Consider the following 72,089-nt stretch of genomic DNA (forward strand, 5'->3'; position numbering starts at 1 on the left):
AGCAGTCCTGCTGCTGTCTGGTGACTGATAATGGGCGGTTTGGAGAAGATGAGGGCTAATACACATATGAAAAAAATATATTATTTTTATTTTCAAGTGGTAGGGAAACTAACAAAAAATCTAAAATGTAAAAATAATAAAAAATCTTTCTTCACATGAGTAGTGAGTGTGTGCCAGCCATCTTTGGCTAATTTAGAAAAAGAAAAAAACAGGACTAGCAGGAGTGTACTGTATATTAAAGGGAGCCACTCAGCATTTGGCTTTTGTGACATTCAACCTTCATTACCTCACTTTAATGCAAAGAACCCATGTTCAGTTATTTTACAACTGCAGGTGTGAAAAAGTTGTGATTAGATCCTGTTGGTCTCTAAACTCTGAGGCACTGTACGCTGTATACATGCAGACACAGACGTCTCTTAATCTAAGAAGATCAAATAATAATTACTGAACTTTCATATACGTTTGGATTGTTCCAATTTCACACATATATTTATCTGATGATACCTGGTCACATCAAAAATGCTGCTTTTTCATACAAAAATGTTTCTCTTCTATTAATAGAAACTGTAGCAGTTCTGTAATATAATGTTTACACGCTTAACATTAAAACTCTGCAGCTGTGTTTTCTGAAGTTTTGCTGTAAAACCGGACTGTAAAAGGGATTACTCAAACACTTTATAACACGACCCATGAATAAGGTGCAAGTAGTATTTTACTTAGAGTGTTTCATTTTTCCCAGCAAAAGCCTGACTTGCTGCCTGCACGTAAGCACTTTCCGGGACGGGGGCCGTGTTACCTAAAAAATATAAAATATAAAAAATATTTAACCTAAATAGAAATGAGTTATGGGGCAACATGGTGGTGTGGTGCTGAGCACTGTTTCTTCACAGCAGGAAGGTCCAGGGGTCAAATCCCCCATATGGCGGGGGCTTTTCTGTATGGGTTTTATATGTTCTGCATGGCTTCTTGCCAGGTACTCGGCTTCCTCCCACAGGCCAGCAACATAACACTTAATAATAATGGATTGGATTTATACAGCGCTTTTCAAGGCACTCAAAGCGCTTTACAATGACACTATTCATTCACTCACTGGTAGAGGCAAGCTACGGTTGTAGCCACAGCTGCCCTGGGGCAGACTGACAGAAGCGAGGCTGCCATATCGCGCCCCTCTGGCCTCGGTTAATTAATTGGTGATTTTAAATTGGCAGAATCAGCCCTGTAAAGACTCCGGTTTCGTCACTCATCCAGGTGACTTCTTCAGTCTCAGCTGACTGCAGGTTTCCCAAATCTTATAAACAGTACATTTGCATTATGACTGAAACCAGCACCACTGAATGAACAATGGGCTGTGAGATCAGTTTCTTGATCATTAATATGTAAATTGTCTTCTTCTTACAATTTAAGCAAGCGAGTCATGTGAATAGATTTCTTTTATTTGCGACAACAACATTTTTTTTATCATGTACAAAACTTTTTTTTATATAGCACCAAATCAAAACAGCAGTCACCCCAAAGCACTTTGTATTGTAAGGTAAAGACTGCACAATAATACAGAGAAACCTCGACAATCAAGCAACCCCCTGTGAGAAAACACGTGGCAACGGTGTGATGGAAAAACTCCCTTTTAACAGGAAGAAGCCTCCGGCAGAACCAGGTCTGAACCATCTGCCACAGACGGTTGAGGCTGAGGGGAGGACGACACTCAAAGAATAAGAGATTCTGGTCTGCGGACATACTCAAAACTCAGAAGAGCTCTACAATACATTCAGGCCACAGCAGCAGTTTTACTGTTCTTCAGAATCAGACTGCGTGTGACCTTCATGGAGTAAATGTTCACAGAGGACAGACTGCTTTCACATTCAGAGAAAGATGAAATTAAACTTTAGATGTCCCTTTTGGCTGTTTTTTTTCTCACTGTCCAGTTGATGAAGGAGGAGAGCAGGGACAGATGAGACCGCCGTCAAGATGAACACATGGGGGGGGGGAGAAGGTGGGGTGGGGTGGGGGTGGGGGTAAGAAAATAAATGAGAAGCCGTAATTACCCAGAGGGAAAGGTCAAGACGTTTGGGCGGGTTTTTGTAATTAGCTTTATTTCTACAAGCAGAACAAACAGAGCAGTCTTTTGTGAAATTGTGTTAGAAAGGTTACCCAGACCTTTATAGCTGGTGGATTAGCTATTCACTCGGAGCCCTGAGTGTTGCCTGCCCAGCAAACAGTAAAAAAACCTTCACATCTCCTCTGGACACAGAAAAACAGGCGCTCGGAGGAATTAAATAATACATTTCAGATCAGCCAAAGAAGACGGGAAATGGGAACATTTAGGAGGTGGGATTTTAATTGAAACTAAGTCAAATTACATGATAAATTCTCAGCGAACATAATTAACCTGATGACGTGACTGTAGGGTAAGGAACATTTTCTACTCTATATCGGTATTCCCTTGTTGCCATTGGGGGACATAGCTCATGCTGTAATTAGATTAAGACTAATTTTACTTATACTTTGAAATGAGATAGAAAATCAAGTGTATTAGTGCCAACTCCATCAATATGAATGATGTCAATGGAAAATTGTATTTAGTAGTCAGTATAATCTTTTAGTGATATAAGTTTGCATATGGTAGAATACTGCATGTAGTTATTTGTATTAGGAAATATTCAACCATGTATACTTAGAGGCATATAATTAATTGTGTGTGATCTCTAACAGGCTGCAGGCTTGGGGTGCATCCCAGGAATGCACCCCCACGTCTGGGAGCATGAGAGCTCATACCTTGTTTTATTGTTTTACGGCAGGATTAACGTAGCTATGTCTGTTTTAGTTTAAGTGCTTCTTTACATATAGATGAACTGCTGGACTTCCTCACCATGTTATCTAGGGTGGGGGAGACTACCCCCTTTCCTGACCAAGGATGTACCTTTTGTGCTCTCATGACCCTTTGATCAGCAGGACACACACACACACACACACACACACACACACACACACACACACACACACACACACACACCTACTGAAGTATAAATAAAGATTGGGGCAGTTTCTTAGTGCGAGTCTCAGTCTGGAGGCTGCCCTTGCTAGCAAGAAGTTCTGTGTGTTTCTCTTCTCTGAGTCTTTACTGAAGAAGTGTTTTAGAATATTTTCCCTAACAAATGTCATTATGAATTTCCAGGTTTAAGAGACATTTCATTCACATATTTGCTGAATTCTCATCAGCATGTGGTAAGAAAAACCTGAAACTTGATAATTGAGTCTATTTGCTTTTCTTATTTCACATTTTTGTCTGGAAATAAAACAGAAATTGTTGTGTTTGTGTGCAGATTCATTAATGAATAATTGTCTCGTTCTCTCTGCAGGACAGCTGATAAAAGTCTTTGTTGCTGGTGGTCTGAAAAAAGGGGCAAAAAAAGGAAGGCGTTCTCGTTCTTCGTTAAACGTGACCATACCTCATTGTGAAATAGTATGACATTTAACTAAAAATAAGGTTATTTTAGTAAAAAAGGATATGCAAAAAGATGTAATGTAGAAACTGACTTGGCCAGCTGTGAAGCAGAGGCTGATGCAGAACAGCAAAATGTGATGAAATATTCAAATATGACAGAAGTTCTGAGTTTACTGCTCTGCCTGCAGTCAGATGGTAAAGGGCATGTCAGGATTTAGTTGACAACAGTACAGTCTTAACACTCTCACATATACTCAGTTTTTCTCCTTATTAACGAGCAGAGCCGCTGGCTGCTGTCAGGCCTTCATACACACCGTCACAACCAGGCAGCACGATAATAATTTTTCAACCTGCTGGCATAAGCATTAAAACTCTTGTCTACCCCCCTTCTCTTGTCTATCTATCGTTGCTTCTGCTTTTCTCACACTTTTTTAGATCTCTGGTTCTTATCGGTCCAGAAGCTCCAGCAGTGTCAAACCACAACGGAGCTTCTTATTAAGCTGGCTGGCGGCGGCAGAGCTATCGTGCTCGCTGAGCGGCGAGCGTGTTCAAAGACAGGGAAAAAAGTGCATGCAAAATATATAAATCGTCTGTATTTTCATCTTCACTTACTTCCTTTTTTCTTGCTATGGTACCCGACGATCAGCGATGCTCTTCTGACGGGACGGCCACCCTTCTCGCTGAATCAGGACTTTGCAGTTGAAAAAAGCTTCAATCTTCAGATCTTAAACTTTGAACAAAAGCTGACAGCAGCATGTTCACAGCTGCACTTATCTCCCAGATAGTGAAGTGACAGATTTTTTTTTTTCAGTCCTCACAGAAGAGCTCACTATTTTATTGTCATTTCCTACAAATCTTCTTGGATCAGTTATTTTGACTACGCCATAACAACATAATTAAACTGTGTACCTTTGTTTGTTCTGTAAAATCGCCGTAATAAAAATGTAATTTCTCCCCATCACTATCTTCTCAGAGTTGCAACAAGCTAAGCAGGGTATTCCCGACAACACTGTCCCGTTCCACCTGGGGGATCCCGAGGTATTCCCAAGCCTGATAAGGGCTCTATTCTGGGGTGTCCTCCAAGTCTGGTGTGCCAGGAGACTTTACTAGGATGTCCAGGCTCCAGACCTCTTTTTAATGATTTTTTTATTACAAGTTTGTCCTTCCTGAAACAAATCCAGTGGAAACTGCTTTGTGTTTGTCTTCTGAGATAATCTTCCAACCTTTTGTTCTGTACTGACAAACCCAGTAACAGCACTCCTATAGTTGCTGTGCATTTAGCACACACTTACTTTGTGTTTGGCGTGTAGCTGAGGAAGGAGGCTTTGTGGGCTGTTGTGCTGCTTAGTCTGCTGCATTAAAATGAGTGTTTCAAACTGTTTAATGCCCTGCTGGCGACTGCATTAACTTGGTTTGATTAAAATTTGATTTGATTTGATCTGAGGGAAGCACTACAGCAGTGTTGTCTGAAACTTTAATTTCTGTAACTGATGGAAGATGAAAAAAGAGGAACACAAAACACAAAGCAGTAAAAGAAATCCCGAGCTCATGGGATGACAAATGAAAATAAAAAAGAAAAGTACCCTCAGTTAAAAAGTATTTTTTTGTATTCCTAACATGTTTAGTCAGATTTGACTGATTGTTTTCTTTACTGTCTCCTTTTAGTTTTTCTTCTTTTTTTTTTGCCATTTTCATTACATTTTTTTTTTCAATTTCCTGTCATTTTAAAATGCTTTACTCTACCCTCAGCCCGTCAGTCAGTCAGTCCTGTACTCTTTCAGTTCAGGCATACAAAGAAATTCAACTTTAGAGAGAAACATAACCAGATGAGACAGACACAGAGAAAAGAAATTGTATAAATATATATATCACACAATATTTGTGGTCTTATTTACCCCCATTAACTGCATTTAACCCAGTAAAATCCACTTTGTCGTACGTTTGTTGAAATCTCTCAAAGCTGCTTTTATTTTTGAGCTTCCTAATAGTAAAACCAACATAATGCACAAAGCATAATGTCAACCTAAACACCTTAAACACAGAAATGAGCAGCAGATTGTAGTTTATATGGGTTAAATGACCAGATGTTGCAGCTTAAAAAATCATTTAGTGCAAATCCATGTGTAATGAATAAACTAAACCCCGTATCAACCTTCCTCTTTTTAATAGTAGAAATATATAAAATCTACCGAGCCCCTAAACTATTAAAGGGACAGTTTCTGATCAGGAGTTCCACAGTAATTTCACCTTGAAATTATGAATCATTCCCTCAAATTACTAATTTCAAAACTCATTATACTTATCACATTCCTTCAGTTAAAAAACGCATGCCTTCAAATTAGCAAATGATTTCCGGAGAGCTTAATTTGCTCTCCTTCGGCTGTGAAGGACATCAGTTATAATCTTCAGCGGGGACATCAAGGATAAGTGTGTTTAACTGCCAAAGAAGCATCTTCACATGTTCTGAGTCCACGATCAAAGTCAAACTGAATCCAGCTGGTAAGACTTTAGATAGCAGACTGAGAGGGATGATATAATGGTAGTAATGTTTTGAGGCGTTCTCCCTCCTATCTATCCCCCTGAGAGGGGGGATAGATACACTGGAAATTCCCAACATGACTTTAAAACAGCGCCTTAGGTTTTGTATGAATTCTACTTTGTATTTTTAGAATGTAGATATTTCACTTGGGTCAGTTCACAAATGACCAAATATTTAAGTACAACTTACAGTCCCTTTGCATATACAGGAACACAGAAACTGTTCCAGGTGTGCAAGCTGAGTACAGAGAGGAGTGGGCGCCTCTATGAATGTAATTACTGTTAGTGTCCACTTCCCCAGGGAAAAGGATTTTGGTTTTACATTAGTCAGTTATGACCTTTTATTAATCTGACATTGTGATTACAACAAACCTCACTTAGAGCTGCCTCTGCAGCTCATACCGTCAGTGCTGTCATTATTTAAATTGAGTTTACCTGCTGCACATACCTGGAGGACTTAACTCCCACCACTGTGTCAACTTTAGAAAACAAAGAAGAAGTTTAAAACTTGCTGACGTTTCACTTTTAGCTGAGAAAATTTGTTTTCAGGCACTGGAGCGACAGAATAACGAGCCATTTCTGCGTTTTTGATTACTTCTCTCTCACTTAAGACACCAGACAGAAAAGGGTGCGATTACTCAACAAATGATAGCAACAATAACAAAAACAAAGGATCGATCAATGTAAAGGAAATATAGAAGAAATGTACCAATCACCCGTAGCTGTTGACTGCAGGGGGCATGGAGAGACAGCTATGTTGAATAAATATGATTCAGGTTGGTAAAATATGAGTTTTCTGATATTTTGTGCTTACAGTTCTTAATGTTGCTGTTTGTACTGTTAGGATAAACAACATAAAAAAGTCAAAAGGAGAAAACATAGTCAATATAGTGAATCTTCGGTGGGTTATGTTGTGTGGTCACCTCCGGAGCGTTAACAATAAGCAGAATAAGGATTGAGGCTCTGTCACCAAAGCATCAATGACCATTAACCGGTTATTAGGGCGACGCTGTCTTCACTGAAGGCTTTGATGGTAAATATTTGTACTCACGGTTTATCATTCATATAAAGTACTGTGTCTTCTTATAAGTACAAACACTTTGTTACTTTACTGTTTAAATTTTCAGTTATCTGTACTTTACTTGAGGAGATATTTTTCTGACATTTACTATTACTCCCTACACTTTTAAGCAAATATTTGTACTTTCTCCTTCTTAGATCTTGCATTAAACATCAAACCGTTAGCCCTAAACAGCAACACATGAAAGGCTGCCCTGTTCGTGTATTAATCACCAGAAGACGTCGCATTAAAAAAGATGAAAGAGGCAAAACCGTGTGCCACAGTCAGAGTCACAGTGCAGATGTCTGTACGTTGCAGTTGCGATGCTTCAGCCTCTAGCTAGCGCTACTGAAGAGGAGCGAACATAAGGGGGGAGTTACGTATTTTTTAAGTGTCAGGTCATTTCAACTGCAACATTTCTATCAGCTCAACAAACATCAGCAAACACACAAACTGTGTGCAGTTTGTCTCGCAGTGTCTTGCTAGCTATTGAACAAACAGCTGAGACAGATTTGCTTTTTAAAAACATGAAATTATAGATCTGGTTGTTTTTGTTCTTTTGTTTCTTGCAGTTTTACATCTAAAAGTAGATGATCTTTAACATCTGTCCCTGTTTTCATCACACAGGTAGAAAAAAGAATACACATTGGTTTAAGTACGTATGACTCATATGCAGCGACCTGTAGAAGTGAGTGCTGTTTAATGGATTCGCCTCAACAAAACACTCTTGCTCGTTCCAGTAACTCCACGGCAAATTAAACGACGAGGTTTTCAGAAAAACATTAATGCATATTAACTAATCTGTCAGAAGGTGGAGGCAGAAAGTGGCTGAGAGTCTGAAGACGGTCGACTGCTGACGCCTTGATGAATAAGAAACACCTAGCTGTTTTTAATGACAAGCAATTTCTCATTTATTTGTCATTAATTTCTAATCATCTGCTCTTTCTCCTATCGCTCTGCGCTACTATTTTTTTCTTTGGTCTTCAGTGGAGTTTTATTCTTACCCAGCAACAAAGCTAAAAATGAAATGGTACGTGTTGTATACAGCTCCAGCAAATCTTCCTGAAGAGGAAAGATTTGTTAAGTAAATAAGTGAAAATATTTACTAAATGCCATCTATAATAAATGCCAGCACGTAGAAAGCCTGAATTTGTTGCCATCGTGAATTTGAGAATAAACAAACAGGCTTGTTCTCACTTTGAGTACACACTCAACTTAGCTTGGCCATTTTGCCCACTGTTTTTGAGTTTCCACATAAATTTATGATGAGACGACTGGTACGGTGAAATAGTCCAAAAAATTAGCTTCTGTCTCACTTCACTTATTACTTTTCCTTGACCTCAGTGGAAAAGATCATGGGGTCAAGGAAAGATGTAAAAGAGAACTGTGGTGCACACAGCGATAGACTTCTGATCAACAAACACGCTGACGGTGATGTCTGCCATACTGAAATAAAAATGTCCAACATGCACATGAAGGAAATGACACTTATTTATTCCTTTCTGCTGGAAGGATCGTGAAATTCACTCTCTTTGTCTCTTTATGCCAGCTGACCTGAAGTAAGAATTAATCCACGATAATCTTAAAGCCTTCCAATATAAATAATGCAGTCTGAACTATAGCAACCCTTAAATGCATTTTTATCATTTAACATGATGTGGCTTTATAAAGTTTACATAAATTTGTTCTTTATGGAAGGCCATTATTGACCATTATTGGATGCTTTGAGTTTAACAGCCTGTTGCTTTAAATTCAAAACCCATCAGCAGGTTATGAATGAAGTAGAAAACACCACTATAACTAAAACGTATACGATCAGTTTTGTTGATCATTTTTACGAATGTTTGGATGATATGAATCATGGGGTGAAATTATCAAATTTCCTTTCATAACAGATGGTCCAGTATTCTTCTGCCAAAAGGGGGTAATGAAGGAAGCACTGAAGCTCTTTCCCGTAGTATTTGGAGAATACTAAACAGCTCTCATTGTGGCTGCCACTCAGATACTTCCAGGTCACTTCAATCAGTTAGAAACCTTCCAAACAAAATTTCCCAAGAAATAGGGAAAAAGCCTAAATGTAGAAAGAACATTTGAGGAGTTTGGGGTTTTTATATATTTATAATTCTCATGAGTTAGCAGGCTGAAATATCAGGTCTGAGCATGGGTGTGTTCATGACACACTGACATCTGAACTAAAAGCCTGTGTTACAACAGTGAAATGTTTAAATTATGAGACATGGATGAAAGCCTTGTAAACAATGTCACCTTTTCTACACATCTCAGAACGAATGCTAATTTGAATCATGACCAAAGCTTCACATAGCCAGGATGCAGATCATCAGTGCAAATGCTGTTAGGAGAGGGCTAATTTTAAATAAAATAATTATAAGAAGAAGCAGAGCATAAAGTGTTTTACGAGCCAGCTGTTCCATGCAGGTGATATGGCCAATGATCAGACAAAACAAAACTGAATGAAAAAGCTGTGCTCCCCCCCTTCAGCATTATTTTTTAATTATTATAATTATAAAATAAAGATAAATGAACTAAGAAGCGTTAGGTCAAGCACACTCACTGTGCCATCAATCCCAATCATACTCAAGTACCTGTGTCATTCCGAAGGATTGTCTTTTTGTTGGTGACCTAAATGTGCAAAAGTTACAAAAACTGACCTAAACACATTGTGATAAATATGTTTCAAGTTTTATTGTCATGTACAGTTCAACAGTTTAGCCTCATTTATCCATGAAATTCTTTGGCTTGTGCTCCTCAGCTTTACATGAGCACATAGAAAGTGTGAAGTTATATTAAGAAGAAACGGAAATAAAAGAAAATAGCAGTAATAATAATGAATGAGAGAAAAAAGACAGAAAAAAAGTATTAAATATTTTGAAATTTAGGACAAGCTTAAACAATGTTTAAGCAAAGTTCATTAGTGCGGTTTAAGAAATTACTCCATCACCAGAAAGTAGTGTGTGAGGTCATAAATGACCACATGTGGTTATTTTAGTTAGAAAATACTTAAAGTTCCACCATTTTATTGTAATTCTCTCTTTTTTGCATATGAAACTGGAGGAGTTGTACTTACATCTTATGCCATCAGCTTGCCCTTGGTCACGGTTTCCTTCCACATATAGTTTTGCAAAATCTGCATAAAAAGCGCTTGCAGCAACAAAAACATAATATTCCAGAAACACGCTTTGCCGATCCGATCAGCTGTTTGTAACACTACCTACGTCCATCAGCGCAAACTTTCGCATGTCCGCCATTACCTGCCCAAAACCGGAAGTGATGTCATTTTCGGTTTTTTACCATCAGGGCCTCATGAGCCTATACTGGTGTTTTTAAAAGTTATCTTTGACTTTATGACTTTCTGTGTCCTTTCTGGGATGCTTAGGACTCATATTGCACTGCTGGAAATAGTTTATTGTGATGCATATGCTGCTTTTTTGCAAATTTGCAGTATAATATTTATTTTCGTTTTTCCTGCAGTATATAAAAATTGGTGTATTTCAAAAATAAAATTATGAAGACACTCAAAATAAATTTCCTGTGGTAGGAAACTATTTTGTGCAACTTTTTTGTATTTACAATTTTGAGGGATAAGCCTCTTAAATTTCTCTAACTAGAAATATATGTTAAAAAAACAAAAATAATTTTCAATTTTTTTGTAGTTTATTGCACTTTTTTGCAATTTATGTAATTACTATGCACTTAATGCATACACATCATTAAAATCTGGGCTATAATGGTTGTATTGATGTATAGCAACTTGAAATGCTCCCAAAAAATGGCACTACAGCAGGTAAAAATATAATATAAGCTCTGGCGGACTTGGTTCTATGGTAGGTCTTAAAGGCTTAAACCCTTTAATACTGCCAGTGACCTGGAGTGGGTGACAGGTGAACCTATGTTTGGGTTCAATATAACGACAGTCCTAGAAACACTATGGAGATGGAAACAAATGTTTGTCTGTGTTCAGTGCGAGTTCTCCCTCGTTAATCCAATTTCCACTTTCCTGTTGCTAATCAGCTTTACAGAAAAAAACAAGTCTGTTGTTTGTGGGGGAGTAAGTTGGTATAAAGCCTAAATTGGATTACCCCATGAGGTCATTTTTATAAGGAGATTAATCGATTAATTGAAAAAATAAGTGATAAAAGGATGAAAAGAGTCATTAGTGCTGCTCGGCTCTCGTTATTTTCCTGCTAATGAAACCTTTTTCTATGTTGACTACAACTTATATACAGACAATAAAAAAAGCATAAAAATTTAACTTTATGTGATGAAGATTAGCAATAACCAGTGGAAATAAATAAGTCAACGCCTCTCAGCTGACCCCTTCACAATCACCTGATTTTTTTTGTTCAATACTTAGAAGAAGAGTCTGCATTGGGCAAAAATAACACCTTTCAAATATGACTTGTTTTGAGCAGCTGCTAATCTCACATGTTGATGTGTCCTTTACTGGAAATATGCCTGAACCTTTCTTCAGAAATGTATATGCATATGTTTTTGTCATGTAGATATCTCCTCTATTTATGAAGTTATTGTGGCTCAAAATGATGGAAGAAATAAGGTGAATTAAGTTCATCCAACAGCTTCAAACCACATCAAGTGAACATTTGGTCAGAATGAGTGGATTACGCTCTAATCTCATTTAACAATATGTCAAACCTAACAGGTAAAAACCAAACAGTCACTGTATTTGGGGAGCAGTATGAACATATTCTCCTCATCTGCTGATTGGCTGGAACTGACTGATCTCTTGTTCAGGGGTGGAACAAAAACTTAAATTCAGTCAGTAACAAATGGCCAATGAACACTGAGCTCAGAGACATGGTGTCATGTCAGGTGCTGTGTGGCAGGCAGGATGATGGACCCAAACGCAGGACTCGAACACAAAAGGTGACTTTAAAGCAGCAGCTTTATTGCTGGGAGAATCTTCCATAAAAAACAACTAACAAAAAAAACAAACTAAAACCCTGAACATCCAAACTAGGAACAAAACACTAGGAAAGCAGAAACATGGACCACGGTGAAACTTGCATGAGGAGGTACGACGCACCAATGAGCAAAGGAAAACACAGGGCGTAAATACACAAGGGAGTAACAAGGGAATGGAAACAGGAGGGAAACACAGCTGAGAATAATTAGACATATTGTGACAAGGGGGCGCAAAACTAGATACACTGACATAGGACATGGGAGCGTCAAAGTAAAACAGGAAACAAGAGACAATCACAAAGACAGACTAGACACTGAGACAGACACGACTGACTGGGGAGACAGAGGGAACAAGGAGACAAGAGTGACTAGACGAGGAACACGGGGAAGGCAAAGTGACAGAACTTAATCCCAGGAACTAAGAATAAACACAAGCAGAAAACCGTGAATGACAATAATCCAAGAATATAAATGAACAAATAAACACAAAACACAGTGACCCAGTACCGCACGGGAATGTTTCTAACTAGTAACTACTAACTAGTTTCTGATATGAAATAAAAATGTCTTTCATTACGTGAAAAATGATAAAATATGTTTGTTTTTTTTGCGACATCAACAAAACAGTCAAATTCAAGTGTCACTTGGTTACAGTCAGTTAGCATCTTCTAAAATATCCCAGCTAACATTACAAAATCTGATATAGCTTAAATGAAACAAGGTACATCTATTTTAAGTCAGAGAATTATTATTTATCAATGTATGTCTTTACATTTGTATAAAATATTCATCTGTTGGTTTCATCTTTCTTTCTATGGTCAGCTTCTCCAGCCTTTGATGGCCAGTTGTGCTTCGATCTTCTTCTCATTACTGTTTTCCTTTCCTGCTCATCTGCTTTAGCACCATATATATGGTTACTTTGCGTATCTCAATCTATATTTCAAATAAATGCTCTAACGTCAGCTTGGGTCTGTTCATCTTTTGACCGACTACTTTATAATTCTATTGATCTGCTTTATCCATCAACCAGCTGATTACTCTTTTGCTTAGTGGCTCATTGGATTTGGCTCAGTTAAAAGGACAAACTGATCATTTGCTCTCAATCAAATGATTAATTGAAGTATTGTCCCTTTGTTTGATCATTCTCTTTGTCTCTCTGTGACCAATTTACTTATCTTTTAATTGACTGATGGATCTCGTAGTCAACAGCATATCTTCCCATTAGCTGGTCGATCTGTTACCCTGCTCATTTACCAACCTCTTTATCTGTTTATTCTCCAGTTTCTTTTTTTCTACCCCCAACTGCTCCGTCTGTACACTGACCAAATATTCCAATCAACAAGTTATTGATTGCTTTCTTCTCAATAATAACCTTGTCAGGAAAAAAATACTGCTGTGAGAGTGGGCAAAGATGTTAGCTTCTTTCTTCTAGGGTCTTTTAGGGGATATCAACCCCATGCACAAAGACACGCCCATCTGCAGTAAAGCCGTTACAGCAGCATTACTGTAAGAGCCTGCTCTCGTTTAGAGCTGGATTCACGGAAGCATCCCTGTCCAACAAAAGCTCATCATCATTTCTTCTATGTCCTTTCTTTCTGCTGTTATACTCATTTATATGCAGGAGGGTCCGTGGTGGAGGAAACGCTGTGAAGGGAGAAGGGACGGATGGTGGGAAGGATGATGGATGGATTCGATGGGGAAAAGTTCAGTATCTTCTTAAAAAAATATAAAGAGAAAACAGTTTGAAAGGCTGAAGTTCACCCGCTGTAAAACGGCGGAGAGCGAGAGAAAGAGTTGTTTTCCAGGTGGTGTGAAGCCAGTCTGGCTCTGTGATTGGTCCCCTGAGCCTGTCAATCAAGCCTGTGAAGTCAGGTGTGACCACCCTTCTTGCTTTGTGATTGACAGAAGGTCCTGCCAATTAGAGTCCTAAACACGCACACACAGACAGTCTGTCTTCAGTGTGTCTGCAGCTGAGCCGAGCTGTCTCCTCTCTGGTTGTAAATGTCGCATCCTGGGAGCGCTCCTGGTCACCATGACGCCCTCAACTAACCCGAACACGCTGGTTGCCATGGACACCGTTGGTCTCCCTTTTGCTTCTTATTTCATTACTTTAACAATAAAGTAGAGGCAAAACCTTCTTGTCCTGTTGTACAAACTGATGATGAGAATAAATTAAGAAAGAAAATGATCAAAAAAGCTACAACATGAAACTGTTTATAGTCCAGACGGGGGACTATTACAAGTCACTGCTGTTGAACAGCTCCCTGCTCTTATCACTCCCACCATAAAACGATCAAACCACAAACTGTGAGACCCATGGAGCATTGACTGTAGAGGCCGGACACCTCCACACTGGTTTCTTTATTCTAGTTGCTTTTGTTGTCAAAAAAACAAATGTCTAAAGAGTGAAACTGCGAAGGCGATAAATTAGCATAATGAGTGTCATGGCTGGAGAAGCCAGAACAAGGACCCAAAAGCAGATTCAAACAGATGTGCAGAGTGACGTGAGCACACTTTATTTACAAGACTGTGATATAAATATGAAAGACAAAAACTAGTAAACATGGGCAAGGGACTATATACAAGGACGTGAGCTAAATACTAAGACTGGAACATGAGCTAGGAGCTATATACAAGGACGTGAGTACAATACCAAGGACATTAACATGAGGAGCACAGAAGCTAGAGAGCTAGAGCATGGAACCAAGAGAGGTATTGGACCTGACAAGGGTACAGAGATAAGAGAGCCGGTGGTCAGAGGCATTGTTTGCAGATGGAGACGCGTGACAGGGGAGGCCTGTGGAGGTCCGGGTGAGTATACGAATGAACCAGATGGAGAGCCATCGAGTCAGGCAGGTGAGAGCAGGAATGGAGTCCGTGCAGGAGCTGTGGCTGAGATGTAGAAAGGTAAGACCAACATCCAGATATGTGAGATACTACAAGCTGGTTAGCAGACGATCTGGCGAAGACTAGTTGTGTGCGCTGGTCTTAAATACAGCCGAGTTAATCAGCTCCAGGTGCGGATCCAGGGAGAAATGAAGATGGCTCCGCCCAGAGGTGGAGACACGTAGCACTGTAGAAAAACACTGCCACTCACCTGGACCACGACAATGAGATGACCAGCAGTTTGACGACACCTGGTGCAAGTTAGAAGGATGCCATGCACACAAACTGAGATTTAAAATGACATCTGAATCTCCAACAAAATAACAACCCAACAAACATCAAAGAGCTCACTGTCTGGGCACAGGCTAAATGGAAATGAACAGATCAACAGTGTCAAGGTCTCAGATCTTTATGTGTGATAAAAGTAGACCTGACAGAATAAGTAAAAGTAATGAAATGGTGTAAAACATAATGCATCGACAAACTGGGCTAATCAAACACTTGCATGTCTCTAAGGATGAACTATAAACACATAGTTTGGTTATCTTGTTCTTTCAAATGTTTTGTTTTGTTTTATCATGAACCTTCATGAAATACCAAAGACCCGCAGACATGAAAACACTGCTGTTGCTCTTGGATTGTTTCTGTGAATACTAACAGTAAACGTCTCAGTCAAATTTCTGTTAACTGCTTATTTGTGAAGGCAGAAGAAGCAATGAGAGCGGCTATCAGAAAGATCCCCTGCAGTAGAAACGCAACCAGTAAAGTACACTAGTTATTTCAGTTGTTCCCCCGTCAGTGCAGCGCCACTCATTACCGCTCCGTCTCTTTTCTGTGACGTGTCAAATCTCTTTAAACCTGCAGAGACGTTTTCCTTAAGAGCTCTGAACCACAATTTACCTTGTCGCAATCTTGAAATAAAAGTGCCTGGAGGCTTTTGTCTTTTCCACTAAATGATAGTGAATAATCACAGGCTTCTGGTTTTCAAAAGAGCCTTCCAATCAGGGCTGACTTCTAATGACGGCAGGTTGACAGGCTGAATGCTGAGCAGCTGTCGAAAATCCAGTTCTGATGAATTAAGCTTCTCTTGGCCCTTTCATGCCTTCTTTTCATGTCGGGTTTATGTCCACATCAGCCCACCTCGTTTAGCTGCAGCTTCTTTGCAGTTCTGATCTGCCTTTAACCATTAACTTTAAAAAGCACATACAGCTGAGATGTGACTGCATTTCAATGACGTTCCTTCACAACTTCCATCTTTTCCATATGTTTTACTATTAAAGATCAAATGCATTAAGGCCCCAACAGCTTATTCGCCTCTTCATCGAAAATGTCTGTGATGCTAAAACTGTACCGAGCGTGACTTTTACATGGCTTCAAAGAAGTTTTTCTTACACTGTAATCTTCTCTGGATTTGCTCAGACGGTGTTACGCAAATACACGGTCCCTTACATCAGCCTTAATTTCCTTTACTTTTAAAGCTAAAGCAAAGACGGGGTACTTAATGAAAAACCTCAAATCAATAATTTGATCTCAGTGTGTGTCAGTGTGTAAAACTATATTTCAAGGCACCAATTTAAATTTGATTAAATGGAAACAGTGTTTTTTAACCAGGCTTTCTGTGGGTGTCATAGAGCCATGATACGGCTAAAATAACAAAGTAAGGCACACTCATCGATCACTTTATTAGGAACAACACTAACACATCAGTAAGTCAGTGACTGATTTAACAACAAGTTGGCTCCACATTGGCATCATCATCATCATGTTTCTTGTAATGCACCAGTCTGTTTGTTTTTTTTTAGCACAACCTAAAACAGGTTGACTTTGAGGCCACTGAACTCTGCTGAACTTACCCACACTGTCATCAAATGAGTTTTGGAATGACAGCGCAGGCCCACAGCGTCATCTCAAAGTAGCCATTAGAGATGTTTAACTGGGGGGACATTTTCAAATTATGAGTGATAAAGGTGCTAAAGAAGTACCTTAAAGTTAGGGTTTAGTGTCATTGCATTTTACAGTAACACAGTGAGATTACTGTTACTGCACTAAATCCAGTAACATAGTGTAACAATTATGTTATGCTGTGTTACAGTTACATTGTTACCTCTGTTATGGATGTTCCTCAGTTACTGCACATGGGCAGATGAAAATAACACTTTTTCATGTACACTTGCAGCACAATCAGGTGATTTCAGTGAACAATGACACCTAAACTGTGTCCAGGACAGAAACAACTGCATTAAGCTGCTAACACAACTTTGGCTTTTTGCAAGCATCTGCAAAGACAGCATGTAAACTTGCTGAATCCAGAGTCTTAACTGACCTGATAAACAGGTAACAAAGGCAGTGATGAGCAGTCAGGCCTGCAACATTGTACTCTCCACGTTTTACCTGTGCAAGTGTTTTAACCTGGTTTTGAACTTTGCTTTGTGTTCATACAAAAGCACATAAGTGTGTTCTCATTCTCAGTTTGAGTCTCAGGATCCACATTGTTAGTCCATGATATGGTACAGCCTCATGTGCCGATGAAAATTGTTACTTTTCTCCAGGCTTTAACTTCTGTTTGCATGCCTCAGACTCGTGTTAGGGTCAGGGTTCTGCAATGCTGGTTCTGACAAAGGCATTGCTTTCGGGTGTTTGCGTCCACAGAAGTACCCCTCAGCTTATCAAGAGATCACAGTTTTCCCCGTTTGTATTTTCATGTGAACATTAACTGAAGCTCCAGACTGTAACTGTAGGATTTCATTGAACTGCTGCCATGATTTCATGTTTTGGGCCTGTAACAAAACCATTAAAAAGAAGCCATGCAGGTTTCCTTAATAAAGCCCCAGACAACACAAAGAATCTCTACTGGATCAAATCACAATAGTGACCATCGAGCTGGTTACCTTGCACAATTGAGTGTGAGTGTGAGCCATCTAGATGCAGATAATGCCAAGAAAATGTTCAGTTGAGACAGCTTTGAAAAGAGCCGTACACATGCCATTTGTCCAAGGACTGATACAGTCTCTTTCAGGGACAAACACAAAAAGACAGAGGTTATGGGAGAGTCTTTCACATTTCAGTGTTTTTTAAAAAGGTGGAGTCTGACATCCTCAATGTTAACGTCTCACAATGAAAAACAGAAGGAAATACATACTTACAGCGTTAAGAAAGAAGCACATTTGAACATGAATGCTGCGGGTAAATGCTGTTTCAACCTTTACAGTTCTCTTCAATAATAACTGAATTGTTCAGTTGCATGTCTCCAAATAGCTTGGTGTTTGGGCACTATGATTATTGATTATTTTTGGTATTGATTGTCTTCTGTGTGATCAACATTAATCCTTACGATCCCTATCGAGTAGCTTCTTGAGAGTCCAAAGACTGATGCTATAGCCTCCCTGTATTTAGCTTAAAAAGGTAGATTGGTGTCATTAGCATTGTACTGTATTTAAGGCCTATGAATGAAGTAATAATCCATGGCCTCACTATGAACTTTTCAATATTTCATTCACAAGTGACACCAATTGTGTTTTTCCATAACTCACTTCTCATTTAGACACTTCAAAATACACTTCAATTTTTTTTTTGGGGGGGGGGGCTGCAAAGAAGAAGGATGCTGTTTAGTTCCAGTTATTTACTATATTGATTACATATTAGAAAACTAAAAGGCAAAGCTTGGGTAGTGGGTGCTGAAAAGCATTTGCCGGCTTAACTGATTAAGCTGACTGAGCTCACTGATATTGTGAAGCACAAAGAAGCAGATTTTGTTTGGCAGCAGAAAGATTAAAATGAGATGCTTAAAAAGTATTTAGGTTTGAGTAAGCACTATAAATGATGGTATTTAAGGTCTAAATGAAAGAAAATAAAATAATCAGCGATGGAGCAAACTGCCCAGATCACCTTTCCCTCTGCTGTATAATTACTATCTTCTCCTATCTTCTGACCGTGGATGGCACAGATCAGCTTTAACCACCTACAGAGGTGAGGGAGGCATGATGGAAGACAACTACGAAATAATAAATAAATCAATACAAATAAAAACAACAAGTTTTAATGTGAGTATAGCTTTTAACTGATATAAATAGTACATATTGGCTCATACAGCATATATACTGTGCAGACATCATATGACTTCCTGTGTTTCGGGATATCATTTGATCACCTAATTCATATCAGCCCATCGGTGAGTTTTGGTGAACAACTGTGCCAAGTTTTAGAGAAAATCCCCTAAAGGCCCTGATGAGAATGGAAAGGACAGAGAGCCGGAAAACACAGTGGGTCTGGTCACTCCTGTGCTTGGAACTAAGACATAAAAAGTACCATTAAAATATTTCATAACTCTGGTTTTATTGAAAGGTAGACAATTTTCAAACAGTTCATTATAAAGAACCAGTCACTGTTATTTGCCCCTGGATAATTCAGTACAAGGAATTTAATACTGAAAAGGAGGAATGTGTTTTTACCCACCTGTCCCTGTAATATTACCATGCTGAAATGGGGATGGAGATTATGCTTAAAATGACAATGAACATGACAGACGATGAGGAAACAGGGACATGGTGTACAGTATAATACTGAAATCTTTAACGAGAATGCAGTGTGATACTCATTCTGTGAAATTTACTGTCCATGGTACAATGCTGACAATCAAGGATAGTATAATGCAGTGTGATTGATCAATAGGCGATGCTGTCTCTAAATTGTTCATATTTATTAGCTGAATCTGATAAGTAATAACGTGTGATGTTCATTTTCTGTGGTGGTTGAGTAAGTCATCCTGTATTTTCATGGAGACCCAAGTTTAAGTCACAGTTTTTCACAAATAAGTTTAAAATTCATTATTAATTACAAATATATTGCTTTGTTAGGTCTCGGCATTAAGTTAGATTCAGAAAGATATGGTCTGGGTTCAAATAAAGCAGCTGGCACGTCTCAAAAAATGAATTTATCTGGAGAGCACAGAGACCCACTAGATCCTGTTTTACTTGTTTATTTCTCGATCCTTGATCTACCAGACTGTTGATGTTCTGCCTTTTTCCTGTGTTGAACTCCGGCATGTAAATCCTACTTACTAATGATTTTTATCTCATCCTCTTGTTTACCAGTATAAATGCCATGCCTTTTCATACTTACCTTCCCTAACCCTCTCTCTGGGCTGATAAGCCCACCGTATACCAGAATACTTCATAAACACTGAGAAATGGGACTTGGAGTCATTTCTTCAATGCAGGTCCATGATGGTAGGAGGCAGAAGGAGTCCCTGAGGTTTAGATGCTGAAAGAATAAAGCCATCGTTAGATAAGACCTGCGTTTAAAGGTGGTGCTGCAGAGGAGGCCTAAAAGGCAAAATTACAGAAATGTTATGTTAAAAAAAACTGCTTCAACAGAGTAAACACTGCCTGTTCTTAATATGAGGGATGTTGCCTTACCCTTTGACCTTTGAACCTACTGGCTTTTTGTTACGCAGCTGATAACACCTGATTCTCCTGTCGATCTTTCCCTTCTTTCCCTCTCTCAATGTGAATCTGGGCAGCACTGCTCTCCGGCAGTGAATTATGGTGGTAGATAGAAGGGAGAAGAGAAAAACTGGCTTTGATTCCTCTCTTTTCATGCCCGGCTGCCTGTCACCTACTCTTCTGCTTTAAAGCCATGCACGACAGGAGTCTGGCAACTTTCAACATGAGGTGGGGGGAAATAAAGAGACAAAAAAAATGAAATAAGAGGAGGGAAGATGAGGACACGTGTGCAGCGGATCAAAGCCACCTGGGACGGGGAGATAGAATTTAAGTCAGCCACTAACAAATGATGTACACAGCTAACGTGTGCCAGGAGAAAGAGACGGAGACAAACTCGCAACGAGGGACGAAAACAAACCTGCTATCAGGGATTAGACTGAGGAGCTGAGCCTTTCAACAACTTCCTTTCAGCCCCATATGAAAACACAAAAGAGGAGAAATGGTGTTTAGGATGCTGGGAGTTTGAGCATGAAGAGTCCTGTAACAGATAAGTCGATGGCTTGAACATCTGCTACAGCAACTGTATCCATAATAACACATGCGAATCAAAGCGGTGGCAATGTACAACACACGGAAGGCCTGTGATCACACAGGGTCTCGTTCAAGAGTCTTTCTGAAACTCAAGTAGGAGTTTTGTTCATGTTTCAAAATTAGCTTTTGTTGCATCGGAAAATAAAACATGACCACCGCGTCATGTTAGCAAAAGACCTTCTGTTGTCATCCGTCAGTGTGTGGTTTAACACCATCAAAAGCTCTGAGTAATGGGAGCTTTAGGCTTTGGATTTTGGGGCCAGTTATTTTCTAATATTTACCTGAAACAATGCACTCTCTCTGTGCATGGAAAAACTGAGACATTCAGTTCATGGACACTATCTCTTCTTCTTTTCTGTTTGTCACTGAACAGGATTTTAATCTACAACATCAGCTGCACTAAAAAACAGCATATCAGAAAACCTTGTTGTTTTAACCCACTAGAGCACTTCACTGTGAGATCTTACTTGCCATTGCAGGTGTGTCCAAAAGTAGAGGCTCCCGTCCTGTGGAACCAGCTTCCAGTTTGGGTTCAGGAGACCCTGGTGACCCTGAACCATCCCGCAGATATGCTGCTATAGACTGGGGTTGCTGGGAGACTTCCCAGGATGCACTAAACATTTTTTGTTCACTCCTTTTCTTACATTCCTGTTTGTCATTCATGGACTCTGACTTCTCTTTTCAGTCCTCATTTCCCCTCAATCCTCCCAGACAGTTTTTCCTGTTGGGGTGGCTGTAGGAGGTAGAACAGGTCATCTGTTAATGGGAAGGTTGGTGGTTTGATCCTTTAAACTTCTACTTCTACTACTACTACTACTGCCTGTTACCCCTCCCAGGTTACCCCTCCCTCCCTTGGACCGCCAAAGGTAGATCTCCAGAGATTTCTGTCCTGGGCCATTCTTTCTAGTTGGGCCCAGGTGTAGCCCATCGTTTTGCTTCTGCCTCGAGGTCTCTTCGCCAGGTATTTCTTGAGTGGCCTCTCTTTCGCGTGCCTTGGGGGTTCCACCTGAGAGACTGCTTGGTGATGATGGTTGGTGGTTTGCGTAGAGCATGCCCTACCCAGCACCATCTTCCTGATTTCTTCCTCTACTGGGAGTTGACAGGTTCTTTCCTTCCTTCCGGTTCTGGTCCATGTCAAAGATCCTCGGGCAAGGTACCAACCCCAAGCTGCTCTCCGATGCATTCATCAGAATATAACTTTAAGTAAATGTTAGACAAAAAGGACTTTCATAGAAAAAAGTGCTTGTGTCAGTGTGTGTGAATAGGTCAATGAGGCAAGTTGTGTAAAGCAGTTCGAGTGCGCAGAGGAAAAAAGAGCTATATAAGAACCAGAGTTCTTCCTCCCTGCCATCAACAAGTGCTGCTCAACAGGGATCATTTGAATTTTCTCTCTAATGCTGGAAAATCTTTGAGTTTATCTTTACAATACCATGTATGCTTGAATAACATCCCTAAATGTATGTAACACTTTGTTACAGCTTTTCATACCTGATCAAACATCAGTTTATTATTTCTTTGTACAGGTTGATGGGCACATCTTTGCATGTAATTGAGAGAGTTGCACACATTGCTCCTGCAGCCTTAAACACATGTCCTGGTATTAGTCATCTGAAAAAAAGTGAGACATTAGTTTCAGCTCTTTTCAATATGCTTGTGTAATCCATGAGACATTTTATGCTGGTAAAATGTACCTAAAACCTGCTTAAGAATTTCATCTGTGTCAATCCAGTGAAATATCTACAGGATTGTGAGAGCACTGATCCTAAACCATGTCCAGTGATAAAAAGTTGGTTATCAGTCAACAGTAATACATTCAGGACCTGTGTTGAACTTTTGTGTGTTTATTTCACATTTAGTTTTAGTTATTTTAATATATTTGCATTCCATTGGTCCTGCACATGCTCGTCAACAGTCAGTGGAATATTCACAATCGGCTGATGTAACTGGTGGAAAAGCAGTCTGTGAGTCTGGGATCCAGTCCTACGATTTTTGCATACTAATTGTACCCACTATCCACGTTAGTTTGTATTATCTTAGTATGTTTCTGATTCATTAAAGTTGCACCAATAAATCATGTCTGCTAGACCAGTAGAGTTTACATATTATGGTAGGCAGTACGAAAAAAAAAACAATTACATGATTTTTTTTTTTGTTTTCTACAAACATACAGTTGAGCTAATGACCCTACGGGAATATTCTAATTAATCATCTTTTTATAAAAACAGATAAAAACAAAAAATAAGTGACCAACATAACACTGTGAAACAACTATTGCTAAAATTAAAATTCATAAGCAAAATATGTAAATTGTAAAATATGTATACATTTTACAGTAGAGTGCATTTTTTAGTGTTAGGATGCTGGGGTCAGAGCACCAGGCTGTGTTTTTGAGTTGAAATCTAACCAACTCTCAACTTTTCAGAGACTTAAAACTGAAAAACAAAATCACACAACTAAGTCAAATGTTTCTTTGTGGGTCTTTATTCTTTTTTTTAAACAATGCATTTCTTAATTAATAATGCAAGAAGAAAGACGAGATTAGAACGTTGTTTTCTAACTTTCTAATCTTTTTTGGCTGAGCGAATAGCTTACCTCACTCCTGCACCACCAGAAACAGAGTGAACAGGTATCAGCGGAATGTTTATATCACAAAACATTTTTTACATATTTTGTTTTGCTTTTTAGGTGCAATATTTTCAAATAAACAAGTGAACAGGATCCGTGTTTGGGATCATAACATGCAGGCAGACTGTTTTATTAGAGGAAAGAAGAAGAAAGATTAGTTGGCATGCAAACAGCGCTCCAACACAGTTTTCAAGCGGCTCTTTGTCAGCCTGTTAGGCAGAACAGCACATAGGCTAACGCTGTTGTGTCTGAGTGACTTGTAGATTCGAACTAACTCCTGCATCTTTAAAATGTGATTATATTAACCAGAAGTACTGGTCATTGTTGTGCTCAAGCACTTCAGACAGCTCTGGACAGATTTATGGAGAATGCAAATCAGAAGCAGCTAGAGTCTAGGCCAATGCGCGCGCATACACACACACACACACACACACACTCTGCCATGTATAATTGCTTTCTTGAGGAGGTGATGCTAGTGAGCAAACAGCATTACGGTGGCGTGACACCGCAGTAACATATTTTGATCATTAAAACTCCCACTGTAGTATTTTGCGTAACACTCGGCCGCAAAGTCGTCTCCTCTGACAGATGCTAATTGAAACTGGCCAATTATGTGCTGAGGAAGGCCGGCAATTTGTAAAGCAGACAGGCGCTGATTTAAGGCGAGTATCAGCCTGCTCTCCACTGAGGCTTTAATGAATATTCACCTCTCAAACAGTCTGAGTGCAGAAGAGCTGCAGTCACAAACTGAACAAGTTTCTGAGGCAACACCCACTCCCACACTGATGGTACAATAATTAAACTATAGATTATAAAGATTATCAGAGAAGGGGAGAGACAGCTTAGCATTAATAATTTTGAAGAACTTTCAAGACAAAATTAAAAAAAAAAAATCAAGGTATGACATAATGTGGAACATATCTAAGACAAACACAGGTCTGTGACTCAAGTTCAATTCAATTCAGTTTTATTTATACTGCGCCAAATCACAGCAACAGTCGCTTCAAGGTGCTTTATATTGTAAGGTAGAACCTACAATAATACATACAGAGAAAAACCCAACGATCATACTCCTGTAATGCTTAATGAGTGAGACATGCCTCTACACTCTGTGCTGTCCTTTTTACTTTTTTCGAAAGTGAAAAGGACATGACCCTCAATGAGCAAACACTTTGGCAACAGCGTGAAGGAAAAACTTCCTTTTAACAGGAAGAAACCTCCGGCAGAACCAGGCTCAGGTAGGGGCGGGGCCATCTGAAAGACCGAATGGGGAGAGAGAAGGACGACAGAATAAAAGACATGCTGTGGAGGAACACATAGTGAGTGAATAAGAAATACTCAATGCATCATGGGAATCCCCCAGCAGCCTACACCTATTACACCATAACTAAGAGAGGATTCAGGGTCCAGCCCTAACTATATGCTTTATCAAAAAGGAAAGTTTAAAGCCTAATCTTAAAAGTAGAGATAGTGTCTGTCTCCTGAATCCAAACTGGAAGCTGGTTCCACAGAAGAGGGGCCTGAAAACTGATGGCTCTGCCTCCCATTCTACTTTTAAATACTCTAGGAACAACAAGTAAGCCTGGAGTGTGAGAGCGAAGTGCTCTAATGGGGTGATATGGTACTACAAGGAGAAAGAGTTTGGCGCAGTGAGATAAATAGCCGCCTTGAGTCCAGAAGGGCCAGGTACTACAAGGTCATTAAGATAAGATGGAGCATGATTATTTAAGACCTTGTAAGTGAGGAGCAGGATTTCGAATGTGAGTGAGAGTACTACATGGCCTTCTTTGCTGAAAGAGTTTGTGAACATTTGTTAACCTTATTATATTCATTTTTGTTCAAGATTTGTGTGGAAAAGAGAATTGCTTTGAAATTATGGTCAAAAGCAATTTTACTGTTACTGATTTTCACCAACTGCGACCAATAATACTTGCAACTAGTGCTGTGCATGTCCATGAGTGTCATCACAATGTTAATAATACAGCGACGACATGACTTCACAATACCCAAACAGCTACATGAGCCCGGACATGTCTGACAATGAGTCTGTGAAACGCTAGTAGTGTTCCTTCAACATCTCCAACAGAGTACAATGTTCTGAAAAATATGCAAGAAAACAGTTCCTGCTAAAAGCGGAAACATCATAGCCTCAGTAAAAGCACACTGTGATGACACACGGGGAGCTGATACTTGCAGCTCGAGATGTTCAGTTCAATTTAGTATTTCGTATTTTGTACCAAATCACAACAAGGCATAAGATAGGTGACCCAGACTTCAATAAATGATCACAATGTACTCCTCTGGCACTTGCTAGTTGTGCTACGTGTGACAGTGAAAGTAAATAGTGGACGGAAAAGACTGATGTAGTCATGCGGTGGTGAATGACAGCTTTAAGCCTGGGGATAACATTTTTAAAGTTTCAGATCTGGGACACTGTGAGTACAGATTATTTTGTGTTGTTGTAATGTTGTAATTTAAGGTTTAGCTTAGGGTGTGTAGGGCTAAAGCTCTACTGGAAGGTCAATTGTAAATGCACATAAATGCACATAAACATCAGGTGCAGCTTCCGATCAGTGGCTGGATATAAAAACCTGCCAGTGTAGTTTGCAACTAGAAGTGAGAAAGTAAAAACAGAAGATGGAAGCTTAGTGCACCAAGCACACTGTGGTCGGGTAAACTGCAAATGTGCAAAACATGAACATACCCTGTAAATTTAAAGATCTTCATACTTCCTTCTCTTCTCTGTCTTTTTGTTTTTTCTCTCCTTTCTGTACATTTTTCTCCCCTCCATTGTTGACTCAGTTGAAAATTTCCTACCTTTGCTTTCATGCCCTCCTTACACACCTATCTACTCCATTTTCTCTTCCTACTGTGTCCTCGCTGACTCAGCTCTCACAGAAAACAACCTTTTTCCTTTTGCAATTCCCACCATCGCTCTCTAAAACAATTTCCCCCTCTGTATTGTTCCATGAAGCTGGGGCGTCTCTGTTCTTCACTGAAGCTCGGGAACAGATGAGTCATTAGTCTTCCTGTAGGTTTTTGCTGCAGACTGAATTGCGTCTTTGTTCCTATAAATCTAATAAAGAGCCTGATTGCTTTTGCTAATCATCCTGCGTCTTCCTGCTGCTGCTTATTGCTGCCATTAATTTCTGAGATAACTGGCCCTCTGCTGGAGCACAAAGCCACCGATAACAGCAACGCGTGTGGGCGTGTTGGAGGTGGAGGTCTATAAACTAAACAGTGGAGTTCCTAAGTGTTTGGGGGACGGAGAAGATTTTTATAGAAACACACAGAAGGTTAACGTTTTCTCCCTTGTGCAGTCGGGACGGTTCATTGTGTCTCTTTTGGTCATGCTCAGATCAGTTTACAGTCCTCTTATTGTGTTTAGCCTGCCCCCTAGAGATTTATTCTAATGGTATATACTTTGTGGTGTAATTTTAAGTAAAGTGTGGTTGTGCCGCATTAATTTGTCTTGAACCTGATTCTCCAAAGAGCATGTATAAAGAACCTGCACGTTTAAGAAAAAGAAGAAAGACAACGATTGCATTGGTAAATGTTAAACAGCTTCTTTGGGAGTAACAGGAAAACCTTTCAGCATTAAATCTGAGTTCTTGAATTTAGTGCGAGTTCCTCAAACTATCTGAACAGGTTGCTAAATTATGTCTCGATACTGCCCACTGCTAAAATCTGGTAAAACAGTGGTAGAAAACAAGAAAAATAGCAGCAAAAGCAGCAAGTTTCAAAACAGAAAAAGTAAAAAGAAGTATACTCGATACAGTGAAGCAGTGGGAATGGATTCAGTTGCCTCTATTTTCCTGCTATTTGATATTCAGACACATTCAGAAATGCTCCCTCATTACTGGAGTCTTGTGAATTGAGCGCGGCCTTCAGCGACCGGTCGCTCTGCTTCTCCACCTCGTCCAGCAGCAGGACATTCGGCTTGTCTCTCCATACAACAGCACTTCCTTCCTTCCACTCCACTAATTAGCCGGAGTCACATCGCGAGGAGCTGTCTGTGGCCTTTTATTTTCTTAGGTTTTTCATTCCATCTCTTCTGCGTGACACTCTGTTTTTATTTTCTCCATGTTTTTAATGAGAGGTGTATTTTCCAACCACAAGCAGATTTCTTCAATTCATTCTCTCTCTCTCTCTTTTTTTTTTAATTTGCTGAAGTGGCAGCTGGAAAGTGTGCACACCCTTTGATAACCTGAATCAAAATGTACTGATGCATTCAAGGCCACATGCAGGCCTGTCGCCGGAGAATTGGAACCAGTGAAAAAGACCTCTGCCAAACGTAATTACACTCATGAATGTGTGGCCTAATACACAAGAAATTAGACTGTCCTTTTAGAACTAAGGGTGCATTCAAACATGTTGGAATATAATTGTGCTCCATTAAAAAGCCCATTAATCTTCGGTGTATTGATTTTTCCTTGTGCTAATGGACAGTATTGTCTCCCGGCTCTCTAAGTGACACATCAACAAATAAAGGAGGTGGCTCTCAAACAATATTGTTTGAAGCCTAATTGGTCACAGAGAGGGTTCAGCTATTTAGCACAACACATCAAAGACTGTCCTTTAAATCAGATCCTGGTGAAAGTGAGATGAGACCCAGTGGGCTCTCTGTTTGCTGTGCTGAATGATGTGTCATGTAACTCAGCTCACTCAGTTATTCACTCGTTAAAAATGGTCTTACTGGAACTAAGATGCAGAATATTTTAAGTGTCTTATTGATCTGCTTTGCGACTTGCCCCTCCCTGAGTCCTCGGAGAGGAAATTTACATTTTCGATGTATTGTTTTTGTGACAGCTCCCTCCATCTTCGCTTAGCAGTTGGCAGTCAGTTGAGAAATCATACTAGCGATGCTGACAGACGTCAAGACAACAGTACACAACGTGCAAACTCTACCTGAAATCTGGACTTTAAGAATGTGCTGTTGTTTTCAACCAAACTGTTGCTAATTTGTCCAGGCCATGCGCTCATGTAAAGTTCACCTTTTATTAAAAGTAAGGAAGGAGAGAAAAGACACAGGGTATAAAAGAGCAGCAAAGTCAGCACATCTCTCAAAACTTAAAGGAAAGGAAAACACAGAGTACTTTGCAAAAGTCTTGAGCCATCTCTCGTTCCTTTATTGAGTTATTGAAGTTTTTGAAAATGTGCAAAAATAAATGAAAACAGAGCTTAGCATTTGATTTTATTCAGATGTTAAAATTTTATTAAGATGTTAAAACAGTTAAAATTATTACGACCAGATTTAACTGACAAACAGATTTACAAATAAAAATTTTCAGTGACGTATTAAACATTTTTTACCGGACATTAAATGATTAATTATGCTCTCCCTGTTTGTTTTAGTGCTTTAGAAAAATCATCCTTACATAAGAGAACAGTTGACAAGCTCCCACCTTGTTGAAAGGTGTAGATATACTCCTGTCCCATCGAACTCTCAAAGTTTGATGATGTGAGGGTACACCACAATATTGTAACTTAATAATGATTAACATGGTCAAAAGCTTCTGATGCACCAGAAAAGCACATAAACACGTTTTGGCTGTTGTACTTGGAAACAAATTCCTTCAGAAACTAAATTGATTGCCACTAGTTGTCATATGTTCTCAAAGCCCTACCTTTGACTGGGCACCAAAAGACCAGTTGGAGTCATATAGGATGCGATGCATTAACAATCTAGAAAAACATAATGCAAGTAACACTGAGATTCTTCTGTTGGCAAACTTCAGATGTTCAGCTGTTATCCCGTCAGGGCCACGAGCTTTATTCACTGCCAAGTTCTCAAGAGCATTCTCACTTCATCCAGCCCAATAACAACACCCCCATTGTTAGAAAATACAGTAAATAAGCCAAAAACACACTGTGTGCAATTCTAGCTTGAAAATCTGTTTGTTTTGACTCTTTAAGTAGTCTTTGGGAATCATTCTCCAGGCCTCCCGAAGGACATTCAGAGCTCTACTTTGGATGTTTCTGCATTTTGTTGTGTTCACCGTCAGGATGATCCCACACTGCTTTAGTAATGGGTAGGCCAATCCATGACTGATATCTTTTCATACCTCCTGCCATACCTGAGCATGTTCACCCTATTTTATTTCCTTAAAAATTACTTCTTGATAGCCACCTGTCCACTGATAACATTAACAATAATACTTCAGCAAACCCAGCTTCCTATTTCTTAAAGACATGACTTTCAGATACTATTAACCCCGATTCTTTTGTTCCCGTGATAGAACAGAGAAAACCGACTCATAGTGTGTTAAAACATTTATATTTCTTTTTATTCAATCATCTTCCGGAAGAGAGAGACCCTTGCACAGCTCAAACGCCAGTTGCAAGATCTCTAACATTTTTAGCTCAACATGTGTCTTATATGGTGTTATTTCGGTACTTCAGACGTCACACACAGTTTCAAACATTGCTTATATGGAAAGTTCCTCTTTTCTGCGTCTTTATCTATTAATATGCCTGTGCACTAAAACTTCCTGTTTTTTAGTCTGGCTGAGCACTTAGTTTGTGAGTCAAAAGTGGCCTTGCTCTACAAGCCCTCATTATTAAAGTACATAAAACAATCTAATAGGAAAATAAGGATACTAAGGATATTGATTTCATGACAGTTCTCCCCCTTTTTGTGTTTTGTAAGAAACACAACATAATTCCTAATTTATCCCATTAAGTTTACTTCAATTCAATCCAATTCGATTTTATTTATTTAGCGCCAAATCACAACAAAAGTCGCCTCAAGGCTCTTAATAGGTATAGAGAAAAACTCAACAATCATATGACCCCCTGTGAGCAAACACTTTGGCGACAATGGGAAGGAAAAACTCCCTTTTAACAGGAAGAAACCTCCGGCAGAACCAGGCTCAGGGAGGGGCAGCCATCTGCTGCGACTGGTTGGGGTGAGATAACAGAGACTTTGAGGAGAGAAACCTAATATTTAATAATCCACATTTCACTGTTTTACTCTTTGGTTCAGATGTGGATTCTGTATTGTTCTTTCTTTGTGATTGTTTATGTTTAAATTGTTTATTGCTGGCTTTTAGTTTGTTTTGGTCTGTTTAGGAGCTGACACAGTCTCTATGGAGATGGGTTTTTGGCGGGGCAGCATCAGGAGAGAAGCTCCAGAGAGTCGTGTTCCATGTTAAAAGCTAAAATATAACAAAAGAAATTTGCTAAACAAAACAAAACCTTTCAATTTTCATCATCTGTTGTTTTTAGAAGTTAGAACTTTGAAAGACACAGAAAGGCCAGGGGGCTGTTACTCAAGACCACTTATAAAAATATAAGAAAGTCTGTCTCGTCGAAAGCAAAATATAAAGAAATGAGGATCTTACCCAGTATTGTATACTAAAAAGCTAACAACAAAATTGAGATTAGCAGATGGACGTGCGGAATCAAGTAGCTAAGGTAGGGTAACCACAGGGTAGAAAGGAGTGTCTGAATCTGATATGACAAAAGTGTAAGTAGAAATGGAAAAAGGCAGGCAACATCAGTGCATGACTGAATGGACTGTGACAGGTTGGTGGACAAATGAATTTCTGTCCCTGTGGGCTTTGACATTCATCTTCACATCATAATGAAAGAAAGACAGCAAATACAAGCTAGCACCACAGTAATACATGACAAACACAGCTTCCAACTCTCACTTCCAAGTAATATGCTGAGGATCAGTAATACAGCGACTTCTGATATATGGTATATGTTGTAAAATTTAAAACTCTACTATATGTATCACCTCTACTATATATTCTCCACTCGATAGCACAATCACAATCTAGCTTTTCTGCAAGATCTGTTTCATTTTCTTTTAGCAGTCTTTGTTATTTTCATAAATGAGGTATGAAACATGCATCTTTTGAATTTGTACGGTGACCTATATTTCTAGATTTTAAAAAGATGGCATCAAGAGTTTTGAGAGTATTGGCATATTCATATATCACACATTTAAAGTGGACATGAAACATTTCACATATAAAGGCTAATTTGCACCATGGAGCCCTGCTCTGTCTGTGCAGCTGGATTTAAGATATAAGTGCTTAAAGTTAACACTTTTAAAACATGTTTAGCACCATCTTGTGCCAATTCAGAACGTAACATCATCGGGTTGCTTGGTCGGTTGCGGCTACATTAGTTTATGTTAGCTAACTAGTAACAGAACCAATAACTCAGAGGAGAATCACAATACTGTAACTAAAAATCAGTTTCGAGTGATCACTTTTGTTCTGCCTGTGGCTGCCATAATGAATTTTATGTCAAAAAACCAAAGATATACTGTCCACTTTCACTTTTTGTCTCTTTAGCAATAATTGGCCCCTCATTGTTTTGCTAGCTGTACTGAAACTGGAAAATCCCCTTGTTAGCAGTAATGTGCACTGAGGCGGTTATCCACAAATAGAATAAACCTGGAACAGTGGTGAGCCTTCCAAGCCCACCTACCAAAATTACTCCAAGAGTGCCTGATCCAAGAGATCACAAAGAACCCAGAACAACAAAAACAACAAAACAGGGACTGTGCATGCTTTGCTAAAGAGTAACAAAAATGGTTCAGTCAGAGTGAGGAATGCTCCATAGCTTTAAGGTATCACATAAAAAATAAACCAAGAGGAAAAGCTGTGAAAGTTTGAAATGTGGAAATGTGTTTTTCTTTAGTACCTCTAATACCTCAAATTGTGCAGTGACCACTTAAATATAAGGCAGTGAATTTCTGTAGCTTGTGGCTTGTGCACATTAGTGTTGGTGTTGATCTCACGCACTCACTTTCGATTCTCAGAAAGACCCCAGAGATTATTAAATTCCTTCACCTACAGCACACTCCCAGAGTGAGAAATTCACAGTTTTCTTGCTGCTCAGATTGCAGAACTGCAAACTGCCCCTGTGGGAGAATTGCAAGAATTACAATACTGTGCAAAATTTGAGGCGCTTACTGTAAGATGTGTAGATTCATATCAGTGACACAGAGTCATTAGGGAGGCATCTGATCATTCCCAGATTTCATTCTGCAGCAGTGACAATGAGCACAAACATGGAGCCAATGCCATAAATTACTACACTCAGACAAAATAAAAAACAATGAGAAGGAATCCTGCAACAGATGGCATCCCCCCCCCCCCCCCCCCCCCCCCCGATCTAAGCATCACAGCATCGGTCTGAGATTGCATGAAGAGACTGATGACACAGAAGAGCTGTGATGTCTTCTCCAAGCCGTTTGAAGCCAGCAGAATTATTCCAATTTCTCTCTTAATAACTAATTTACTGTGGTATAAAAATGTCCTCTTGTCCCATGAAAAAGTAATGAGCTTGTAAATTACTTTCAGAATTTCCAAATTCATAGAGAATTCAACTCAGTGGTTAACCTGCAAGTAATTTGGTAATATATGGGTCCAAGCAGAGGTGTGGACTCGAGTCACATGACTTGGACTCGAGTCAGACTCGAGTCATTAATTTTATGACTTTAGACTTGACTTGAAAAAATGTTGTAAGACTTGTGACTTGACTTGGACTTTTACACCAATGACTTGGGACTTGAATTGGACTTGAACCGGTTTACTTGAAAAGACTTGATATTTTACCCCAAATATAAAATTTAACATGCATATTATATAGAGATTGAAAATGTGACGTCATTCACGGGTAGAACCGCAAAGGATTCTGGGAACTCGTGGCAAGCGGTACTAGCGCACGCAGGCTTTCAATTAAAATCAGTTACACAGCGATAAAAAGAAACAAAAATGTCAAGAAGCTGTTGTATTATTAACTGCAATAGCCGGTCGCATGACAGCCACGGGAAGCCGATGGGTAAAGAGATCGGTTGTTATCGGATTACGTCGTTGAAGAGAAATTGTTCGAGCCATGTTTCCGAAGTAACAAAGAGTCGACGGGTGGCCTGGATTGCAGCCATTCAAAGACCAAATATAACGTCCCAGAACACTCCAGCTCACAGGTTAGTCTGCTCCAAGCATTTCCACAAAGGTCAGTCTGCTGTTGTAGTTAATGCGTCATTTTTCTTAACATAATTGGTGATATAGGTTACAAGCAAGTCTGGCGCTGAACAGAAATTGTCGCGCTATGCTCCTTTGTTTATTGTGCATAAATAGTGAATTGTCCTGACACAATATTGCGTTTCGCTTCTGTTATTATGGTACATTGACAAAAACATATACTTTTATTCACAGGGTAAAACAGTTGTTTTGTATCACTAATTGTCCAGTGCGATTACAGCATACAGTGTTATTGTCACTGCTACATTTCTGTGATGCTACCAGAAATTATTTCCACTGCTAATTAATTACCATTGAGCTCAAAGGTCCTATTAATAAACGGTTAACGAATATGTATTTATGACGACGATTTGTGAGACTGGTAAACTTATGATATGTACGATGGTCTTTACTTTCTACACGGTGCATTTCAAGGTCCTGTACCCATCCGTCGGTAAACTGTACCTGGGCTTGTTGCAGTGACCGGAAGTTACTAAACTTCACGAGTGTATGCGCTCACTCCAAGAAGCGTATAATTATAAATATGCATATAAATATGCTACGATGAGATAGCTGACTTCATCTAACTAGCAAATGTTTTCCAGGCTACGTTGGTGATGCAGTTTTTTTTATTAAATGATATTTTAAAAAAAAATCATTTATTTATGTATGATATTTTTGTCATGCGATTTTAAAGCCGGTCCTACAACCGCATCCAAGAATAACATGCAGCTTATCTCAGAACTGTCGGTGAAAATTATTCTTGGAGCTAGGTTTAATTGAGCTGCATTTTAAAGAGGTGCAATTTTACAATTTGTGTATATTTTCTAAGTTCACTATTTTGTCATGTGTTGAGAAAAACACAGATTTAAAAATTACATGGTCTAATATTTACATTTAGCATAACTGCAACATGCTTTTTTTCGTTTTTTTTTTAAAGACTCGAAAGGACTTGAAATTCAAAATTTCAGACTTGTGACTTTACTTGGACTTTTACACCAGTGACTTGAGACTCGACTCTGACTTGCCTGACATTACTTGAGACTTGACTTGAGACTTGAGGATAAAGACTTGAGACTTACTTGAGACTTGCAAAACAATGACTTGGTCCCACCTCTGGGTCCAAGTATATTAACACGGATACATGTGTTACAACATGGACATGATATTTGTGTATATGTTAGAAGTCTTCTTGGTGTGTGTGTGTGTGTGTGTGTGTGTGTGTGTGTGGGGGGGGGGTTATGAATATAAAATTAACCATGAAGCTAGCATGTGGCAGGTAAAAGCACAAAACCTGCTTGTCTTCATCTTTTTATAAGTTGGCTGCATATAAACACTGATGAGTCATACCATTAACATATGAGAAAAAGCTGCTGAAGTTGGGTTAAGGAGAGAGGTGTTGATCAGCAAGCGAGCGTAGATGGTCCACTGTTTAATTTATGTGTGAATTGAATGTTCATCTTTTTTTAGTTATATAACACAAATACAGGTGCATTTCTCCTCAGATAAACGTAGGTTTATATATTCTGCAGGCTTCATGCTCAGAAAGAGCGCCAGAGATGAGATGTCTGCTTTGATAGTGAATATATAAAGTATCCAATGAGGACGCAAAAGCATAAATGGGGAGATTCAAAAGTAAAATAAATAAATAAATAATATAAATAGAATAACTGAATTTAATAGACATTAGCTACTGTGGAGCAACATCACGATTATACATTTTGCTGTGAGACTAAGTTGGCAAAGCACATCCTTGCAAGGTTAAATAGCTGGACCACTGTTTAATTTATGTGTTCCTTCTGAATCTAATGCTTGGCAACTAGCCAGTCTCTACTTTCCTTCATTTCTTCTAGTTATATAACAGAAATCCAGATGCATTTTTCCTCAGATATCCATTTTAATGTATATTCTGCAGTTACAAACAGTCTAGAGTGACTAACGGTAATTTTATGTTGGCACATATCAGATGTTGCCGTGAAGGTCAGCAGGGTTGGTACATTTTTTACCAATTAGCAAATCAGAATGAGTTGAGTTGGGACATTAAACAGGACTCGAATGCAGCATTACTTTGTAGACACAGGTGGGTGTGCGGAGTAAATGTGCGATTATTGACCTCTGTGACCCATTTGTGCCGTTCAGCTATCAAGATTCAAAAACATAATGCAAACTCTCGAACTCGGGGTAATGTATGCCATGCTTAAATCCAGATACAAAAGTGTTTTATGAAAGCAGCTCTTTACTCTTCACTGCGTGGGAGGCCATATTGGAGAAAATGTACCTGACCCGAGGAAGGAAGTAAAGGGCTGCTGAATGATAAGTTGGGGGAAAAAATACCTATTCCTAAAAAGCTGTGGGAAAAAACAGTGGGTGTTAATGAAAACAAATTTCTCTTTCTTCTTATTCAAATATAGTCGAGGATATATGGATGGGATGGATATATTTTGGACATATTGTATTTGCAGTTTACCCATAATAACTTAAACAATAGGAAGCATCTTTTCCTGATATCGTCTTTTCTTAACCGGATTTTGTGCTAATGTGTTTCCCTTCCCTACATCAGTCTGCATTTTTACCCCCTAACATCCCTTTTCCCCCTCTTAAGTGTTTCTTTTCATTTGTCTCCTTACACCTTTTTGTTCCTTTCACATTTTCACCTCCACTCTTACACCTTTTTCTTTTGCCATTTCCTTGAGTTCCCTACCCACTGCTTTTTTAAAACTCATCTCACCTTTTTATAAAGTAACATTAGGGCAAAAAAAACCATCATCAGCTCCAGCATCCATCTGTTCCTTCTCCCTTTATTTGTCTTTCCTCTTTTTCTTCCCTCTCCATTTCTACCCTTTACAATTTTAGACTTTTTGCTTTGATAGCAGCGTTGCACATTCCTCATTCTGTCACCTATATTCCAGAGGTCATCACCTGGAGCTTTTCCAGTAGTCTTGAAGGAGTTCCCACACGTGCATAACATTTGTTAGCTGCTTACAATCATGCTCATCCCAAACCATCTCAGTTGGGATTTTGTCAGTGACTGCAAAGGTCATGTGATGTTACCATATAAAGGCGGCATGCTTCTTTCGTCTCGATGAAAAACAAAAGGTGGTCCCTGTAACGGAAACTGCATGGGGTGATCGTGGCTCAAGAGTCGGTAGTTTGTCTTGTAATCGGAAGGTCAGGGCAGCTATTGCTACAACTGTAGCTTGCCTCCACCAGTGAGTGAATGAATAGTGGAATTGTAAAGTGCTTTGAGGGTCTCAAAAAGCCCTATATAAATGCAATCCATTATTACTATTTGGACACCTGCAAGTCCGTTCCTTTCAGTCTCTGGGTGTTAGCAGTTTTCTTTTTCTGGGTCTCTCTTAGTTCCATCATGAAGACCTTATTCACACAGCCTCCTGTGTGAGCACTGGTGTGGACTCTCATCTTTTCAGTAATACACAATTAATTCAGAAACAGATCACCATGAAAGTTGCCCAAACCTCTGCTTCTTCCCTAATTTGGTGATTTTTGAAACTATAAGAATCTTTAAGTCTTGTATGTATTCAGGACAAGAGAGAGACATACTTCAGTGCACATTCTTTCACCCTCAACATGACCAAAAGGTTTAAGTGTCAGAGAACTTTAGAGCTCATATTTGAAGATTGGAAGAAGCCAGGAACTCTCACAATGTGAAGATAAATTAGAAATCGGTGCCTAGAATCATTCTGATTCTACAAGTGAATCTGAAGATGTCCCCCTGCTCAACTGCTAACATAGTATGGATGGTATGGGTAGTGAAAAATATGCTGTCAATGGCTGCAACAGGTTTTTCTCGTCATACAACCTGTGACAGTAGTTTCTCAAAACAAAACTCACAAAACTGACACTATGTTAACATATTAATGTGATTGAAGATATTTGCTTACAGTGTGTGGGGAGAGTGAATTAGCTTATAAACAGCTAAACTGATGATGGCATAGAAATAAAAGGGTTATTTTTGTTCTTTATTGCCAATTAAAATCAGAGCTGATATTAACACAAGCTGTTAATAAATAATGAATACACCTTAACAAAGGTGATCGAGCTGATGTCAGTTTCTTTCTTTGTACATTGGGTCAGAGGTGTGACCAAACCCACCTTCACCACCTCAGTAACATGACTGGCAGCCATCGATCGCTGCCCCACTTAAAAAGTCAAGAGCCAGTTCACATAACTGCTTTCTTAAAGGTGAGGCCTTTGGTCCAATCGGAGGTGAGTGTGTGATCCATCTCATCTCACGTCGCCTTTGGCTCTCCATCACAGCACAGAAACAAGGAGGAAGAACATTTTAAAACATTTCCTGCTCTCTCCAGACTGTTGCTGTGATGGTTTTCATCAATACCAATCTCTGCTTTCAATCTAGCAAAGTGAAGATGAACATTTTCTTTCCACTTTTTGAACAGCGGCACAAAACCTACCTTTTGTGTCAGCTATTTTGTTCAGACTCGGATCATCCTAACGCTGACAATTCCTCATTTCCTAACTTATATCCACACTGCCTCCTTAAACCCTTCTTTTCCTTTTTCTGCCTTTTACTGTCAATTCTTTATTCCTTTTCCAATTTTTCATATTTTACTCACCTTTCATCGTTTCCTTTTCAAAAACAAAACCATGTCCTTACCTTCTTTATGTCCTTAATATTCTGCTTAACTGAAACAGCTGGACATCAAACCACCAACACTAGGACCACTGAACAAACCCGTTCGATACCAACGTGCCAGGCTCTGCTGAAGGCCCTGAACATTCACAGATGCGCTGTGAACCACAGAGCCATATTTCCTCCCTGCTGTGAGAATAATTGAGAGTAAACACAGAACTGAAGTGAACGAGTTGCTTCCTCAGCCTGTTGAACATTTGCATCATTTGAAAAATGACAGGAGGAGGTGAACTGTAATCTTCAGGACAAACTGGACTCCTTTCCAATTTCCACCTCCCCTTCCTTATCCTCCGAGTGTAACATTAGGTTGTGTAGCTGTCTGCTCTGATATATTGTTGCAGCAGCCGATGGTCGGGGCTTCCCCTGACTGATTCTTTATGCCGACCGAACAGCAGCTAATCTTGGCGGGAATGCAGCGGGGCTCCTCATCAGGCAGACAGCAACTGTAAACAGTGCTGATTGATTACCGCCTGGAGTGTATTTCCCCCCACTCCTGCAGGACTCGCAGTGTTGTTGCATGTTGTTTGACTGTCACGCCACACTAATGCTGGCATATCATTAACAATAAGATGGCATGTTTTTTTCTCGAGGATGCAGTCATGAGAGCGGCTCTCTGTCCGAGTCTCTTAAAGCACCCGCTTTTATTCCATTAACAGCTGACACGACGCTGCATCTACTTCAGATTAGTGTGACAAACCCTTCCCTGTGGCCAATCGGGAGCACTGGAAGGCTAATACCAAATGTGGCTTTATTCTGTTTGCCGCTTGAACAATTTGTGATTAGAAGGAGGCGGCGGCAAACAGGGTGGCAGCCACAAGGGGCACTAATACGCTGCCGCTCCTCGAGAAGTTACTGCAGACGGCTGGGTAAAAGTGACACTAATTCATGACCAGCCGCTGCCTTGGAGCACTTATGACTGCACGCCCCCCTCACAGGCTGCTCCTTAATCCTCCCAACATCCCTCCCACTGAGCTGGATTCAGACTCCGATGGCCCATCGGGGGCCACGGATGTGACCGGTGCTCTGATCCCGAAGTGTTTTATCACAAATCTATCAGCTCTCACTTCATACTGCATCAGATTAGATAAGAGCAGATCCACTTTATTTCGGCCTGCAGGGAAATTCATCTTCAGCACGAAAAGCGCAGCGGCAACGAGGACGTGACAGAAAGTCATAAAGCACCCAAACACGGCATAAACACAGCGTGAAATATAAAACTCATCACAGCCAGTCTGTTATGTTCCTGTAAAACATCACAAACACATCAAAGGAGTAACTGATGCTCTCCATACGAGGAAAACACAGATTTTCTCTCACCTAGGTCTTGGCTTTAAAAACTGTAAAAAAGAAGTCAAGTATTTCCTTTCATTTCCTTTTCTTCTTCCTGTTTTCTTTCTTCATTTTACCAGCGCTTCCTTTTACTGTAATCATTTTTCTTTCCCTAGCCCATTTCTTTTCCTCCAGCTTCCTTTCATCCAGTGATTTCATCTTTCATTTCTTTTTGACTGCCTTCATCTTTCTATGCTACCTTTTTGCTCTACATTTCATCTCTCCCTTACCTATCCACTGCACCTTCTTCTTACTTTTCTCCCTCCATTTTCTTGCCTAGTTTTTTAATTTACTTTCGTTTTTTTTTTTTTTGCATTTTTCCTCCACCTTCTTTTTGCATGTCTGTTTTTCTTACATTCCCTCTTTTAATTTTTTAATCCTTCCTACTTCCTTCTTCTTTCCCACCACTTTCATGTGTTATTTAGCTCGGAATGTTTAATCTCATACAAACATAACACATTGTCTATACCAGCTAACCATCAGTGTGCTTTTGTGTGAGGAAAAATGTGCTTTGCAAATATTTCAGACTTTTAGAATCTGAGCTGCTCTAAAGTGGCTGAATCCTTTCGACAGAACTGCACAGCTGACATTCAGTGTCACTTCTGATCCAAATGAGTCTCCTTTGAGCTTCAGAAGGAGAAATTTCATTCAAAAGTATATTATACTTTCATGCCATCTTCCAATTTCCTTTGACAGCTCAACTGTTGACATTTAGTTACAAACTCTGGGTAATTTTCTTTTTATGGGAGTTTTAGTTTTCTTCTTGTGTACCTAAGTTAAATACGACAAACTTCCATTTGTTTGGAGTACAACACTGAACAGGTGCTTCAGAGTTATTGGTTTACATGTTGTGAAGAAGAATTGTGTCTATTTTATCTTTGGTGTTTGAGCTGCTGCGTGGGAGAGACAGGAAGCAGCAGGAAAGATTGTTCAGTTGTTGGAGTGATGTGTGTTTTTCGCTGCTTTACGCAGTACGAAAACAAACAGTTCGACACCCGTGTGCGATGATATGATGTGTCTGTCTGTCAGCGAACATGACGAGCCCCTGACAGATGTCAGTAAACACACAAAGACTGGCACTGATGGAGGGAAATATCTTTTAATGCTTCTTATAGCTATTATTATTATTCGCAGAGTAATTATCTATTTTTGTTTTTATCTTTGGTCCATTTCAATATGCTACAGAGCAGCGCTGTTTCAGGGCCGTGATTAGGGATTATACGGCCATATTTTAAGGCTCAAATGACCCCGATTGCATGCAAGAGTGAAAATTAAAAACATAATTTGGTCACACATTAGAGTGACTCTAAATTGGCAGAATGGATTCACTCCTGTTAGTGCCAGCAAATCCGTCATTAACTTCTCTATGTCCTCGCTCTCTCTTATTAGGTAAAAAACATTGATATAGACACTTACTGAGGTTGGCCAGCATCACCTCAGCACCTGCTGTCCTGCATGTTTTCAGTTTAGAAGGAGTGCAAAATGACATTGACTGTCATAGACGAGCGTAAATTAATGTAAACTGAAATATATCATTTTGTTTAACTCATATATCTATCTATCTATAGATATATCTATCTATATATCTATCTATCTATAGATCTATCTATCTATATATATATATATATATATATATATAAAAAAAAAAAAAAAACACCCAGCACGCCCCTGCGGGCGGTTTATCCTTCAAGCTCGGATCCTCTACCAGAGGCCTGGGAGCTTGAGGGTCCTGCGCAGTATCTTAGCTGTTCCCAGGACTGCGCTCTTCTGGACAGAGATCTCCGATGTTGTTCCCGGGATCTGCTGGAGCCACTCGCCTATCTTGGGAGTCACCGCACCTAGTGCTCCGATTACCACGGGGACCACCGTTACCTTCACCCTCCACATCCTCTCCAGCTCTTCTCTGAGCCCTTGGTATTTCTCCAGCTTCTCGTGTTCCTTCTTCCTGATATTGCTGTCATTCGGAACCGCTACATCGATCACTACGGCCATCTTCTTCTGTTTGTCTACCACCACTATGTCCGGTTGGTTAGCCACCACCATTTTGTCCGTCTGTATCTGGAAGTCCCACAGGATCTTAGCTCGGTCATTCTCCACCACCCTTGGGGGCATCTCCCATTTTGACCTCGGGACTTCCAGGTTATACTCCGCACAGATGTTCCTGTACCCTATGCCGGCCACTTGGTTATGGCGTTCCATGTATGCCTTGCCTGCTAGCATCTTGCACCCTGCTGTTATGTGCTGGATTGTCTCTGGGGCATCTTTACACAGCCTGCACCTGGGGTCTTGCCTGGTGTGATAGACCCCAGCCTCTATGGATCTTGTGCTCAGAGCTTGTTCTTGTGCTGCCATGATTAGTGCCTCTGTGCTGTCTTTCAGTCCAGCTTTGTCCAGCCACTGGTAGGATTTCTGGATATCAGCCACCTCCTCTATCTGCCGGTGGTACATACCGTGCAGGGGCCTGTCCTTCCATGATGGTTCCTCGTCTCCCTCCTCTTTCTTGGGTTTCTGCTGCCTGAGGTATTCACTGAGCACTCGGTCAGTTGGGGCCATCTTCCCAATGTATTCTTGGATGTTCGTTGTCTCATCCTGGACTGTGGTGCTGACACTCACCAGTCCCCGGCCCCCTTCCTTCCGCTTAGCGTACAGCCTCAGGGTGCTGGACTTGGGGTGAAACCCTCCATGCATGGTAAGGAGCTTTCTTGTCTTTATGTCAGTGGCTTCTATCTCCTCCTTTGGCCAGCCTATTACCCCAGCAGGGTACCTGATCACGGGCAGGGCGTACGTGTTGATGGCCCGGATCTTGTTCTTACCATTCAGCTGACTCCTCAGGACTTGCCTGACCCTCTGCAGGTACTTGGTGGTTGCAGCTTTTCTAGCGGCCTCTTCATGGTTCCCATTCGCCTGCGGGATCCCCAAGTACTTGTAACTGTCCTCTATGTCTGCAATGTTGCCTTCTGGTAGTTCAATCCCCTCAGTTCTGACTACCTTCCCTCTCTTTGTTACCATCCGACTACACTTCTCCAGTCCGAACGACATTCCAATGTCATTGCTGTATAGCCTGGTAGTGTGGATCAGTGAATCGATGTCTCGTTCACTCTTGGCATACAGCTTGATGTCATCCATGTACAGGAGGTGGCTGACAACTGCTCCGTTCCGTAGTCGGTATCCGTAGCCAGTCTTGTTAATGATCTCACTGAGGGGGTTCAGGCCTATGCAGAACAGCAGTGGGGACAGAGCATCTCCTTGGTAGATCCCGCACTTGATGGTGACTTGTGCTATGGGCTTGGAGTTGGCCTCTAGTGTTGTACGCCACATCCCCATTGAGTTCCTGATGAAGGCTCTTAGGGTCCCATTGATCTTGTACAATTCTAGGCATTCCAGTATCCAGCTGTGGGGCATTGAGTCATAGGCCTTCTTGTAATCAATCCAGGCAGTGCACAGGTTGGTCAGTCTGGTCTTGCAGTCTCGGCTGATTGTTCTGTCTACCAGTAGCTGGTGTTTTGCGCCTCTGGTATTCTTGCCAATTCCTTTCTGTGTCCCGCTCATGTATTGACCCATGTGCCTGTTCATCTTAGCCGATATGATGCCTGACAGGAGCTTCCATGTAGTACTGAGGCAGGTTATTGGTCGGTAGTTGGAGGGGACCGGTCCCTTCTTGGGGTCCTTGGGGATCAGGACCGTCCGGCCTTCAGTTAGCCATTCCGGGTGTCTCTCGTTAACTAGCAGCTGGTTCATTTGTGCTGCCAGACGCTCGTGGAGTGCAGTTAGCTTCTTCAGCCAGTAGGCGTGAACCATGTCGGGCCCTGGTGCTGTCCAACTCTTCATACTGGAGACCCTTTCTTGGATATCTGCCACTGTGATGGTTACTGGACCCTGTTCAGGGAGGTCGCTGTGGTCTGCCCTCAGATCCTCTAGCCACTGAGCATTGCCGTTATGGGTTGCATCCTTCTCCCATATGCTCTTCCAGTATTGCTCCGTCTCCAGCCTTGGTGGTGCTGTTCTCTTATTGTTCCCTTGCCACTGAGAGTACACCTTTGCTGGTTCTGTGGAGAACAGCTGGTTTATTCTCCTGCCCGGCGGAAGTAACCCCGGCGGAAGGGGCTACATGAATAGGATGAGGGACCTATGGATATATATATATATATATATATATATATATATATATATATATATATATATATATATATATATATATAAAAAACACCCAGCACGCCCCTGCGGGCGGTTTATCCTTCAAGCTCGGGTCCTCTACCAGAGGCCTGGGAGCTTGAGGGTCCTGCGCAGTATCTTAGCTGTTCCCAGGACTGTGCTCTTCTGGACAGAGATCTCCGATGTTATTCCCGGGATCTGCTGGAGCCACTCGCCTAGCTTGGGAGTCACCGCACCTAGTGCTCCGATTACCACGGGGACCACCGTTACCTTCACCCTCCACATCCTCTCCAGCTCTTCTCTGAGCCCTTGGTATTTCTCCAGCTTCTCGTGTTCCTTCTTCCTGATATTGCTGTCATTCGGAACCGCTACATCGATCACTACGGCCGTCTTCTTCTGTTTGTCTACCACCACTATGTCCGGTTGGTTAGCCACCACCATTTTGTCCGTCTGTATCTGGAAGTCCCACAGGATCTTAGCTCGGTCATTCTCCACCACCCTTGGGGGCATCTCCCATTTTGACCTCGGGACTTCCAGGTTATACTCGGCACAGATGTTCCTGTACACTATGCCGGCCACTTGGTTATGGCGTTCCATGTATGCCTTGCCTGCTAGCATCTTGCACCCTGCTGTTATGTGCTGGATTGTCTCTGGGGCATCTTTACACAGCCTGCACCTGGGGTCTTGCCTGGTGTGATAGACCCCAGCCTCTATGGATCTTGTGCTCAGAGCTTGTTCTTGTGCTGCCATGATTAGTGCCTCTGTGCTGTCTTTCAGTCCAGCTTTGTCCAGCCACTGGTAGGATTTCTGGATATCAGCCACCTCCTCTATCTGCCGGTGGTACATACCGTGCAGGGGCCTGTCCTTCCAAAGGAAGCCAAAGGAGGCCAAAGGAGGAGATATATATATATATATATATATATATATATATATATATATATATATATATATATATATATATATATATATATATATATATATATAGCGCGCGGCAAACACTAAATCGGTCGTGCCAGAATGTCACGCTAAAAAGAAAGATTCTTTAAAATACAAGGGGGAGCAAGCAAGTCAGATACCACGGGCACAGAGAGGAAGCAGGTCTGATCAGTTTATTACTAGGCCAGGGAGCACAAATAAAAACACCCTTAAAATGTATGTAATAAAATGTTTGCTCTCTACTAAAAACAATTCTAAAACCCGTAAAACTACCATTTTCTACATTCACTAAAACCCCCCCTGCTATAATTAGGCCACATGTTCATTATGGGTCCATCAGCAGGCCAGGAATTCCTCCTTTAGAGTAGAGTCCACGCCAGCCCCGTCTTCAGTAGACAAGAAAGAGCCACCCATCTTCTTGTCCTTCCGCTGGCCCATCACTTCCCAGCCCGGCTTGCGTTCTGCACCCGAATCCATGATGTGACCACCGCCACAGCTCCCCTTGCATCGGTGTCCTGCAACATAACAAATAGGGGCCAGAACAATGGTCCCAGAAGCGGCCCTGGCTCATGGCCATGGTGACCCTCTCCCAATCCAGCTGCACCCAGTAAACAACAGTAGAGACCCTACTCACAAATGCAGGCAGAGGTAAACCTCTGCCCTGCTGCCAATCACACGCGTTGTCTCTTACTGTTGCCGTTCCATGAGGTCAGGACTTGGTCGCCGCATCACACTGGCCATCTCGCATTAACCTTCCAGTCTGGGGCCTCTCTCTTTCAGTGCCCAGCTAGCCTGTTTTTAAAAGGTCTTTACACAGCTGATAGGCCACCTCTGGACACACCCCTGCCTCAGCAGGTGGTCCCTATCAGCTAATTTGTCCCATGTGCAGCCAGTCCACAGTGGATAAAAACCATGTCACATAAAACACTAAAAACCATGCAATAGAAACAGAATAAAACCATGCAAATAAAACACTCATAAATAAACACTAAAAATCAGAATAAAAACAATATACAAGATAAATACAAATTTCCACTGTGTGACATATATATATATATATATATATATATATATATATATATACATATATATATATGGTGAATTGAGTTTGAAATTAAGTTAAAGCTAGACTGGCTGAACAGGTTTGCTTGAAAGATTTTGTAAAAACCCATAAGAGATGATGGGTGAAGTCAGTAGGGTTCAAATACTGAGAGACAAAGCAAAACATAACAAAATCTTTCCCAGCATTTACAATCACAGCGAGCGACGTTATTTGTGCGCCAGCTGCCTGTACAATAGTAGTAAAAGTCATGCTATATTTTTAGGTGCTGTTCAGAGCTACGTCCCCTACATTTTGCCCACAGAATGGAGGATCAGCCAATCTAAAAAAATGCACAAGGTCTCCTTTGATGTCAGTACTTTGACACACCTGCTGTAGAATTTTATACAAGGAAAAGGGTAAAGACATTCACAGAACAGAGAGAAGACCTCCCTTTGTGTTTATTTTTCACGATTTAAAACAACAACAATAAAGGATGCTTGCCCCAGTGCATCAAGGCACTGATAAACTGATATGACTGCGTGTATCTCTGAGATTCTTGCGACAGATCAGCAGTAATGTGGTGGAACGAGAACAGGCTTGAGCATAACGCAGTAATAAACATCTGGACTGAGTCTGCATGTTCTCCCTGTGCCTCCATAGGTTTCCGCCCACACTCCAAAGACATGTCTGTTAGGCTAATTGGTGAAGTAGCTGTGCATGCTAGCGTGTATTGACCCATGGTGGACTGGCGACCTGTTGAGGGTGTACACCGCCTTTGGCCCTATTACAGTTCAGATGGCCTCTAACTCCTCCTGCAAAATCCCGCAGTTAGGAAAAGAGACGGATGGATGGACGAACAAAAAGATACTACCAAACTACTGCTGTTACTTCTTCTTATACAGTTGTGCTACTACTGCTACTTAAACCGCTGATTTTGTGGAGTGCAAGTCTTTGTGTTGCTGTAAAATTAGTTGCAGCTCTCGCTGTGTGTTTGTGAAATTGCCTTTGATTACAGAGCTTAATTACATTTCATTACAGAAGCTGATGCTCTCTACAATACATTAAAAACTCAAGCAGCCTCAACTTTTGAGGATGTGGGGTATTAGCGCTGACTGCCGTCTCCACATCTCCATTCACAAGTTGTTTTTATTGTCTTTATTGTCAATTACAGAGGCACTCTCTGTGTGTTAGTTACAGCTTTATGGCTGCCTTTAAACTCTGTGTTGGTGCAGTCCAATAGGCTGCTCAATGAATTATGGGTGTAATATTGAAGGCATTTTCAGAGTTTCCTTTGGAGAGCAGTTTCAATCATTTCTCAGCTGCTGAGTGTCATCAGATTGAACAGTAAAATCATAGTTACAAAACGCCGGTGTAATGTATGAGAGTTTTCTTCATGTTTACACTCCCCGTGACCCGAGGAGTGTCTGATGTGAGTGTAGAAGTGTTTAACATCTCAAAGTCCATCAGTTAGAGGTTGGAAAGCCACGTGCAGCCTTTGAAAGCAGCCTGACCTGACACAGATATGATGGTGTCTGTTCTGTTTGACGCCCAGTGTGACCATGAAGTGGAACACAGATATCTTTATCTGTGCATGTCTCTTGAATCAGGCTTGCTTGTTGTTCCTAGAGTATTTAAAAGTAGAACGGGAGGAAGAGCCTTCAGTTTTTAGGCGCCTCTTCTATAGAACCAGCTTCCAGTTTGGATTCAGGAGACAGAAACTATCTATGCTTTTAAGATTAGGCTTCAAACTTTATTTTTGCTAAAGCATAGTTAGGGCAGTCATCAGGTGACCCTGAACCTTATTGCTATGTTGCAATAGGTGTAGGCTGCTGGGAGAGTCCCATAATACACTGGGTGTTTCTTCTTCACTCACTATGTGTTCCTCCACAGTATGTCTTTTATTCTGTCTTCCTTCTCTCTCCCCATTCGGTCTTTCAGTTGGCTGCCCCTCCCTGAGCAGGCACGCTCCGTTTTGCGTAACTATTTTTAAATCCCTGTAGAACCGGAACCACGTAAGCTAGCGCAATAATATTTTTTGCATATGAAACGGGAGGAGTTGTACTTACATCTTATGCCATTAGCTTGTCCTAAGTAGGGATGGGTACGGCACCGGTTCTAACATAAACGGTAGTAACCAGACCGAAGAGCAGCGCACATTTCGGTGCTTTATTTCAGTGCTTCTTTTTTTTTCTTGAGATGTCATACACTTTGGATTCTAGCCAATCATTTTACCTTTCCAAGGATAGTAGGCGGGCCCAGGTACATACGTTCTTTTAGAGCAGAGCTACAGATTAAAAACGCCCAAGACGAAGCGGTCAAAACTATTGCTGTACTTCACAGCAAAAGATACAAACTCAGCAGCCTGCAACAAGTGCTTTAAGGTGATACTGTACAAAGGAGGTAAAACCTCAATTCTGATGAAACACCTGTCGAAGCATAGCGTTTTTTTAAAAGCCGAGAAATGCACCAAATTTGATAGCTTGCTGCAAGACCGTGCACCGAGCACATCTACTGCCGGTGTGATGCCTGTTATCGGACCCAGAGCTGGTCCGTGAGTCGTTTGGTACCGGGCCGCGAGAGTAGAGGCTCAGGTGTGAAATGTATGGTTTTCAGGGTTTTTATCGGTTTTCAGCGTTATTTTGTTATCGTTTTTATCGTTAACTCAGTTTTCCTGGGTCTTTCCACATGTGTTATGAATAAATCTTCTTTTTTTTGGTACCGGTACTAGTTTTATTTTGTTGTATTTATCCGCGACACCTTAAAGGCCGGTCCGTGAAAATATTGTCGGGCATAAACCGGTCTGTGGCGCAAAAAAGGTTGGGGACCGCTGAATTATGTTGAGTAGGCTAACCACGTTATTAAATTAAAGCACGTAACGTGAACTAGCAAACACCATCGTAGTTACATGCGGCTGTCTTCTTGTTTGATAGAGTGATACCATACGAACTGGACATGTGTGTGCTTAATAAACTGGCAAATTACAGCAGGATTTTCCTATCCTCGGTCAGAAGGCACAGGTGACTTATATGATGAAAGAGAGGGTCCACAGCAATGATAATTTGGGTTCCTTTAATCCAAAACATCTCCAGAAGTGAATTCGTGTGAGTATATGTATGTGTGGTTCTGTAAAATAACAGAAATTACAATTAGCAAACAATTAAAGTCAACCAAACTGGTCTAAATAATACAGAAAGGGTTGAACAGAAAATCTAATTCGAAAATGACTAAACCCCACCCCCTGGTGGACACAAATGGGCTCCTGCACAGGGATAGACTCCATCTTTACTTTGGGCAGCTCAGTTCCCAAGGGTGGCGCCATTTTGGTCAAATCAGCGTGAATATACAGTGTCTCGTGGCTACACAAACCGCTGGAAAACTCTATAAAAGCATCACACAATGTACATAGGCAAGTGTATGATAAGTTACAACCATAGAACAAACAAATACAAGGCACTTACTTATCATTCACGCACACGCACGACACATGTTCAGTACAACAGCCCAGGGGTCCGTTCTTCGTACCTCGCTTACTACATCCAAGATCAAATCATCGCGCTAACTTTGAGCTCGCTATTCCGGTTCTCCGAACACACCTGTTGTTGACGATTAGTATAGCTGGATGAAGTAATGTGAGATCACTGGGTGGCTTAACAGGGGCTACGCATCGATAGTAGAAACATTGATCGGCAACCCTCTGATTGGTCGGCGAAAATGTCGAAGGAGTGCGCTCGGCTCGGTATTTTTCGGCAGCAGAGCAAGAACTCTTGATTGAGGGATTTCAGGAGTTTCAGAGTCTAATTAAAACGCAAGGGAACACTGCAAAGGCTGCAAAAGCAAGGAGGGAGGGCTGGCAGAAAGTTGCTGACAAATTAAACTCGTAAGTAATTTAATAATAATAATAATAATAATAATAATAATAATAATAATAATAATAATAATAATAATGGATTGGATTTATATAGCGCTTTTCAAGGCACCCAAAGCGCATGACAATACCACTATTCATTCACTCTCACATTCACACACTGGTGGAAGCAGCTACGGTTGTAGCTACAGCTGCCCTGCGGCAGACTGACAGAAGCGAGACTGCCATATCGCGCCATCGGCCCCTCTGGCCAACACCAGTAGGCGGTAGGGTAAATTTATTATATTATATTACATTATATCATATTATATTATATTACATTATATCCTCTTTCACATTAGAGCCACAACAGGACCCACTAGAACATGGGAACAAGTAAAAGTGAAATATAAGAATATTCTACAGAATGGTAATATTTATCACTTATATTGCTTTTAGTCTCTCGAAAAGAGACCTTGAAATAATCTGTTTGTTTATAACAGCAACCAAGAAAAGGGCAGAGCAAAAAAAGACAGGTGGTGGTCCTGCACCCCCTCGTCAACAAGTTGGTTAAGTAAATAATACCCTCACGGGAAAATCGATATCTCTCTATGAGCACACTGTCGCGCTGAGCTAAAGGATCCCGTCTATCCCGCAATATACGCTGAATTCTGAAAACTCTCCTTATCAATCTTGCACCTTCCGCAATGGGTGGCTCGCGTATACGGACAGGACATGGCTGCGACAGACTTCCCAAATCCACCTTCGCTTTTATAGCCGTGGTCTCTCATCTTGATTACACGAAGTAATTTACTATTACTACTCTAAAATATGAATTACATCTGAAATAATCAAATGAAATAGAATGATTAATAGTACATTTCCCTTTTTTTAGGAAATGACCTGTATGTATCTGTATGAAATCAATGAAAGGATCAAGTACTGCATTATCTTTAGTTACATTGATAATATTTATTTATGGTAAAACAGTGGTAAAATATCGCTGTTGCTTTCGTATAAATGAAGCGGACATACCTGAGTGGCCGCAATCTAATCCTGTTTACATAAAGTAAACCTGCTCCCGAGCAGGTTTACGCTTACGGATCTGTTGCTATGACAGCAAGTCCCGGATGAGCTTCGGAGAACCGAACGATCCAAGATCACGCGAAATTGTCAACAATCAAATCCAGCTAACTTACTTAGCGAGGTACGAAGGACAGACCCCAGCTCCACCAGCGCTATCACGGTGAACCAGCGCAAACACAAACAAAGGATGGGAGGAATGTACCATCTTAGCAGTGGTTAAAGGGGGTCCGTGGAACAGTCTATATACACAAATCACAGGGGTTTATACACCATATATGCCCTATAGCTGTTTTCCCCCCACAGTTTTAATTATAAGCTAGATATATTTCTACTAATGGAATTAGTTTGCTAACAACAACAGGGATGAGTCAGTGAGTCAGTTGGGCTTGTGAATCATGATTCACGAGTCAGTAAAGTGATTCTCGAGTATTGAACGATTCGTTCACGAATCAAACATCACTACCGGTTTGGCACCGGTATCAGAAAAAAACCTAAACGATACCCATCCCTAGTCCTAAGTCACGGTTTCCTTCCACATATAGCTTTGCAAAAACTGCAGAAAAAGCACTTGCAGCAACAAAAACATAATATTCCAGAAACACGCTTTGCCGATCCGATGACCTGTTCATACGTTGGAATAGACGTCAGCGCGAATGATTGCGTGTCCACCATTACCTGCCCGAAACCGGAATGTGACGTCATTTTCGCGGAAAATGTAGTTTTTTACCTTCAGGGCCTAATGAGCCTATACTGGTGTTTTTAAAAGTCATTTTTGACTTCATGCTTTTCTGAATAGTTTCTGGGATGCTTAGAACTCAAAATGCACTGCTGGAAATAGTTTATTTTTATGCACATGCTTTTTTTTTCTTTTGCAAATTTGCATTTTAATATTTATTTTCGTTTTCCCTCCAGGATATAAAAAATGTTGTTTGAGTGTCTTCATAAAACTATGAAGACACTCAAAATACATTTCCTGTTGGAAACTATTTTGTGCAACTTTTTTGTATTTTTTTGTATTTGTACAAAAACACTTTTCAATTTTTTTGTAGTTCATTGCACCTTTTTGCAATTTATCTAGTTATTATGGACTTAATGCATACATATTATTAAAATTTAGGCTATAATGGTTGTATTGATGTATAACAACTTGAAATGCTCCCAAAAATGGCACTACAGCATGTAAAAATATAAAGATTAGCTCTGGTAAACTTGGTTCCATGGGTCTTAAAGGGTTAATAGACCTCTCTGCATTGAATCATACTTATTATTAATCTCTGTCTCTCTTCCACAGCATGTCTTTTATCCTGTTTTCCTTCTCTCACCCCAACCAGTCGCAGCAGATGGCCCTGCCCCTCCCTGACCCTGGTTCTGCCGGAGGTTTCTTCCTGTTAAAAGGGAGTTTTTCCTTCCCACTGTCGCCAAAGTGCTTGCTCATAGGGGGTCATATGACTGTTGGGTTTTTCTCTGTATATATTATTCTAGGGTCTCCCTTACAATATAAAGTGCCTTCAGGTAACTGTTGTTGTGATTTGGCGCTGTATGAATAAAATTGAATTGAATGACCACAAACAGTGCCTTATTTAGTACAGCAGTTGGAGTTCTTTGTTGAGAAAATTCTAGCTATTTGATTCACTTTGCAGTTAGCCAGAATTAATCTTAATTGTTCAACCTGATTTCTTGTATTTGTTAAAAGAGAAATATTTTTGGTACAACTAAAAGGATGAAATACGAAGTTGAAATGATCCATTAAATTTTTACTCAGAAAGAGTCATTCACTCACCTGTTGCTTACAAGATGTGTCTGAGCCGTGGCGTGTGTCACCTCATTGTCAGTGCAGTGAACATGCAGGAGTTGTTGTTTTTTTTGGCTAAACCAACCTCACCATCTGCCCTGAATCTTCATCTACTTTCTCCGGATGAAATTCAAGTTGAAGTGCTGCTGCTTCATCACTGAACCTTATCACGGTGGATTTATTTTTAATTACTGTAAAAGAAACTATTTTCAGATCTTGATCGTGAGACGTTGACTCATTCCTATTGCAAATCACCCATTTTCAGCCTCGACGGCGACACGGTGACAATGAGCGATGACGCTGCACTCGTTAGAAGAGTTTCTGCTTTCAGTCTGCTAGACAAATCAGCAGGGAGGGAGACGGGAAGGAGGTGGTGGAGGAGGTCTTTCTAGATGAATGTCTTCTTTTATCGCCGTGGTCAAACTTAAAGGAGAAAGTGACAGACGGGGCTGGTGGCTGCATTTCCCAGCTTTTCTGTGTAATTAGTACTTCATTTAACAGAAATCAAAGTCTGCAGCTTGACATTTAATTTCCTTCTGAGCACTGCTGTCGTTATCAGCTGGATGGAACGAAGGTGGCGGACATTCTGTGTCCTAATGGCCAGTGTAGAGAATAATTCAGCACTGATTACTATTTTCAAGTTTATTTTCCCCAATGATGTCATCAGTTCTTATTTGAATACATGAAAATGAGCACAAACAAGATATTCTAGAGTTTGGTCAGTTTAAGTGAAATTTAACTTCATTTTATTTTTGTAACAAAATGACTCCCAAACAGATCTATTTTCTTAACGCGTCCCTGGTGATGATGATGATGATGGCTGACAAACACCACGTGTTGTTCAAACAATAAAATTGGTCTATGTTCGACACATATTAGAAAAATATTAGACATATTTTTATGCCTTTCTTTAAGCTTAGTGAAAATACATCTGCTAGCATGTCTCTACCTATAACTTCAGTATAAGTAGTGGACCTATCCTGAAACCAGCCACTGGGAGAGGGTAAAGCTGTTGTGCTATTCATTTGTTTACTATAGAGCAGAGCTTTGTTTTCTTGAGTTACCAAAAGACTTTATCATTCTGCTATTGGACCTTCCTCTTTGCAATTATTTTATTTATTTATTTTGTAAACTTGGACAACTTGGACCTCAATACCACCAAGAGAAAAGAGCTGGTGGTCGACTCCAGAAGGAGGAAGAGCTACAGCCCATCAGCATCAACAGGGAGTGTGTGGAAAGGGTGTCCAGTTTCAAATTCCTGGGTGTGCACATAGACACAGACATCCAATGGAGCTCAAACACCTCGGCGGTTGAAAAGAAGGCCCAACAGCTGCTGATTGTCTTCTACCATTATTCCATTGAAAGTGTGCTGATATACTGCATCTGTGTATGGTTCTCCAGTTGCAACGGGGCACACAAACAGGCACTTCAGACGGTCATTAATGTGGCCCAAAATATCATTGGACATCGTCTTCCCTCCCTCGAGGACCTGTACAGCACTCGCTGTTTCAAGAGGGCACGCAGCATCCTACGGGATTGCACACACCCAGGACACCGGGTGTTTAAGCTGCTGCTGTCTGGCAGAAGATTCAGGCTGCTGAGCTTGAGGACGATCAGACTCAAGGGAAGCTTTTACAACAGGGCAATAGCCCTAATCAATACTAACAGCTAAGCTAATAATAATAATGTGCAATAAACATTCACTCATTGTTTTATTTATTTATTAAGTCCGTTTTTTTTTTGCTCATACCTTTCGTGCACTTTAATAAAATCCACTTTAAGTTGTTTAGGTGTGCTGACGTGGGACACTTTCCAATTTCGTTGTACTATTGTACAAGGTATGACTGCGCAATGACAATAAAGAGTTATCTTATAGTAAGGGATGGGACAGATGACCCTGAGCTGTCCTTTATCCACGGTACTGTATACAGGTGTCACCTATGAAGCTGGCCTGCAGAAGTAGCACCTGGTTTCTCAGGTGTGTTTTTCATTTCTCGGTTGGTGTGGGAACACCACTACAGAACACGGACAGGTGGTGGCTGGGTAGAAAGAGATCCGAGCACTTCTACACTCTTAACATAGATGTGTTAAATTTTAACACACAGCTCAGGGACAACACATTTTGTCTGCATTTTAAAATGTAAAATATTTTTCATCATCATTTTTTTTTTAAATAATCAATTAATTTTTTTTTTTTTTTTTACATACACTGTGTCAAAAGTCACACAAAATGTGTTAAATGTGCCCAACATATTTTTCGTGTCATTTTTGTAACACGTTCTGTCTAAGCGTGTAGTTGGACCGCAGCTCCCATGGCTCGGCTCGAGTAAGAGCAGACGAGGAGGCAGTGTGGCTGATTCATGACCTCACAAAACAGAAACAAACCACTGAAGATGACCTGGGAAAAATAAAAAGATATTTTCTGCTGCAAAAGTACAAGAAAAAAAATCAGAAAAAATCAGAAACATTCGAGTCTCCATCCAGCTTTAATCGAAGCTGCAGTTCACCTGAAGCAGAACGTCTCTTTGTCTGTCTGTGAAAAGTCTTTTTATCAGCTGCCAGCATTCTGCTTTTACTCTCTGCTGTGAGCCTCAGAGTTATTAGATCAGGGACAAGAGTCCACCAGGGGAGTCTGGACTCAGCTGGAAATGAGCAGAATGACCGAACTGAGGATCGGCTGACGCACCGTCGCAGTGTGGAGGTTTCGCCACGCTGTGAAACCTGATCTGGTAATTGGAAGGTGGATGAGGGAAAAGGAAGGTTTTGAGATGAAAACTGTATTTATCACATAATCACAAAGGGAAAAAAATACCATGCCTCTGCAATACTAGTTGTCATACATTTACAGGGCACCTGAACAATGCATATTGAATCAAGAGATTTAATTAGTGTGCTGAGAAAATACATATCAAAACAGAACACAGCAATCATTATATTTAATGATGAGTTTAGCCAATATATCACTCTGTTTTGATCTATCCTGTATATATTTTTACTAGTTTACTGTTACTTTTGATTAATTTCTGTCTTCTCAGACTGACCAGAAACTTATCTGGGATCCACATCTCTCAGTGTGTGGTGGTGCGCTATTTGTACAACTTAAACTAAACTACCTGAAACTACCTGAAGGTTAAGGTTCAGCCCAAAGATAGCATGACTACTAGTATGTTTGGGCGTTTTATTAGCATTAATGTCACATCGTTGATTTTTTTCACTGTGTCCTGATATTGGCATTGACCCACAGAGGTCCAGAAATAGAGGTATGCAAAGTGAACGACAGCATAAAAGACTGAACCCGTGATCTTGAAGGAATTTGCCTCTTAGGGAGGGTTTCTTTCTTTTTTTTAAGCAGACAAATGTTAGTTTACATTTAGTGTTTAACATACATCGTCCTGGACATCTCCTTTTCAGGTCATGGAGGGTGTAGAAAATGGGAAGCATTTAGTCAAAACACTAGCATCGAAATTGTCTCTTGGCCACATCATGGCATACATGACTGGAAGCACCATGGTTCTTTGCAGACCAGAAGCACATTGCCATTAAGCCCACAATAAGCTGGTAAACCACTGTTTTATGGAAAGAACAATGATGGCTACCTCAACTCCAATGATGGGGCTCAAACTAGGAAAAACAGGCCCAGACCAAAAGTTTTGGTCATTTTTTTATCAAGTAACCAGTGAAAAAGAAAGAGTTGAAGGATCAGGATGAGGTGAAGGCTTCAGCCCCTTGAGATGACCTCTTACCCCCCTGAGACAACCTCACCCGCTCACCCCCGCTCCTCCCCCCAACCTCCTGCTCTTCAGCTGCCACAGAGGGAATCGAACGTCTTAACGCTCCGATAGGCCCTGCTAAGTCATGCAGGAGGGAGGAGACGAGCTGTCAGAAACTCCCATCATCCTCTCTGGAAATACTTTCCCTAGAGGCTGTTGGCTATCCAGTGGGTGGACAAAATAATGGAAACGCTCACCAGATATCAATCCCTTGGATTTCCTTTTGGCTTTAAATTAATTCAATCGTTTTCTAAAAAAACAAAAACAAACTGAGAAATTGGGAAGAAACCCATTTTGAAGAATTTAAAAGTTTTGACAGTCTCAGTTAAAGTGAAATATTCAGACCCTGAAAGCTAAGACACTGCATACGTAACTGTAGATTCAGGTGGTCTGAGTGACAAAACATATCAAAGTATTGCAGCAAGTTAAATGCAGAAATGCAGGAAGTTAAACATAAGCAGAGATTTAAATAAGGATAAAAAGCACCAGAATGGTAGCTGCAAACAGTTCAGATTGTAAGTAACCAGTACAATAAATAATTAGAACTTTTGGAGTCCAGCAGGACTGAAAGTGCTCTGCAGGTCAGACAGCATGCCAAACAGGAACCCTTAAACCTTCACTAGGTGCTCAATACGCACATGGATCTGAAAATAAATGTTAGTGTTTAAGTAGTTTGTTATTGTTCAATAGGGCCTCCTTTGATTTAACAGTTAGCAAAATGCACGCATGGGCTACCTGCATTTTATGGATTCAATAATTATATGCTGCCTTTGCTTGTCTTACAGTTCACTACATTCTTGATCAAATTTTCATTTTTATCAGGTGCTGTTTTGATTCCTGATCTTTGCACCTTCTTGGCCAGGTCACCTTGAAAAAAAGACATTTTAATCTCAAGGCATTTCCTGGTAATAAAGGCTAAATACATACATACATGCAGAGTGCATAGGTTGGGCAGATCACTGAATCTGCTCAAACAGAATTATTTGTGAAGGGGATCAGAGGAATAACTGCAACAGTCTGTAACATGCTGAAGTGTTTATCTCTGTCTGAGTGCTCAGATTCTCGTTTTATTTTATGGTGGTACACATTTTGTAGTTTTAGCTCCTTAGGTATTTGAGTACAGCAGGATCACTAAAACTACAGAAGCCTGTCAACACAAATAGGTTCAGGCATTTGCAGTCAATATAAAAAAGTCAAACTATAACATGAGGAGGCGATTACATGCATGATTTTTGCCCATAATTTTGAAGGCATGTCATATTTAGCAATCCTATTTATCCATATTGTATATTCTGTATCTATATATGTGTATATGTGTATATATGGTGTATTTATGCTTATATCCTTACTCTCATTCCCCTTAATGTATTTGTAACATGCAACTTCTTTCGGTGCTTTGCTACTGGAAACTGAATTTCCCGGAGGAACCCACCCGAGGGATTAATAAAGTTTCATCTAATCTAATCTAATCTAATCTAATCTAATCTAATCTAATCTTCAGGAATAGTTCTTCAGGCTTCTTGAAGGACACCCAAAGCTCTTCTTTGGATGCTGGTTGCCTTTTGTTGTGTCCTATTTCAAGATGACATCCTACATTGTTTGAGTGTAGGATCTGGTTTGAACAATCCTGACTGATAATTTTCACTTGTCTGTTTTCCTATCTAGGTATGCTTTTACTGGACTGACCGTGCATTTGGGATCACTGCCATGCTGAAAAAATAAGATGCTGACAATCAGCTGCTTCCAGATGGTACTGAGTGGTGGATCAAAAGTTGATGGTACCTTTCTGCATTCATAATTCTATCAGCTTTTACAAGATCTCAAATACAATGTAGACAGAGACCAGTGTTGGTCAAGTTACTTGAAAAAAGTAATCAGTAACTAATTACTGATTACTCCCCCAAAAAGTAATCCCGTTACTTTACTGATTACTTTTTTCAAAAGTAATTAATTACTTAGTTACTTAGTTACTTTTTAAAAACACGATTTACAACCTGAATAGGTGATAAAGCGATAGATCTCTCAGCCCAATTCTACTTTTTCTACATAATCCATCATACAAAATGTAATCAAATGGAAAAGTCCCTTTTTAAAACTTGTTTTATTAGTTTTAATCTTTTAACTTTATGCATCAAGCAAAAATGTAATTATATGCAACATTCTCTGACTGGAAGAAATTTGTTTAACATTTAAACCTATTTTCTGCACATTCCAACACATAAATTATAATTTTTTGTGTGTTTACACTCAGTCTTTCAAATAGATGCAAGTAAAACACAGCAGAAAATAAATAAAATCAAAGACTAGCGGTCCTTTTGCTCTATTTTCACCTGTAAAGCAGGAGTAGGGTAGGCGGAGGTTTACCCTGGTGCAGGTGAGCCGCAGCGGTCAGTGGAAGGATACGGCAGTTTCTCTGTGAATTTCCCATTACGTCATAGCGCACTCGGAGCTTGCTTGGAAGTCTAGGGGTTTTTTTTCGCTGTAAAAAGAAGTTTTCTTCCCACGCACAATGGACGCTAATGTTTTTGTCACTTTTTATGGAATCAAACTTAAAGTAAGGTCAGTACTTCCACACTTTAAACGCTGCACGCTCATACTCTCTTCTGTACTCGATATACACTCAACAAAAATATAAACGCAACACCTTTGTTACTGCTCCCATTCCCCATGGGATGGACGTAGAGACCTAAAATTCATTCCAGATACACAATATAACCATCCCTCCCAAACAGTGGTCACAAATCAGTCCAAATGTGTGGTAGTGGGCACATCTGCTATATTGAGATAATCCATCCCACCTCACAGGTGTGCCACATCAGGATGCTGATCTGACATCATGAGTAGTGCACAGGTGTACCTCAGACTGCCCACAACAAAAGGCCACCCTGGAATGTGCACTTTTGTCTCACAGCAAAATGCCACAGATGCCACAAGCAATGAAGGAGCGTGCAATTGGCATGCTGACAGCAGGAATGTCAACCAGATCTGTCGCCCGTGCATTGAATGTTCATTTCTCAACCATAAGCCGTCTCCACAGGCGTTTCAGAGAATATGGCAGCACATCCAACCGGCCTCACAACCGCAGACCTCGTGTAACCACACCAGCCCAGGACCTCCACATCCAGCAGGTTCACCTCCAAGATCGTCTGAGACCAGCCACCCAGACAGCTGCTGGAACAATTGGTTTGCACAACCAAACAATTTCTGCACAAACTGTCAGAAACCGTCTCAGGGACGCTCAACTGCATGCCCGTCGTCCTCATCGGGGTCTTGACCTGACTCCAGCTCGTCGCCGTAACAGACTTGTGTGGGCAAATGCTCACATTTGATGGCGTCTGGCATGTTGGAGAGGTGTGCGCTTCACGGATGAATCATGGTTCACATTGTTCAGGGCAGATAGCAGCTGAGAATGTCCCAGTTCTTGCATGGCCAGCATACTCACCGGACATGTCACCCATTGAGCATGTTCGGGATGTGCTTGACCGGCGTATACGACAGCGTGTACCAGTTCCCACGAATATCCAACAACCTCGCACAGCCATTGAAGTGGAGTGGACCAACATTCCACACAGGCCACAATTGACAATCCGATAGACTCCATGCGACGATGTGTTGCACTGCATGAGGCAAATGGTGGTCACACCAGATACTGACCGGTTCTGGGTCCCCAGACCCCCAATAGCGCAAAAAACTGCACATTCCAGGGTGGCCTTTTGTTGTGGGCAGTCTGAGGTACACCTGTGCACTACTCATGATGTCAGATCAGCATCCTGATGTGGCACACCTGTGAGGTGGGATGGATTATCTTAATATAGCAGATGTGCCCACTACCACACATTTGGAATGATTTGTGACCACTGTTTGGGAGGGATGGTTATATTGTGTATCTGGAATGAATTTTAGGTCTCTACGTCCATCCCATGGGGAATGGGAGCAGTAACAAAGGTGTTGCGTTTATATTTTTGTTGAGTGTATGATCCACTGTTGATCTGCACACAGCTGTCGTCACGAACGTCACACTTGCTTATGTCACTGTCATGAGACATTCTCGCAAAAAAACCACGGTTTTAGTAACGCAGTAACGCAGCGTTCCTACGGGAAAGTAAAGAAAATCTAATTACCGTTTTTGCAATAGTAATCCCTTACTTTACTCGTTACTTGAAAAAAGTAATCGGATTACAGTAACAGTACTGCCCATCTCTGACAGAGACACAACGTCAATTCAGGAAATTTGGGGAGCTCCCGAAAATCTCCAGTAATCATTTTAATACTTGTTCTTAAATCAGATTTGCAGAGAGTAGGACTCGTGTGCAGGTGGAATAGCAAATGATGAACATAGCAGCCTAAATGGCAAAGTCTACAACAAGCTCAAAACAGAAATTTAAAGTTTGCAATGAGGCCAAAAAGAGCAAAGGTTTTTGCTGAGGGATCTTTGGAAGTTTATAAGACATGATATGTGTGTTTTTAAGCTTATTTTGGAGTTGCAGAAAGTTTCAGCAGTGCAATGATACCAGCCATGACAGTTACTTGTTGAGCCTTCAGGGTTAAATTGGTGGGTTATCTAATATTCAATTCTATAACTTAGCCTTGTCTCAACACCCAGTGTGAATATGACGGAGAGCTCAAACATAACAAGCAAAACCATTACTTATAAGGGTAAAATAGAACCCTGCATCCTTCATGGTGAAAGACAAAGTGGAGCAAATGAAAGCCAACAGGAGTGTAATGCTGTGTGACTGATACTGGGCTTGCTGTCAGCCTGATTCTACTGGGAGAAGTGGGATGATGACAGATGAATTAACGCGCTGACAGCTGGCGTGGAGGGACGGGTAATTGTTGCTGAGAGATGGCGAGTGTTTTCTGTCTCGCGCCACGTTAGACGAGGCCAATCAATCTGAGCTTTTTTCTGAAAGCGCCAAACACACCAACTCTGGCGTGTGCGACACAAACCGGCTCCGTGTTAGCGGGCGTCACAGAAGTCACGGCTGTTATTCGTGTTATTTAACTGTTGAGGTTGTCACGGGTGAAGCCGGGTGGGTAAGATTTGTTCAGGCAGGTTTTGCCTCTCAGTAGATCACAGCGGAGAGGACAGAAAAGGCACTGACCCAATCGGACATGATTTGCAAATAATTCTCAGCATCTGTCCTCAATGTATATGCCGCAGAGTTGCTGGAAAAAGCCACGAGGCATCATCCAGTACAGCATTCCTCTCCGTGTTTTCTTCACTTTTTCTTTACAGTGGGCACGTTTTTCTCTTTCAGTAGCCATTCCTTCTTCTCGCTCAGTGTTAATGTTTTCCTCCTGTTTTTTCAGGATGCTGTGAACTTGTGTCCCAGTTCACACCCTGGGTTTGGCATATAAAACAATGTTTTATATGTTATTTTATTCACAGGAAAACATTTAAGCTCTCTCAGGAAACTCTCCACTGCTTTCCCTTCCTCTATTTCTGATATTTTTTATTCATTTGGCTAACTAGATATGGGAAGCTGGTGCTGTCCTTTTTGTAAAGGTCAGTGTCCTCTGTGTAACTGGGTAAAGAAATCATAATAAAATGAGTCTTAGAGATTCAGTTTGCAGTGTTTAAGAAAAGCAAATTCTATAGCAATGGTTTGTCTTATACATACCAGTTGTGCAACACAGAAACATGATCCTAAACATGCAAATGGAAATGCAGCCCAATTTAATCTTATTAGTAAAATCACACTACATAATAAACTCTATAAAAAAAAACCACCACGGAGTTGTGTCGTTTCACATTTAATGATGCAACATGTCTCAGTTTTTCCCATTCAATCAGTCTACTGTCTTTACAAAGAAACAGGTCAGCCCCTCCCTCCGGTCGTGGATAATGTCTGTACTGATGATTCAGACCTCTGGCTGAGGATAAATTTAGAGTTCAGACAATCACTTTCCATTTATAACAACTTGCAGCAAAATGTTTCTTGGTGCAAAATACAGTGGAAATGTTTGAAAACTGGTGCCGTCTTTCTCTGCTGTTTTCACGGTGCAAAGCTGTCCAGTTGGCTTTTAGCATTTTGGGCTACATTTAACACCCAGTCACAAACACAAGAGGTAAAAGACCTTCAGCATTTGGGGCTATTCAAACATCTTCCAGTTTACTGTTTATAAGATTTGGGGAAACCTTCAGTCAGCTGAGACTAAAGACGTCACTTGAATGAGTGACGAAACGTTTCTCCCACAAAATGCTACGTCCAGATGAACAGAATCAACTTTTGAAGACATTACCATGGTAGTTTTCGTCTCTTTAGATCATGCAAATTTACCACCAGCACTGTGGAGGTGTTGGGAAATAAGGGGTCACATTTCCAAAAGTTGATTCTGTTCATCTGGACGTAGCGTTTTATAATAAAATCATTCCTCAAAAATACAACTTGCCTAATAATTCTGCACTCCCTGTAGTGCCTTATAAGTGTTCAGCTAGTTGTCGCTGACAAAGAACTTGCTGCAGTCACAATGCAAAGCTGTATTTCACTGAATCATTTCCATAACAGACAGCTTGTTAAAATATGTAGGAGCGGTGAGAGATCTAGAATCAAAAGCAGGGTCAGAGTTTCTTGCACCTGCTTAGAAGGTGGATGAGGATAAAGTGTGAAGAGGACAAAACTCTAGAATAGAGAAAACATATAATATAGAGGAATTTTACTGTTTGATGCAAATACAACAAGCTTAAATGTGTCAGTCATTTAAAGGAAAGGAAGCGGCGGGCATTAGTGAAAATGTCCATCTACATGAGTTTGTTTTATGAAAGAGCAAAAGAAAAACTTTACATATTTTAGTCAGTTTCCTAAAATCATGAAAAAGGGTTGAGCTCTTTCAGTACCCTTCTAGTTAGTAAAGTGATCCCAGCGTGCCACCCTCCAAGCTCAAAAAGTAATAAAAGAAAATCATTAAAAAACAGTTTTGGGTGCATCCTGGTTCCTCTGGAGGCGACTGTGAAGCATCGCTGATCTGCAGTCTGATTCTGGTTCCTCCATCTTCATCCATCTGATATGTCTCACTCCCAGTTCACTGTAATCGCTCTGTGGCTTCCATTATGCTTACTCCTCATTAAAATTTTATCAGCCATGGCAAATTGCGAAGATTAGAGAGGGAGGGAGGGAGCTTTCGGGCTCTCCAGCCTGTTTGCAGATTTATTTATTGTTGCGGATCATCCGGGCTTATCTGCTCCCAAAAGCAAAGACAAGTTCCCCTCGGATGGCAAAGGTCATGAAATCTGATCTCCCAGCATACATAATGGCAGAGAAGAGGAGGGAGGTGGAGTGTTTAGTTTGTCTAAAGTGTTCTGCCCTATTGATTTCTCAGAGATGCATATGAATATTTATGGTATCGAGTGCAGCTTGTAAACTTTGAGTCAGTCATGCTTTGGCTAATTATAGGCTGAAGGCAGTGCAGTGGCTGCAGCTAATGAATCACATTCATCCTGTTTGCTTCCACCTGCCTCTCAGGTTCATTGACGGTTAGCATGAAGTTCGAAAAAAAGATTTTTCTTTGAAGACAGACAACAAATTAGCTGCTGTGTGATGTTGACAGGTGGACAGCAACAAACTCACAGACACATTAAAGCTTTAATGAGAGCCAGAGAAACACACCAAAGAGTGTCAGTGTTAGAGAGAAAGGCCACAAGGCTGTGTGTTATTATATAAAGAAAAACTCCCAGAAGCTTGCAACTGCAAGAAACAGGAGTCAAAACTGATCTTATTTTGGGGTGAAGCATCTATCAATCTATTTATCTGTCTGTTTATAGAATAATGTAAAAAAACACCAAAACTTTGCAATGGCCTTTTTTGCAGGCAAAAAATTGAGAACAGCAGTTTGTTTTCCAGTGGCAAAGTGTAGCAGCTACACTAAAAACTGGCACTCAGAATAGAGATCGACAGACCACGTGACTTGCTCGCATTGCATTGTAGGTACGAGTGGCAGCAGAATCAAAACACCGCATCAAGCGCTAGCATTTCATGCACTGGTAACCATTCATCCTGTGGTTTTAATCCCTACTTGCATTTTATTTGCCCCAAAAACAGTTATGTACAAAACGAAGGAGAAAACAGCAGGTCCATACAAAGAAAGACTTGACGAAAAGGCAAATAAGTGCTCGCAAATAAGTGTCCATCTTCTTTTATAATTGCCTTCTTTCTTGTTTCTTTTTCCTGTTGTATGTTCTACAATAAGAGGGAAAAACTGTAGTATTATCCTCTAGAATGATACTGCTGTATTCATGAAAGACTCCCAATAAGCATGAAGCAATAATTCAGCAATAGTTTAATGTAACTGAAATATATATAATCAAACGTTTATTAATTCAAAAACCTTTTTTTATCACTTTCCTTTAAACATTTGAAATTGCACTTATGAAACAAAATCACATGGACAATTTACATGTGTACGAATAAAAAGTCAGCATTTTGAGCAGAAATGATTTATTTGAGTACACAGGTCAGCTGTTCGAAACAGATTTCACGATCATGTGGTGGATTTGTTTGTAATAATCCAGCTGTCTTCTCGATAAATCTTAATACTACCTGCAATACTGTGAAACACCTGAGGGAGGTAAGATATACCTGATTCAAATCTAGACATTATGAAAATGACAGAAAAAATACCTTTAGTCAAATAAATTAATACTAGAGCTAAAATAATTCAATCAGATTCAGGTTTTCTTCTGGATTACAAAAGATCTTTACTTCTAAAGTTCTTTATCATTCCTGCATTTTTAATCCATAAGTAACTGTAGTGGTTCATGGCATGATGTAGACAACTAAACTGAAAGGAGAAAAAAAAAACACTCTAGAAATGCAGGTAAAGTTTTTTAGTCTTTTTTTAGTCTTGGATTGTGTTTAGTTAGAAGACTTTAATTCTGCTTCATGCCAGTCTGTTTTTCAGTTTATCTGATGTGACGCTGATATTTGCTAACACAGGCATTAAATCTGCCAACATTATACAACATACTGTCAGACTTGCTGTGTGAAGCAGACAGTTGGTGCACACACGCAGAATTCACCGGCAGGTGAATCTCTCCTGCTGTTTGCTGAGCTGCCACGTTGCCGCTGATATTAATACAAACTGCTGACCCGAGCTCACTCGCTAAAATATTGGCTTATTATATCAGACATTATTATCTTGGTGTGTCATGTGTCTGTTTCTGGACCTCTCTGACCTCATATGGTCTGCCTGCTAAATGGCTGCAGGGGTCAGAGTGGATGCTCCGGTAATGAATCATTATGGGATGAGCTCAGCGACGGCTGGAGGAAAAGCTCAGCCTCCAGCTCGTCTAGGATCTTTTGTTAGTCAGGAGGCCAAAGTGAAAACACAGCTGTTTACGGCTGGTAAAGGCTGACCTCTGTGACCCCATCGGGAAGAGAAAATCTGTAAATTCTGGCTGGGCGGATGCAACCAGCTGCTCCAACTGTAAGAATGGTTCAAAATAATGTAAAAAATGATTCTCAAGTTATTGTTCCCCAAACTTTTAGAGTCACATTTTGTTAACAATTTTCTCCCGAGAAGGTTTAAAAAAGAAACCTTTCACATTTTTGTCTTGCAGCTTAAATAATTTGTTTTCCTGGACTTTTTAAAAAAACGCTTTAGTCAACTGGGGATGAAATGCAGTGATATGTCATAAAATATATCTTTATTATCCTGTGGGAACCAGAATCATTAACAGCAAAGTTCAAAGTGGTGACCTCCTGATCTTTGCTATTGCAAATCCATCTGCCAATATCTTTTCAACTAATTCAGCTAAATCAAACTTCCCAGAGGATAAACGCTTTCATTTCTTTATACTGTGTAAGGAAAAAGAAAATCTATGTTAACGCAAGATAAGGTAATCCTGTTATTACACAGACAGGCTAAATAGGATAAAACAAGGTTTCTGATCTTTTCTGCCAGTTAGAGAGTTTTCTAGTTCATATGCTGATTCCAAGCTGAATCACGCATGTTGTAATTAAAATCCTCTGGGACTCATCCATGAGTCACAGGGAAGCACTTATTTGATGTTTTATTAAAACTTCCGTTATGGATTCATATCAGGACAGACTTGGTCTCACTTGCAAGTGACTGGAACTTCAAAAAGACTCTTTAAGATCAGGTATATAGTAGGGCTGCATGATTAATCGTTAGAAAATCGTGATCTCGATTCATACTTATGTGCTATCTCATTTCCAAATGACAACGATTAAAAAGAAAAAAAAAAAAGACGACGATTGTACCGCATTTTGATCCGGGACGTACTCTGCATGAAAACAAGCGCTCACTCTTCCTGCCCAACAAATGACAAGGGCGGAGCCTTATACCACGTGATACAGAAGCTGTGCCGTGTGATGCTAAAATTAGCAGGGAAAAAACAACGGAGAGCACGTCAGGGATGACGAGAAAGTGACAGGAGAAAATCCGTTCCGGTCAACCACCCAAACATCAATAACGGGAACCTTATACAGCGCTTCCCTATACCCGTCGAACTCCCGCAGGCACAAAGAAATTACGGAGGCTATCACTTATCACCTGACCAAAGATATGGCTCCCATCAACACTGTGCAAAACGAGGGATTTAGGAAAATGATCAACACCCTAGACAAACGCTACACAGTGCCGTCCCGCAACTATTTTTCTATTGTTGCACTACCTGCTCTATACACGCAGTGTCGAGCAACGGTGGAGACGGAATTTCAAGCAGTACAACATTTTGCGGCAACGACAAAACATGAGACATTTGTTGTTTTTATGTTTATTTATTGTTTTTATGTTCAGTCTCAACTGTTATGAAGTTGATGTGCAGTTAATAAGTGCAATAAATATTTATACTGGAAAAGAAAATCGTGAGAGAATCGTGATCTCAATTCTAAGCCAAAAAATCGTGATTCTCATTTTATGCAAAATCGTGCAGCCCTAGTATATAGACCCCTTGCCTTTTATGAAGAGAGAAATCGAATAAATCTAGTGGACTCTGGTAATAAAGGCATACCCTTAAAAAAACAACTTGGAAATAGCTGTAGCACTTGCTACACACAGATCAACTGAAGGCAGCTTATTGCACTCGTACAATTCAACTTCAGCAACTCTGGATCTGACTTACTCAAAGTCCATTTTTTCTTTAATCTTTTTTGGGGTGTTATAGGACTCCCTCTCAGATACGCATTGTCTTGTAGTGGTACAGATGTGCAGATTAAAGCCTGAGGTGTGGACAGCTCATCTCTGATTCAGAGGTGAAGCTCCTCGCCATACTGAGACATTGTTTACAGATGGATATCCCTCCGGATCGCTCTCTGTAGATCTGTATCACCAATCAATATTCCCCCTTAAGTCAGTCCGACGTGATCTGAGTGGGCTCCCCCGCCTGTCCGCCATGATGCCTCCCAGACTATGAATCCAATTAAGCGCTGAAAACAAAAACAATATTTTTAACCGTGGAGCTGGAGCGGCTGCATAATTTATGATTGTCCTTTTTTTTCTGTATCTCTTTGAACGGGTCGAATAAAACCAACATCCATTCAATAATGCATGACCTGCGGTTTTGTTAATAGGCTTTGTAGTGGCAGTAATGTACTTTCCTACATGGCTGATGGAGATTATGGCCAGCTCCCTCCGCTTGCCAGTTATCGATCTGCCGTAATGCCCCCGGTGTCCCCTCAGCCCAGAACCTCAACCCCAAAACCACACACACACAAACGGAGTGTGTTTTCAAAATCTACTGTACTGTCAAAATAATTCAGCATTCTGTCTGAGTGGGGTTATTTATTTTTTTCTACATTTGACACAGTGACTCTTTCAGTGCACGTCAATGATGCTATGCTGTATTGTTCAAAGATATTGCATGTTCTATTATAATTCACCAGGTTGGCTCACATCCTCAACCAAGCACTCACTATCTCCCTTATGTAATTCTTTTTTTGTTGGAGCTTCCACAACCACCTCTAACAGTGTAATTACTTCTGTGATTCTAAAAAACTGTAATTAAATTACTTGTTACTAAGAATTTTGTAACAATTTTGTAATTGTTACTAAGAATAGAAGTATTCTAGTACCCAATTGAAGCTGTTGCCTTTATTAACCCTTTAAGACCTACCATAGAACCAAGTCCGCCAGAGCTTATATTATATTTTTACATGCTGTGGAGCCATTTTTGGGAGCATTTCAAGTTGCTATACATCAATACAACCATTATAGCCCAGATTTTAATAATATGTATTCATTAAGTGCATAGTAATTACATAAATTGCAAAAAAGTGCAATAAACTACAAAAAAAATTGAAAATCGTTTTTGATTTTTTAACATATATTTGTAGTTAGAGAAATTTAAGAGGCTTATCCCTCAAAACTGTAAATACAAAAAAATTGCACAAAATAGTTTCCCACCACAGGAAATTTATTTTGAGTGTCTTCATAGTTTTATTTTTGAAATACACCAATTTTTATACACTGCAGGAAAAACAAATTTGCAAAAAAGCAGCATATGCATCAAAATAAACTATTTCCAGCAGTGCAATATGAGTCCTAAGCATCCCAGAAACGACACAGAAAGTCATAAAGTCAAAGATAACTTTTAAAAAGACCAGTATAGGCCCTGAGGCCCTGATCGCAAAAAAGACTACATTTCCGCGAAAATGACGTCACTTCCGGTTTCGGGCAGGTAATGGCGGAAATGCAAAAGTTCGCGCTGACGTCTATTCCAACGTAGGAAGTGTTATGAACAGCCGATTGGATCGGTAAAGCGTGTTTCTGGAATATTATGTTTTTGTTCCTGCAAGCGGTTTTTATGCAGTTTTTGCAAAGCTTTATGTGGAAGGAAACCGTGACCTAGGACAAGCTGATGGCATAAGATGTAAGTACAACTCCTCCGGTTTCATATGCAAAAAAAATTTTTGCGCTAGCTTACGTGGTTGCAGTGCTACTGGGATTTAAAAATAGTTACGCAAAACAGAGCGTTCCCGCTCCGATCGGCTCTAAAGGGTTAAACAAAACAGTTCTTCTTGTTTCCGATACCTTTCTTCTTCTTTCATTTAAACACTACACTGCAGAGTAGAATCTGCTTAATATTGTGTGGGCCCCCTTTTTGTTGCCGAAACAGACCTGACCCATTGAAACATGGACTCCGTGGATCACACTTGTTTTCCAGTATATCCCACAGATGGTCAATTGGACTGAAATCTGGGGAATCTGGAGGTCAAGTCAACATCTCAAATTGGTTGGTGTGCTCCTCAAACCATTCCTGAACCATTGTGGACTTTCAGCAGGATAATGGACCCAGTCACAAAGCTATGCCTAGGTAGGTGGTACAGGTCAAAGTAACATCCATATGGATGGATGGCAAGAGATAAAGTTTCCCAGCAGAAAATCACTCAAAGAATCGCACTGCACAGCTCACATTCTTCCCATAATACATCCTAGTGCCATCTCTTCCTCAGTTAAGCGACATGCACGCACCCGGCCATTCACATGATGTAAGACATGATTCATCAGACCAGACCACCTTCTTCCATTGCTCTGTGGCCTACATCTGTTGCTTCTTGGACAGGGATCGGCATGGGCTGGTCTGTAGCCCCATAAACAGCAAACTGTGATGCTCTGTGTATTTTGAAACAACTTCCTCCCAACATGCATCAGTGTGTCTTTGCCACTCATCATGTCATTGGTCCTGTCATTGGTTCACCACTGTTCCTTCTTTTCATTTCATTTATGTATTTCACACTTGGTTCAACAGTTTCAACAGTTTTGTTCTTTCATACACACAAACTATGCTTTCTCTCAGTATAACACTGCAACCATGTGTGAAAAGGAGCAGGAAGAAGAAAATATTCTTATTAGACCCTGCCCCCTATCTGCGATCCAACTAATATTGGAAGTGGGCACCATAAACCAAGGAACAAACTAACATTTATCTCCAGGTCCTAACGCAGACCAAACAACAAATTTACAATCAGCAATATACCACTTCACATAATAACAAGGAGGGAAAAAAGTATATAAAATAAAATAAGGCGAGAGAAAGTGGGAGAGAAAAAAAAATCCTTCTTCAATTAACTCCAATTTTGTTCATACTCTTCATATTGAATTATCGTTTTAGACATGTAACACTTTTAAAAACAATATAAATTTGTACAGTTCTTTAGGTTATAATGAAGAGAGTTCCACAGTCGTATACCCCTAACCATTGGACTCATTAATCTTTGTGTAGTCCTAGCTACCTCATGCTTAAAACAAAATTTCCTTCTGCTGTCCTCTCCCCCAGAACACATTAAAAATAAACTTTGTAACTTGAAAGGCAAAGTATTATTTTTAGCCTTAAACATAATTAATAGTGTCCTTAGTTTCACTAAATCTCCTAATTTCAATAGTTTCGATTTTATAAACAATCTATTTGTATGTTCTCTATATTTAACGTTATGAATTATTTGTATCACTTTCTTCTGTAATAGGTTTAGAGGGTTCATGGCATTCACATATGTATTCCCCCAAACTTCCACACAATAACTAAAGTATGAGAAAAATAATGAAAAGTATAAGATGAACATTGACTTGTAGTCTAATAAATCTCTTCATCCCAAATTTTTCCCAATTTTTTCCCAAAATATAAATGTTTTTGACCATCTTCTTTCTAATATACTCAATATGTGATTTCCACATCAAATTTTCATCTACTATTTCACCCAAAAAGTGAAAAGTCTTTCGATCAATTCTCCATTAATTGACATAATAACTTCTTCCTCCTTTACACGATTGCCAAATATCATGAATTTCATTTTTGTCAGATTCAAAGATAATTTATTTTCATCAAACCATATTTTTAATATCTCATTTTTAATATCTCTGATTTAACATCTCAGAAACCATGATTTCAAACAAATCTTTCAAATTCTCTCCTGAGCAATAAAAAATGTATCATCTGCAAATAAAATCAAATTTTAGCTTTTTGATACATCACAGATCAACATCTACATCACATTGATATATAAATTAAAAGGTTTAGGTCCCAAAATAGCCTGAGGAAATCTAAATTGATTTTCGTGTATTAGTTCGTGTATTAGTTTGGGGGGGGGTTTGATAAAACTATCAAGCACTTTTGAAATCTGTGACAAAAGAGACACTGGCCTATACTTGTTAAAACAATGCTTATCTCCTGATTTATATAAGGGTATCACTTTTGCCACTTTCATTCGATTGGGAAATACTCCTGAGATTAAAAATACAGCAAAGAGGAATAATTATACAATCTAATGTCTTTTTAGTTATGACCATGTCTATACCATCGCAGTCAGTAGATGTCTTATTTTTAAAGTTTTCTACAATTGCTACTATTTCTTTTATGGTAATATCAGCTAAGAATATAGAATTAACCACTTTCTCCTTTCCAGACTTCCTCATATTCTGGGTCATCATTTTTTCAAATTAGATTTGCTAAAGTAGGTCCAACATTTACCAAAAAGGAATTCATTTCATTTGCCACTTCGATCTTGTCTTCAACAACTTCCATCCATCCATCCATCCATCCATCTTCTTCCACTTTATCCGGAGCCGGGTCGTGGGGGCAGCAGACTAAGCAGAGAAGCCCAGACCTCCCCCTTGCCAGCCACCTCGTCCAGCTTATCTGGGGGAACACCAAGGCGTTCCCAGGCCAGCCAAGAGATATAATCTCTCCAGCGTGTCCTGGGTCTGCCCCGGGGCCTCCTCCTGGTGGGACATGCCCGGAACACCTCACCCAGGAGGCGCCTAGGAGGGATCCTTGTCAGATGCCCGAACCACCTCAGCTGGCTCCTTTCGATGTGGAGGAGCAGCGGCTCTACTCTGAGCCCCTCCCGGATGGCTGAACTTCTTACCATATCTCTAAGAGAGAGGCCAGCCACCCTTTGGAGGAAGCCCATTTTCCACCACTTGTATCTGCGATCTCGTTCTTTCAGTCACTACCCACAGCTCGTGGTCGTAGATGAGGGTAGGGACGTAGAACGACC

Source organism: Diplotaxodon limnothrissa, linkage group LG2 (genome assembly GCF_057381915.1).
Source record: "Diplotaxodon limnothrissa isolate DT_005_m linkage group LG2, D_limnothrissa_male_GT1.1, whole genome shotgun sequence".
Taxonomy (NCBI): domain Eukaryota; kingdom Metazoa; phylum Chordata; class Actinopteri; order Cichliformes; family Cichlidae; genus Diplotaxodon; species Diplotaxodon limnothrissa.